At 32.5% G+C, this 72,089-nt stretch overlaps 4 protein-coding genes, 1 long non-coding RNA gene and 1 other non-coding gene across 9 annotated transcripts; 3 read left to right on the top strand and 3 right to left on the bottom strand.

The window, feature by feature from the left end:
* The first annotated feature begins 15,255 nt into the window (after positions 1–15,255).
* Positions 15,256–24,826, top strand: LOC112719983 (6-phosphofructo-2-kinase/fructose-2,6-bisphosphatase). 2 transcript variants are annotated; one of them, XM_025770759.3, is made up of 22 exons: positions 15,256–15,832; positions 16,363–16,658; positions 17,319–17,501; positions 17,731–17,940; positions 18,031–18,126; positions 18,368–18,466; positions 18,573–18,602; positions 19,228–19,281; positions 20,288–20,341; positions 20,422–20,499; positions 20,577–20,668; positions 20,759–20,816; positions 20,900–20,974; positions 21,559–21,606; positions 22,002–22,099; positions 22,333–22,408; positions 23,036–23,098; positions 23,207–23,298; positions 23,451–23,519; positions 23,637–23,700; positions 23,831–23,896; positions 24,501–24,826. In XM_025770759.3, exons 1-22 carry the CDS (start codon positions 15,547–15,549, stop codon positions 24,576–24,578), a joined length of 2,265 nt encoding a protein of 754 aa, XP_025626544.1. In that variant the 5' UTR covers positions 15,256–15,546; the 3' UTR covers positions 24,579–24,826. The 2 variants fall into 2 exon arrangements, with proteins under 2 accessions (XP_025626544.1, XP_025626543.1); XM_025770758.3 differs by having other exon boundaries at positions 23,448–23,519.
* A 7,083-nt stretch (positions 24,827–31,909) lies between these two features.
* LOC112719982 (uncharacterized) lies at positions 31,910–33,248 on the top strand. Its single transcript, XM_025770757.3, has one exon. It carries the CDS (start codon positions 32,277–32,279, stop codon positions 33,180–33,182), a length of 906 nt encoding a protein of 301 aa, XP_025626542.1. The 5' UTR covers positions 31,910–32,276; the 3' UTR covers positions 33,183–33,248.
* Positions 33,249–37,425: 4,177 nt separating this feature from the next.
* On the bottom strand, positions 37,426–39,082 carry LOC140176304 (uncharacterized). Its single transcript, XM_072206350.1, has 2 exons — positions 38,394–39,082; positions 37,426–38,257 (listed from the first exon to the last, which is right to left on the bottom strand). The coding sequence occupies exon 2, from the start codon at positions 37,979–37,981 to the stop codon at positions 37,562–37,564; it is 420 nt and encodes a 139-aa protein (XP_072062451.1). The 5' UTR covers positions 37,982–38,257; positions 38,394–39,082; the 3' UTR covers positions 37,426–37,561.
* An 11,744-nt stretch (positions 39,083–50,826) lies between these two features.
* On the bottom strand, positions 50,827–50,900 carry TRNAI-UAU (transfer RNA isoleucine (anticodon UAU)). Its single transcript has one exon. It is a non-coding gene; the product is annotated as a tRNA-Ile (tRNA).
* Positions 50,901–56,207: 5,307 nt separating this feature from the next.
* On the bottom strand, positions 56,208–58,998 carry LOC112719981 (zinc transporter 6, chloroplastic). Its single transcript, XM_025770755.3, has 2 exons — positions 58,187–58,998; positions 56,208–56,618 (listed from the first exon to the last, which is right to left on the bottom strand). The coding sequence occupies exons 1-2, from the start codon at positions 58,868–58,870 to the stop codon at positions 56,304–56,306; spliced, it is 999 nt and encodes a 332-aa protein (XP_025626540.1). The 5' UTR covers positions 58,871–58,998; the 3' UTR covers positions 56,208–56,303.
* A 1,381-nt stretch (positions 58,999–60,379) lies between these two features.
* LOC112719980 (uncharacterized) lies at positions 60,380–66,398 on the top strand. Of its 3 annotated transcripts, none has more exons than XR_003161970.3 (5): positions 60,380–61,361; positions 61,769–62,863; positions 64,005–65,396; positions 65,480–65,584; positions 66,121–66,398. It is a non-coding gene; the product is annotated as an uncharacterized lncRNA (long non-coding RNA). The 3 variants fall into 3 exon arrangements; XR_003161969.3 differs by having other exon boundaries at positions 60,387–61,361; positions 64,005–64,398; XR_003161968.3 differs by lacking the exon at positions 64,005–65,396 and having other exon boundaries at positions 60,391–61,361.
* The last annotated feature ends 5,691 nt before the right edge of the window (positions 66,399–72,089 follow it).

Genomic DNA, 72,089 nt, shown 5'->3' with positions numbered 1-72,089 from the left:
CAGCATAAAGAGTCAGGCATTCAAGCCCAAAAGAGTTCAAACGTATGTCGTGTATGGACAATGGAGAATCAATGAGTAAATTCTCATAATGGTCCTGAGATTGGCGGCGTGCACTAAAATCGTCTCTGAGATTCCAATTGCACCAATTACGTCCCTGAGATTGGAAAATTTATACCATAGTAGTCCCTGACCCATTTTTCGTTAACGACGTGCTGACGTGGCTTGATGACGTGGGCCTTTGGTGACACGTGTCACCTCATGGTTTGGCCACGTGTAACAGTATGATGATGTGTCGGTCAACGATATGTGGCATGTTGACGTGGATGGGTATGTCATGTGTCACAATACTATTTTGCCACGTGTCAGATTATGCCACGTGTCGCGATGCTATTTGTCCACGTGTCATCCACTATGTCATCGTTACATGTGCACCAAATTAGTCCCTTACTTTGCATCAAATGACTCATTTTAGTCCCTGAAATTGAATGTCGTGCACCAAATTAGTCCCTTCATCAGTTTTTTCTCATTTTTTTTATAAATTTAAAATTCTCAATATTTTTTTATACACTAATTTTAATTATATTTTTTATTATACATATTTTATAATAAATTTTTTAATTAATAATGTTAACTTGTATCATTAGAGTATATGTTAACTAAAACCAAAACTTTATTATTGTCTCTTGTATTTATTTGTATCTGTTTTAATACTGTTCAAGTCATGGTTACAATAAGTACTTGTATTGATTAATAGTGTAATATATGAAAAAGCCGCCTAACTAAGTTATAGATAAAATGAATTATTATAATCGATAGTATAAATCTATCTTATTAATTTAGTGAGAATTTAATTATATGGAAAATCAGACATTCTTAAAATGGATGATAATAATGAATTTATATTAGTTAATAAGTGTCTTATCAAGTATTTCTAAAATATTTATTAAAGTGTTAAATATTAAAAAAATTGTATTAAGGAATATTATTATACTCTTAAGTTACACTTTTTATTAAATCAATATCTTACATAATTCTTTTAATAAAATATTGAAGAAAAAAATTGTATAATTAAAACTAATATTTGAAAAATATTTTATAAAAACACTTGTATTTAAATAATTTGTGAAAAGATAAAACTAAAATTAGTATATTCAAATATATGATGAGAATTTTAAAGTTATAAAAAAATGAGAAAAAACTGATGAAGGGACTAATTTGGTGCACGACATTCAATTTCAGGGACTAAAATGAGTCATTTGATGCAAAGTAAGGGACTAATTTGGTGCACATGTAACGATGACATAGTGGATGACACGTGGACAAATAGCATCGCGACACGTGGCATAATCTGACACGTGGTACAATAGTATTGTGACACGTGGCATACCCATCCACGTCAGCATGCCACGTGTCATTGACCGACACATCATCATACTGTTACACGTGACCAAACCATAAGGTGACACGTGTCACCAAAGGTCCACGTCATCAAGCCACGTCAGCGCGTCGTTAACGGAAAATGGGTCAGGGACTACTATGGTGCAATTTTTCCAATCTCAAAGACGTAATTAGTACAATTGGAATCTCAGAGACGATTTTGGTGCACGGCGTCAATCTCAGGGACCATTATAGGGATTTAGTCGAGAATCAATTCATGTTGATGATTTATGACCAAAAAAAAAAAAAAAGAACTCATGATGATTATGCGAGGACAGAGGACTGAGTGAGGATAGATGAAAGCACAACAATATATATAAAGTTTAGGGGGTAGATAAAATTATTCAACTAAAATTAGAGAAGACATCCTAACCTTTCTAAATATCTGGGAAGATTTTCATGGCGCCCTATCAACAAAATTCTTACATCTATAAGCATAATTCACATCTTTAAGTGTGTCATTAACCAACAATATTACTCTTTGTTAATGACTTTTTATAATTTAAAACACTTCATATTATTATCAATCAATTTTATGTCCTACTAAAAAGAAAAAAAAAATTGAAAAATTGGGCCAAATTCAAGTATAAATCTGTTTTCAACTTCTTATATAAGACTTTACTTAGCATTTATTGATATTGATAATGTAAGTATGTAACATTATCTATTTATCAAATATTCAAATTCAAGCCGTGCATAAGAGAGAATTGACTATAATAAATTAAAAACTGATGCGTTAATAGAAACAGATTGGTGCGTATTCTGTTGTAAAATAAATAAATAAAGAAGAAAAAATAGATATAAAATAAAAAAAATATAAATAAAAAATTTTAGTATTAATATTTATCAATACTATTATCTCATTATAATATTATAATAAAAGTGATATATATATATATATATATATATATAACTCAAATTTATGGAGAGATAGCGAGGTAGAGAAAAGAGAAGAGTTTATGTAGTGTATAAATTATAAAGAAAGAGAGAAATATTTTTATTATTGTTGTCTATTGTCTCGTATCATATTCCTATTTATATATGTATAGGTCCTTATTTTCAACCTTTATTAAATGTAAATTCTCTTCGTAATATGAGTATTCTACCAAGGAAAAATTGAGCCACCCATGTTATTAATGGGCATCCACCTCATTCATTCTTATCAAAACACTCCCTTTAGATGACCATTTAGAATTATGTCTCGTTAAAACCTTATTAAAGAAAAACTCAATGAAAAAAACTTAGTGAAGGAAAAAGATTACAATATCCTTGGAGACTGCCTCATTAAAAATCTTGTCAAGAAAAACCTCGTGAAAAAAAACCTGACTAAGGAAAAAAGAATACAGTCTCCCCCTCTTGTCGACATTATTTAATATCTTGAAATCGGCGCATCTCAATCTGATGTACCAATCTTTTAAATGAGGATTTTTGGAGTAACTTTGTAAATAAATCTGTTAGATTATCACTTGAGCGGATCTGTTGGACATCAATTGTCCCTTGATTTTGAAGATCATGAATGAAGAAGAATTTGGGAGAAATATGTTTTGTTCTATCACCTTTGATGTATCCACCTTTAAGTTGAGTAATGCATGCTCTATTATCTTCAAACAGAACAGTTAGAGCTATCCTATGATCAATCAGTCCACATGATGACAGAATATATTGGATCAAACTCCCAAGCCAAACACACTCGCGACTAGCTTCATGTATTGCTAGTATTTCAACATGATTAGAGGATGTTGCTGCAATCATCTGTTTCGTGGACCTCCATGATATAGTTGTACCACCATATGTGAACAGGTATCCTGTTTGAGATCTCCTTTTGTGTGGATCAGACAAGTATCCAGTATCTGCATAGCCAACTAATTGTGACTTGGATTCATATGGATAAAACAAACCCATATCTACTGTTCCGTGAAGATATCGAAAAATTTGTTTGATTTCATTTTAATGTCTTCTGGTTGGAGAGAAACTATACCTTGTTAGTAAATTCACAGCAAATGATATATCGGGTCGTGTATTATTAGCAAGATACATTAGTGCCTCAATGGCACTGAGATATGGTACTTCAGGACCAAGAATATCTTCATTTTCTTCTTTAGGATAGAATTGTCATTTTTCACATCCAAAGACCTTACGATCATTGGGATACTTAATGGATGTGACTTATCCATATAAAATATTTTCAAGATCTTTTCTATGTATGTTGTTTGATGAATAAAGATTCCATTTTTTGTATGCTCGATCTGCAGGCCAAGACAAAATTTAGTCTTTTCAATATCTTTCATCTTAAACTCTTCTTTTAGAGCTTTTATAATCGTTGGAATCTTTTCAAGGGTTCCAATGATATTTAAATAATCAACGTACACAACAATTATAATGAATTCAGATGCAGATTTCTTTATGAAAATACATAGGCAGATATCATCATTCTTGAATCCATTTTTGGCCAGATACTCAGTAAGACGATTATACTACATTCGTCCAAATTGCTGAAGATCATATAAAGATCTTTGCAATTTGACTGAGTATAACCCCTGTGAATATTCATTGGATGATTTAGATATCTTTAATCATTCAGGAACTTTCATATAGATATTACTATCTAATGATCCGTATAAATAGGTTCTTACCACATCCATTAAATGCATATGTAGTTTATAGTATGCGGACAAACTGACCAAATAATGCAATGTTATTGCATTCACTACAGGAAAATATGTTTTTTTATAAATCTATACCGAACCTTTGTGAAAAACCTTTTGCCACAAGTCGAGCTTTGTAGCGTACAACTTCATTTTTCTCATTTCGTTTTCTCACAAATACTCATATGTAATCCAACAAGTTTTATATCTTTTGGTGTATGGACTACATGTCCAAAGACTTCACGTTTTGCAAGTGAGTCTAACTCATCCTTCAAAGCTTCTTCCCATTTTGGCCAATCATTTCTTTGTCGACATTCTTCGACTGTTCTTGGCTCAAGATCCTTACTTTCATGCATGATATTTAATGCCACATTATATGCAAATATTTCATTGACAATTGTCTTATTTCGGTCCCATTTTTCTCCTGTAAAGACATAATTTATCGCGATCTCATCATTTTCACAATTTTCAGTATTTTCAAGTACCTGAACATCTTCTGGGGTCAAAACTATATTAGAGTTTTGGACAACTGCATGTGTCTTTACTATGTCTTTATCATTTTCAACAGGAATAGTATTTACCTCTTTTCTTTTTCGAGGATTTTTGTCTTTGGAATCGATAGGTTTACCACACTTTTGACGTGAATTTGTTTCGTTAGTCATTTTTCTAACTGGGACATCAATTCGAATTGGAGCATTTTTAGCTGGTATATAGGATTTAGTTATCCCTTTCATATTAGAAAATGTATCAAACAATTCATTTGCTATTCTTTGCAACTGTATAATCTTTTGAACTTCTAATTCACATTGCCCTGATCGAGGATCTAAATGCATCAAGGATGATACATTCTAATTAAGTTCCTTTTCAAGAAGCTTATTCTCTCTCCTAGTGTTGAAAATTTTGATTCATCAAAATGACAATCTGCAAATCAGGCTTTAAATACATCTCCAGTTTGTATCTCAAAATACCTCACTATAGAGGGAGAATCATATCCAACATATATCCCCAATTTTCTTTGGAGTTCCATTTTGATACGAGAAGGTGGTGCAATGGGAACATATATCGCACACCTGAATATTTTTAAATGGAAAATATTTGGCTGTTGGCCAAAAGCTAATTACATAGGAGAGAACTGATGGTAACTTGTTGGTCTCAAACGAATAAGTGCTACGACATGTAAAATAGCATGCCCCAAGCCGAGTTGGGAAATTTGTTCTCATAAGTAAGGGTCTAGCAATTAATTGGAAGCGTTTAATAAATGATTCTGCTAACCCATTTTGTATGTGAACATGAGCTACGTACTTGATGTTCAACGCTTATTTTGTTAGCCATATAATAAGCATCAAAGGCTTGGGAAGTAAATTCACCAGCATTATTAAGACGAATTGCTTTGATTGGATATATGAAAACTGTGCTTTTAATCGAATAATTTGAGCAAGTATTTTCGCAAACGCCAAGTTGCGAGATGACAATAAACACACATGTGATCATCTCGAAGATGCATATATTAGGATCATAAAATATCTAAAAGATCCACGTGATGGATGAATAGGTCCACATATATCGTCTTGAATTCTTTCTAGGAATTCAGGAGACTCAAATCCAATCTTTACTGGTGATGGCCTTAAATTAGCTTTCCTTGAGAATATGCAGCACAACAAAATTCACTAGATTTAAGAATTTTCTGGTTCTTTAGTGAATGTCCAAGGAAATTTTCAATAATTCTCTGCATCATGGTTGTTTCCAGATGACCCAATTAATCATGCCAAATTATAAATTCATTTGAACTAGTAAACTTTGGATTTACAATGACATGTGATTCAATTACACTAATTTTAGTATAATATAACCCAGATGAAAATGAAGGTAACTTTTCTAATATAACATTTTTATTTGAATCATGAGTTGTGATATATAAGTATTAATGATTTTCCTCATTCAATTCATTGTTTTAATATAATATCCATTTTGGCGAATATCTTTGAAACTCAATAAGTTTCTTAGAGACTTAGTAGACAATAGTGCATTATTTATTATGAATTTTATTTCTCCGAAAAACAAAATTATAGCTCTTCCGGAGCCTTTTATCATATCGTCTGAGCCAATAATATTATTAACATATTCTTCTTTTGGTATAAGATATGTAAAATATATATTGATTTTGAGAATGGTATGCAAACTTGTACTATCTGCAAGGCAAACATCTTCACTATATGTCCTTGTCATTTTCTTCAAAGACACATAATAATAATAATAATAATAAGTAAAAGTATATGCACAGTAAAATTATTTTTTTGATTGAAATTATTTTTCTAAAAATACTGTACATAGTATCATATACTAAAAATTTTATTATTATTATTATTATTATTATTTTAGAACTTGACACATTTAGTAATTTTGAAATTTATAAACATGAATATTTTATTAAACATTATATATATACATCATACTTAAAATTTAAATACATTAGAAATAAAACTTAACAAGAAATTTTTTACATTATTTATTTATATGAGTACTTTAACAAATCCACATAATAAACTTTTCCATCATTGATCAAATGACCAATATTTCCTTCAAGATCTTCAAAGAAATCAGATATTTCATAATGAGTGGTGTAATTTTCAACATCTTTTAAAACAAAATTTGTCCCCTTTCCTTTGTCATCCTTTTTCAAAGATGTTTGATAAAAATCAACTAACTGCTTTGGGGTACGACAGGTACGTGACCAATGGTCCTTTCCACCAAAACGAAAATATTTATCCTTTATTGGTTTATTTTGCCTATTATTTCTTTTTTTATCCCACTTTCGGGTGAGATCCTTTCTTGTAAACAAATTTTTTCTTCCTTTCATAATTTTTCTTGTTACCAAAACCTTGCCATTTACATCTTCTGGAGTTATGATTTGCCGCATTTGCTTCAGAAAATGGGGCAGCGCCAGCTGGGTGCGCTTCATAATTTTTTAAAAGCAATTCATTGTTACGCTCAATAACGAGAAGGCAAGAAATTAGTTCAGAATATTTTTTAAATTCTTTTTCTCGATGTTGCTGCTGTAAGAGCACATTCGAAGCATGGAAGGTCGAGAAAGTTTTCTCTAACATGTCATTAGGGGTGGAAAAAAGTCAAGCGACCTACCAGGGACCTGCAACCTGGCCTGTGTTTGGCCTGACCTGTTATAAAATAGGTACAGTCTTAGGCTCTTTTAAAAGCCTTAATATGTTAATAGGTCAGCTACAGGCTCACTAATTAGCCTTATTGGCCTATCAGGCCTGTCTGAGCTTGTTAAAACATAATTAAATATATAAATAATTTTTTATTATTAACAAAATTATGAGATATTTTAAATTTATTATATTTTATTATAAATATTTTTGTATATTTTAAATACTTTAAAAGATTAAATATTCTTATAAATATTTTTATTAAAAAATTATTTTTTTAAATAATATTTTTATTTTTGTAAAAGAAAAATTATGAAGCCTTTAATAGGCTTCAAGCCAAGTCAGGCCGAATAATAGGTCAGGCCTAATACTTTATAAAGAGCCTATCGCAAGCTACAGGTCACGCTCAGGCCAATTAATTACATGACAGGCCAAGCCTGCTAAGAGCAAAGTCTGGCTTGACCTGGCCTGTTTCCACCACTACATGTCATTATCAGTTATTTTTCTCCCACATAATTTCATTCGTGAGGTAATTCGAAATATTGCTGAATTATATTTATTTTTGGATTTAAAATCCTGTAGACGTAAGTGTGTCCACTCATATCGGGCTTGAAGAAGTATCGCTGTCTTTTGATTATTATACCTTTCTTCAAGGTTTTTCCACAGATCTACATGATCTTTTAGTGTGAGATATTTATTTTTCAATCTTTCGTCAAAATAACGACGAAGGAAGATCATGGGTTTGGTTTTACCCTTCTAGGATGCATTATTTTCAGCCTTAATGATATCTCCAAGATCCATTAAATCAAGATGGATTTCAACATCTAGTATCAATGATAAGTAGTTGTTTCCACATATATTAAGAGCATTAAATTCAAGATTAGAGAGTTTTGACATAATAAAAATTTATTACCTGAGCCTTCCTAAATTTTGATCAGAGTCTCGTGTTGATAATGTGTTGTAAAATAAATAAATAAGGAAGAGAAAATAGATATAAAATAAAGAAGTGTAGATAGAAAACTCTAGTATTAATATTCACCTATACTATTATCTCACTATAATACTATAATAGAAGTGATTCATATATTTATTAATAGGGATAAGTACTTTTTTCGTCCCCAAGGTCTGGGGTCGAAATCAAAATCGTCCCCAACTTTTTTTTCTTATTAAAATCATCCTTAACGTTACAAAACGTTATAAAATCGTCTTTTTCTATTTTTTGGACCAAATTACCCTTAACTATTAATAAAAATAATATTAAAAAAATAAAACCCCACCCCACCCACACCCAGCATCTCTTCATCTCCCCTCACCCCCTCACCCCCTCACCCCCTCACCGTAACCCTCCACCCCTCACCCCCTCACCGTAACTCCCACCCCCTCATTGTAACCAGAATTCAAATTTTCAGGCAAACTCATGCTAAATTATCAGAATACTAAGATGCCAATTCACCAGGAACGAAAATTATTGAAAAAATCAAAAGCTGCAAGACACAAAATTGTCATGGAAAAATGTTGCCGCTAACCATGATCAACCGAAATCAAAGAACCCTCTTTGGCAAAAAAAAATCACAAAAAAAAGTAATCACTTGCAACAGATCCTCATGGAAATTCAAAACCCAAGCAGAAGTTCTTTTCCTCAATTGAATTCAAACCAACAATCAAAACCGACTTAAAGCCATAGAAAAATTATTGATCCCACCCTAAAAACAAAAAAAAAAAACTATTCATGGTCATCATCATCATCAACAGAAAATTCAAGCAACATGCACTTTGAATAATAATCAACAAATTCAGCAATAACAATATTTTAAATCCAAATTTCAGCAACAACAATATTCCACAACAAATTTCATCAAAAATTCAGAAATTTCACAAAAAATCCAATTCACAAAAGAAAAAAAAGAAAAAGAAGAAGAAGAAGCGGTGGTGCGGTGCGGCAGGACGGCAATGGAGAAGAAGTCGTGCAGTGGTGCGGTGCGGTGCGGCAGAACGGCAGGGCGACGGTCCCCCTTCTCTCCTCCCTCCTCCCCCCATTTTCTCGCGGCCTCCCCATCTTTCTTTCTCTCCCCAGTCCCACCCCCTTTTCTTCTTTTTTTTTTCTATTTATTTTCTATTTATTTTATTTTATAATTTTTTAATAATGAAGGGTAATTTAATAAAAAAAATAAAATTTAAGTAGAAAAGGACGATTTTATAACGTTTTGTAACATTGAGGATGATTTTAATAAAAAAAAATGTCGGAGACGATTTTGATTTTGACCCTAGACCTTGGGGACAAAAAAAAGTACTTATCCCAAATAAAATATTTTATATATATATATATATTGTAACTCAAACTCACGAAGAGATATAGGAAAGAGAAAGAGTTTATGTAGTGTATAAAGAGGGAGAGAAATGCTTGTTATTGTTGTTGTTTATTACCTCATATCATACCCATATTTATACATGTATAGGTCCTCATTTTCAACCTTTATTAAATGTGGACATCTACCTCATTCATTCTTATCACAACATATTCAAATTAAATCTTTTATATAAAAATCCCATCTTATTAGTTTTAAGTTTAAATTTGATACATTTATATTATAAAATATTTTGAATTCTTCTACACATACAAGATTTTTTGACAAATAAATCCAAACAAATTAGTCTTAATCTAACAAAACCCACTTATATAACATGTGCATGAAATCACGTCGTTCTTTTTCGTATTTTTTTTTCTTCTTCTTCTTCTTTTTTTTTTTTTTGAAAGAAAGAGCTCAACACAAAGTGGAGCAAAAACATAACTAAAATAAAATAAAATGCAGAAAAACAACTAAACCTACTGATTTACCCCTCTGTCATCTCCGACATTGCCATCAACAACTAAAGGGGTCAGCACCTAACCACTCAGTGTAACTCTGAACAGACAAGTTGATAATCTCCTCAACACCTTTTTCTTTATTCTGAAAAATTCTCCGGTTTCGTTCCAACCAAATGTTCCACATAATGGCACAGAAGCACACCATCAAACTCTTGCGCTCCTCCTTATTAATTGATGCCTCGGTCCAACTCTGGAAGTGTTCCTTGACTGTACCCGGGTATATCCATTGCAAACCAACATGAGATATCCAAGCACACCAAACCTGCCAAGAGAAATTACAGCCAAGAAACAGGTGGTAATCATTTTCATTGCATATTTTACATAAGACACATAAAGAATCTTCTTGGCTAATAACCCCGAACCGACGCAATCTCTCCTTTGTATTGACCCTGCCAATCAAGCCAAACCAAACAAATAACTCCACCCTAGGAGGGACAAGGCCTTTCCAAATTGACCTAGTAAAGTTGTAGCTTGAGATATCCTCCGGAGCCATTTCTACCTGCAACATCTGCACAAATGAGTTAGTAGAAAAAATTCCCTTCTTATCATATTTCCACACAACTCTATCCTCTCTCCCAAGTGCAAGTTTGACTATTCTCAAGGTGTTGTGAAGCTGGTTCACTAGTTCCAACTCCCATTGGAATAGCTCACGCCTCCATTGAAAGTTCCATATCCAAGTTAACCCATCCCAAAACCCACAATCCCCAATCACTGATCCTCTTTGGTTTGAAACAGAGAAAAGCCTTGGATATCGATCCTTTAAAGACCCTCCCATAATCCAGACATCCTCCCAGAACCGAGTACGTCTTCCATCACCCACTTCCATAGCCAATCCAGTAATCATCTTCTGCCTAACTTCTTGATCTTTGAACTGTAGATGACAAATGTCCTTCCACGGACCCCCCTATTAGGTAATCTCTGAGAGGATAGAAGCACAGTTGGGTTCAAGTTATTACAAGAGCAAACCACCCTCTTCCACAACGGGCACTCTTCCTCAGAAAACCGCCACCACCACTTAAACAGAAGGGCTGTATTGCGTAACAAAGCATCACCAACTCCCAAACCTCCTAGCCTCTTAGGAGCCTGAACCACTTCCCACTTCACCATGGCCATACCCGAACTCCCATCCTCCCTACTCCAAAAGAATCTTCTTTGTAAAGAAATTAGTTTCTCAGCAACAGCCTTTGGCATCTTATACAGGCTCAAGTAATAAACTGGCAGGCTATTCAACACAGATTTAATAAGCACCAACTTACCAGCTTTGTTGAGCACCTTGGCTTTCCAAAGGCTAAGCTTCTCCTCCACTTTGTCTATTATTGGCTTCCATGTCTTAACCAGTCTTGGGTTCGCACCTAATGAGATACCCAGGTATTTAACTGGAAGGGATTCTTGTTTGCAACCTAACACATGACACATACGGCGTACCCACTGCTCATCACAGTTAATAGGGATTAAACTTGACTTCTCAAAATTGATGCTTAAGCCTGACATCAACTCAAAGCACCGAAGTAACCTCTTATAGTTCTTGATAGTCTCATCTTCAGGAGGGCAGAACAAGATAGTGTCGTCAGCGAACTGTAGGTGCGACAGCTGAACATGATCCCTTCCAACCAATAGTGGTGATAAGCGGCCATTCCTCACTGCCTCTTCTAACATTCTATGTACTTCTTCTTCTTCTTTTTCGCGTTTCTTTTCCAACGTTTGTATCCCGCGTTTCTTTCCTCCCCATTCTCCTCCCTCTTCTTCTCCTTTTTCTTTGCGTTCCTCCTCCTTTTTCTTCACTTGTTTCATCCTTTTTGTCGTTCTTTTTATTGTTGTTGTTGTTACTGCTGCATTTTTTTCCTCTTCTTTCTATTGATTTTGCAATATTATGTATTTTTTGTTTTTTGTTTAATTTTTCCCCCCAAAAAGAATTATAAGAAAATGAAATAAGAAGATAAAGAAGAAAAAGCCGTAAAAGATAAGGAGGAAGAATAATAATTTTGAATTATGCAAAACTTATCAGAATAAAAATATACCAAAATTTCTTAGTTTTTACACCGAAATTTTGCTACAAATACACAAAAATATTTTTTTAATGTATTTTTTTTCTTTATTTCTTCTTTCTTTTGGTTAAATGAATGTATGTTAATCTTTTTTCAAATAATTTTGTAGTATTATGTGTTTCTTCTTTTTTTTTTTTTGTTTGTTTTTTATTCTTATTAAGAGAGTAAAACAATGTGAGCTAAAAAAGACATGCATAAATGATACCAAAAAATACTAGAACAAAATTCAATGGTTTGTTACAAGAAACCGATGAACAAAATTTCTGATAAATAGACAAAAACAGTTGCAAATCACTCAAATACGTACAAAATAACACCAGAAGCACAATAACAATATTTTATTATCTAGTTACAGCATGAAGAGGACAACAGCAATAAGTACACCTCAATTCACATGAAATACACCGAAAGACAAACAAAATATACCAAAACACAAACCAAAATATAACACTATTATTTTTTTATTACATCATACAATATGAGTTCAAAAAGGCATGCAACTTAATGAAACATGTATAAAATGATACCAGAAGCACTAGAATAAAATTTTATAGTTTGTTACAATAAATCAATGAATAAAATTCCTGATAAATTGACAAACACAGTTGTAAATCACTCAAATATGTACAAAATAACATCAGAAACACAATAACAATATTCTATTGTCTAGTTACAGCATAATGAAGACAACAGCAATAAGTACACCATAATTCACACAAAATATATCGAAAGACAAACAACATATACTGAAACACAAACCAAAATACATTGCAATTATTATTTTATTGCATCATATAATGTGAGTTTAAAAAGACATGCAACTCAATGAAACATAAATAAAATGATACTAGACGTACTAGAACAAAATTTTATAGTTTGTTACAATAAATCGATGAACAAAATTTTTGAAAAATGAACATAACAGTTACAAATTACTCAAATATATACAAAATAACATCAGAAGCACAATAATAATATTCTATTGTCTAGTTACAGCATAAAGAGGATAACAGCAATAAGTACACCTCAATTCACACGAAATACACTGAAAGACATACAAAATATACCGAAATACAAATTAAAATACACTACTATTATTTTTTAATTACATCATACAATATGAGTTCAAAAAGACATGCAAATCAATGAAGCATGCATAAAATTTTGTCTTTTTTTTTCTTTCTTTTAGTTGAATGAATGTAGGTTCATCCTCTTCCAAGTAATTTTGCAGTATTATATGTTTCTTTTTTTTTGTTTGATTTTTTTTATTCTTGTTAAGAAAGTAAAACAAGAAGAAACTTGAGAAGGTAAAACAATAAAAAAAGATGAATAAGAAAACAAAGATAATGATGATGAAAAAAAAGAAGAAGAAGCAGCAAAAGATGAGGAGGATGAGGAGGAAAAATTTTGAATTATACAGAACTTATCAGAATACAAATACATTGAAATGTCTTAATAATAACACATAAATGTCTTAGTTTTTACATCGAAATTTTGCTACAAATACACAAATATATTTTCTTTAATGTTGCATTTTTTTCTTCTTCTTCTTTTCCTTATTTCTTTCTTTCTTTTAGTTGAATGAATGTAGATTCATCATTTTTCTAGTAATTTTGCAGCATTATGTGTTTCTTCTTTTTTTCTTTGTTTGATTTTTTTTTGTTTTTATTCTTGTTAAGAAAGTAAAACAAGAAGAAACTTGAAAAGGTAAAACAAGAAGGAAAAAATGAATAAGAAAAAAAATGATGATGATGATGAAAAAGAAAAAACAGCAAAAGATGAGAAGGAGGAAGACGTGTTTTGAATTATGCAGAATTTATCAGAATAAAAATATACTAAAATTTCTTAACAATAACATAAATTTCTTAATTTTTACACCAAAATTTTTCTACAAACCTCAATTAACTCAGAAATGTACCAAAATTACTTAATAATTGCGACACACAAAAATGATTGAATTATCAACAAAAACACATCAAAATCAATTTTGGATCAGGCAACTCATCAATATAGTAAAAATTCTACAATAACGATAACGACGATACGTATAAGAAGAAGACGACAATGACTTTAATAATGATGATCATGATGATGAAAATGATGGAGGAGAAGATGGAAAAGGAAAAAGGAAAAGAAATTCCAATGAAAAAGAAGGAGGAGGAGGAAAAATAATAAAAAAGAAGGAAAAGAAGAAAAAATATCAGGGGTGATGAAAAAGAAGAATAAGAAAAAGAGGAGTGTTAGGGGCAGCAACTTTTGGAATTTGTAGCCATCAAATAACCATCAATGATGATTTTAATGGTATGAGATTGGTGTGAGATTTCATCCAATGGCTCACTTTTTCTTACTGGTTACATGCTGGTCAGAATTTGAAAAAGTTGTTGGCCCCTAAACTTTTCTATAAGAAAAAAAAGAAGAACGTGCAGCAAACGTGCGAAGAACAATGTGTGTACGTGAGTGTAAATAATTTGGTTAAATTTGTTTGATCAAATGACTTGTATGTAAAAATTAATTGAAATCTTTTATACAGTAATTCAACCGTGTTCATTCTTTTGATTTATTATTCACGATGTTAATATAAAAAAAATTATTTTTATTGATACGGCGTATAAAATTAGTAAGAGAAAATAATAAATAGGTGTTTGACTTTTTATCTTGAAGACAAATAAGTTCTCGACTAATTAAAAATATAAAAATATTATTTATTTTCTAAATCGCAAAATAATTAAATCTATGTGAATGACCTACTTGTCCTTATATATATTTTAAAAAAAAGATTTAAATGAAAATAAATTCTCTCAATTTTTTTAATTGATTAAGTAAAATATAATGTCTAATTTTTTAATATTTTCTCTTTTATTTAATCTCACTAATAAAATATATAATAAAAGATTATATTTTACTCTTTAAATTAAAAAAAATGAAAAAATTGAATCTTAAATTTAAATATCTCGTATTCTAAAAAATTATTTTTTATTAATTAATCAAGAATTTATATGTGTTTGGAATTATAAAATTACAGATGTATTTCTCAATTAGTAATTACCAATTAGTAATAGTGTAATACTATAAATTTGAGTTGTTAAGCCATTGGTATCTTTGCCAAGTCAAGCAGTAACCACTAGTATGAAAGAAAGAAAGAAGAAAGTAGATAAACATAAGAGAGAAGACGGAGCAGTAACAGTAGTAACTAGTAAGAGTGAGTGAGTCACCCAGCGAGTCCCACCAACACCAACACCACTCCCTGACTTCCAAATTCTAAACCAAGTCATCAATCAATCATCATCTCTTCCTTATCCATCGATAACTCCAAAGCCACTCTCACCAGAAAACCAGGCCTCCATATCCACATCTGCATGCTCCCTCAATTGCCACAAACACCATAGCCAATGGGAAGCGGTGCCTCCAAGGAAGGGGAAGAAGGAGGAGCGACCAACCCAGACGGCCAAGATGATACACCCGATGGCCAAGGACACGCCTCCGCTCATCACGACGGAGGCCAGCTCTACGTCTCACTTAAGATGGACAAGAACCACACCCTTACCGCCGACCTGGTTCCTCACGTGTTCGGCTCGGTTCCTCTCATCGGCTCTTGGGACCCTTCCAAGGCACTTTCCATGGAACGAGAATCTGTTTCAATGTGGGAGCTCAGCTTTGTTGTTCCACCTAATCACGGTTACCTACCTTCCTGCTCTTAATTTATTATTATTATTTTTCTTTTTTGAAAATAAGTTTAGGTAGGTTAGTTAGTTGGTGGTTTCTTCTTTTCTAGGGAGAAATTATTCCTGTACTCTTTTTTCTCGTAAATCGAGCCCACCCTAGCTGGCTCACTCTTATCCAATTTTAGATGAACAGAACATGATTTGATTGTTTTCAATATTTTTTCTTTTTATTTTTTATAAAATTCCAGAAAATAAAATAAATCTTTATTTTCCACTATAGTAGGAGTAGTTCGATGTTGCATAATTATGTGAGGACTCATTCGTGGTAAAATGTTTGGAGGACTTATTATAAGAGGACCAAATTGGTAGTGTATTATAAGGTGAACTCTTGATCTGAGCAAAAGCATTATTGGTTTTACTACAGGCAGAGAATTCGATATGTGAATGTGTTGCAATTTTGGAAATTGTGTTGTTGGAAGAGGATGGTTGGTGTTAGTTTATGAACCTGATGTTTTGACTCTTGTTTTTGTTTGGGATTTCTAGAAACTTTGGACTTCAAGTTCCTGTTGAAGCCTAAGTACAGCAATGCGCCTTGTTTTGTTGAGGAGGGTCCAAGCCGCCAACTCATTGGGGGAGCGCTGAAAGAGGACGCCAAGCTTGCTTTGTTCAGGCTTGAAAATGATGAAGTTCTTGAGTATAAAGTATTTGTAAAAGCAGACAGGGTCTCTCCTTTTGACCTTGCAGCTAGCTGGAGGGCTTACCAGGAGAATTTTCGTCCGTCGTCTGTACGTTGGATGCCTGATGTCAGCATAAATTCGGCACCTCAGCCAGGTGGTGAGGTTAGACGTCAACTTCTGGTTTTGTTTATGTATTTTTAACCCTTGGAATACTTGGTCAGTGACATTAAAATAGAATCACCTTTATTTTTAATTTGTAGTTTCTATTGCTGTGTTATCTGAAGAACAGTGTTAATTTGCCCCCAAGCCTTAAGATATTGAATTAGGTGAACATGTTTTGCTTTGGACGTTGTACTAACTTACACTCTATCTATCATTGGATGGAGTCTAAAGTGAGGATGGAATCCTATCCAATGATGGATGCGATACAAGTCGCCATGGTTTCCAATGTAAAATATGTAACGCTGATGTTAAGTATTTAGATGTTGTCTTATATTTCTAAACACACCTTGGTCTAGTAAATAAATGTCAACTGTTGGTGCAAATACAATGGTCGTTTTGATAGTGCATTTAAATTTCCCTTTAGTTCTTCTGATAGGCGATCTTGAAATCCAAAGCACTATTGTTGCTTCATATACTTCAACAGTTGAAAAAACATATAAATATTTAGGATGCCATATTTAAATTGGTTGCTATCAAATGTGTCTCTCTTCTTTTCTTCTCTTATTTCACCCTGTGGCTTGGATCTCTATGAAGTAAAGGTTGCCTTGTTGTCTTATCATTACTAAAAATTTTAAGCTTGCTTTACTTACTACTCTCCAGAATTGCTCTTCGGCCGGTTTGGACCTTGATCTTGAGCATTATGTTGTTCCGGCACCCTCAACTTCGGCAAATTCAGCCTTTGTATATGCAGCTAACATGACAGAGACTCCAAGGTCACTAACTAGTGGTTCATATTCCTTCAAGGATGGTGGTGCTTCTGCTGATCGCCCTACAACCATAAAGGTTTATCGTTCAAACTCACATCTTTTAAGTGTTGTTTATACTTTCTAAATGGACTATTTATTATTTAATAGTAGTAGAAAACATTTCATAGGAGACTTACAAGACAAAATGCCACTTTCTGAGTCTAAGAGGGAAACATATAAGAAATTAAGCTAACATGCTATCTTGATTCTTGATACTCAACATATTAAATGTTAAATCTGATTGGTTGTGTTGATGTTCTAACCAGGAGATGGAGGTTATCGTGCCTGATTCTTCTAAGGCCTTTCCAACTTCTGGAATGGTTGAGTCCAAGTCAGTGGGATCGTATTCGCCTCTGCAAAGGCAAGAGAGTCAGAGGGGGCTTTTTGTTGATAGGGGTGTTGGATCCCCAAGACTCATAAAATCTTCTAGTTCTAATATCTTCACTCATGATCTTAATTTAGATAATGATACCAAGGTTTGTATAAATAACTTCCACTTATTATTCAAACTTGTTTGATGTGAACCAACTTATATTGCATGTTCACCCTTTCTTGTTCATTGATAGAATTCAATGCCAGCCGCTGCTGGAGCTGTTGCAGCTGCGGCTGTTGCTGACCAGATGCTGGGTCCCAAGGAGGATAGACATTTGGCGATTATCCTGGTATACTCTAATACTCTGTCATGATAAGTTATTACTCACTAATTTTTATATTCGTAGTTGTTCTTTGTCACTACTTTTCATTTTTATTTCATAGTTGTAAATTAATTGAGACTAAGTCAAGTATATACATTGAAAGTTGGAAGTTAGAAATACCTGGAAAAATGGTCATATTTCCCTTTAGTTAATCTAACTAGTAAATTAAAATTGTGACAATAATTTCTATCTTCTTTCTTTTGCATAGGTAGGCCTGCCAGCGCGAGGTAAAACATTCACTGCAGCTAAACTTACAAGATATCTTCGTTGGTTAGGTCATAATACCAAACACTTCAATGTTGGAAAGGTTGTTACATTCTTAAAATCACCTTTTAACATTGATATAACATTTACCATGTGGAAATTTGGAAACATGTGAAGATAGTTAACATACTTACTTTTGGATGTTGCAGTATCGTCGCCTTAAGCATGGAGCTAATCAGGTATACTTTATTTATTTGCATAGTTGCAACTATTAAATAGTCTATGCTTCTGATATAAAGATTATCTTCAGAACTTTATTATGCACCGCATGTTTTTCTACTGGTAGTTATATCCCTCATTGCATTGTAAACCAATTATCATGAGATCAATGTGGTTCATGCTAGAATGAAGAATTTGCAGTTGAAAATTATTCCAAAGCAGTATCCTAGAATTCAATATCTGATGCTTTTAATGATTTAATCACATATTTGTCTTTAAAAAATTCAATAAGTGAATTGAGCTCTTAGAGGATTATGGTGATGCAGTAGGCTTGGAGATTATTCCAACAAGTTTATAAATAAGATGAAATTGGAAAGCATTGAATGAACTGTATAGCAGTCAACTAAATTCTGAAGGTGGGCCAAAACCATAAGAATGAAGTTTTTTAACTATAAAGTCTGAACATTGATACTTTATTACATTCCCTTGTACTTTTGAGGGTCGTAAGATTCTCAGTATCACCACATCATGTGGTTATAATGGGACAGTGAAAACTTGATTTTCTTTCCCTCGAAATCATGATGTTGCACTAGCCCATCATATTTTATAGTTTAACCGTTTAGTTCACGTGATATTATTTTGCAGTCCGCAGATTTCTTTGCAGCTGATAATCCTGAAGGTGTGGAAGCACGTAATGAGGTACTGCGGATTTCTTTAATTATTATTATTATTATTATTGGACTATTGGAGTAGAGTTGTAAACTAACTGTGAGCCAGTAAAACCTATAGCTTATACATTGCATTATAACTTTTTAATTTTTAGTTGGAATTATGACATTATTGCTTCTATAATTTGTTGAATTTAGTTCCAATTAACTGTCTTATTTCTTAAAACTTTTAATTATGTATTATTTCAAGAAAACTTATTAAATGTTGTTGTTCTGAATCACACACAACATCATGTGTCGAATAAATTAATCAGAGTTTGTTGATCTAAGTGATTCCTAAGTACAGAATGGTTCAGGAACTCAGCCAGGATTGAGAAGTAAAGTGTGAGATAGGTTGAAATAGTGTGTTAGGACTTTGGAGTCTTAGGATACCCTTAGGTAGCTAGTTATAGTTAGTTAGTTACAATTGGTGAGTTAGTGCCTTAGTGATTAGTATAAATAGAAGGAACAGGGTTGAACAAAGGATGTCCAGTCATTTGGAATAGTTTGGGAGAGAAGGGGACTCTAAAGTATCCTTGGAGATAGTAAAATCACTTCTATATCATTCAATAAACATTTACTTTGCAATTCATCCTATTTCTGGTACGAGTTCCTAGTTCTAACATAGTGTAATCCTTGGGCCTCTCCACATGGATAATGTCACAATCTAATAGGGTAACATCATTTTGATTGATAAAAAGTTGAAACAAAATCATGCATTACAATGTTAAGATCTTGTTACTCTTATTTAAAGTGCTACTTCTGACATTTTGCTTATTGAGCTACTATATTAGAAGCAACACCACGGCACAAATGTAGAGTGAGATAAAAAAGGAAAGTTCATGGTGATAGATGTTAATCTGTTACAACTATCTTACCCTTTTAACATAATGCTAATGCTATTCTGATATTTCATTTATAATGGATGATACTGGCGATGTTGACACCATGTTGACCTTTCTCTGTGTAAATAGTTTTAATATATCACGTGCCACTAGGTAGCAGCGCTGGCATTTGAAGATATGGTATCTTGGATGCACGAAGGTGGTCAGGTAAGATCATTTTGCTGCATCTTTTGGTTACTAATTATGCTTTCTTTCATCTATTTGCATAAAGTTTAACTTCGGTTTAGGTGGGGATATTTGATGCCACAAATAGTAACAAGAGGCGAAGAAACATGCTAATGAAATTAGCTGAAGGAAGATGCAAGGTAGTCACAGACAGTGTTGTAATTATAATTATGCAGAGTTATATGCTTATCCTGATTCATTTATGTTTTCATTGCAGATTATCTTCCTGGAAACGATATGTAATGATGTAAGCATAATCGAAAGGAATATACGTCTTAAAATTCAGCAAAGTCCTGACTATGCAGAAGAGTAATGTTTCATTTATAATTTTGCATCTTAAAATGGAAGATTTACCTTAGTGTTGATGTGGATAAATATACAATTAACTTCATCTTGCAGGCCGGATTTTCAGGCTGGATTGCAAGACTTCAAAAACCGTCTGGCCAATTATGAGAAGGCAAGTGATTACAAAGTACTTTTAATGATTGTTTTGTGTGAGCTTTTTTTTCCCTTAAATAATGTTTATTTTCATATTATTAGGTTTATGAGCCAGTAGAAGAAGGATCTTACATAAAAATGATTGATATGGTCAGTGGACATGGTGGGCAAATACAAGTAAGTTCGGTTACTTCATTGTTTCTATTGATCCTATTATGCATAGAACATAACCTTTCGGTACAGTTGATCATCTTGATAGTTCGTGTCAGAATCCGCATATGAAATTTGGTAGCATGATTTAACATCAAACAAGAAATTCTTGATGTGATCAGTACGAAGTTGCAAAAATGTTAAAAAGTTTTCATCGTTGAGCATATTGAGCATGCTATTTTCCTCTTATTAATTTAGTTCTTCACATGGATGTAATTGGTTTAAGAACCAGTTCAGTAACTAAATGGCTTAGGTTAGGCTATTAAAATTATAATCATATCCACATGGAAACTAGATTTAGTTGTTGTTGCAGCAATATTGGTATGCCTACTATCTCACCGATATCAAAACTATACGGCAAAGTAGGAGGCAGAAGAGATAGAGTCATTATTGCTCTAGATTGTTTGGACTCCTGATTATTGACTAGTTAAGCACTGACTTCACAATTTCTCACTTTTCTTAGAATTCATTGGCATTCCCTATTTCTTGGCCTATTTTGTTTAAGTGTTTTTGATTTGTTATTTGATCACATCTTCTATCTTTTGCCGTAGGTGAACAATATCAGTGGCTACCTTCCTGGCCGAATTGTCTTTTTCTTGGTAAGCATTTTTGAAAAATGTGGTTAAATACTTCAATTACAATCAGCGTTTGACACGAACACAGGCAAAAAAATGATAAAATTCAATAAGATACTACCAAAATTTGGTGGAAACAAAAAGGAAGCTAGTTATCACTCTGTGCCCCCCCCCCCCCCCCCCTTCTCTGTCTTCCAGTGAAAAGATAGTCCTACGTAAGTTCTTTCATCCATCTCAATATTGAACACCAAATTTGTTCAACCTTTTACATTTCATGAAATGTTACATTCATAAAACTATTACCTATGTCTATATGTACAGTCATATTGCTGGTAAGTGTCTGATAATATGAGTAAACCCGCCATTTTCTTTTTCGTCATATTTGTACATTGCTGTGAACCTCAATATATCTACTGTAGGTAAATACACACCTTACACCTCGCCCAATATTACTTACTCGGCATGGAGAAAGTCAGGATAATGTAAGAGGCAGAATTGGAGGAGATGCCGCATTAAGGTAAATACGATGTAGAAAAGGAAAATGAAGAGATATGAATGTAAAAGAAAGTCTGGTTGCTTTCTAATTAATCAACAGATAGTTAAAATTAAATGGCTCCTCTATCTTAGTTATGTTGCTTCCTCTATTTTTTAATGTGATGTCTATCATTTTTAGAACCATTATCCTTTTCTGTTTTTCCTTTTCTTTTCTTGGGGTGACTAACTAGAGCACAATGCAATTTGTTATGACAGTGAGGCTGGAGAACTTTATAAAAAGAAGCTTGCCAACTTTGTTGGAAAGCGTCTCAAATCAGAGCGGGCTGCTTCTGTAAGATTTTTCATTTATATAGATTCAATGTCTTCCTTTTGTCCTTTGAACCTTTTATGGGTTTTTGGTAGAGAAGAAAAAAGAAAACACAAGACTAAGAACAAAAAGGTAATATTGATATATAGTGTGATCTGATATCATATCATATAGAAAAACGAATCCCTATAATAATAATTTTAAGACTAGTAGTCCTAAAAGAACTAGGAAACAATTCATGAAATAAAAGTTAATATGAAAATCATTTTAAGGGATCATCTTAAGATACTGATATTGTAAGTTTGTAACATATGTCATATGGTGTAAAATTACTCTGATACTGAGATAAGATAGAGACATTGGTATATGTTATCTGTTCTTTTAACAGAAATCCATGATTTTGTTCGCTTGACAACTGTGTTTAACTGCAGCCTATTGTCAATAATAATGTTTGTATCACTTAATCATGTCATGAATTTCCATTTCTGTCGCCAGTCCACTATAAAAGAGTTGTCTCTCGCTATGTAGGCTATTGTGGAAATTGAAACAATTTAATGCTGAATCAGAGCTCATATGAGCTTGCTGCATGAACTAATATAAGCAAATATTGAAATGATGAATGATTTGTGATGTTTGTAACCACTGGTTCAGATATGGACCAGTACTCTACAGAGAACAATCCTGACAGCAAGTCCAATTGTTGGATTCCCCAAGGTTAGTGTTATCATCCGTAAAGCTTACGGATGCATGAAGTCATGTTAATGTCGAGAGATATGGATGACAAACTTGAACATTATGGTATTCCTGCACTTATTATCTTAGATACAATGGCGAGCACTTGATGAGATAAATGCCGGGGTGTGTGATGGTATGACATATGAAGAGATAAAGAAAAACATGCCAGAGGAGTATGAGTATGTCGCAGACTCGTAACCTCTACGACTCTTTTCCTTTCAAGTTGAATGCAAGTAGTGTATTACATAAAACTAAAAAAATAAAATGGTTAGGCTTGTGGAGAAAATGCTATCTGAACAGACATGATTTTTTTTTTTTTCACTTATAGCAGATCTCGCAAGAAGGACAAGCTTAGGTATCGTTATCCTCGCGGAGAGTCTTATTTGGATGTCATTCAAAGGTTGAAACATACATTTTTTTATCTGTTAAGCATTATTTCATTCCTTCTTTCAGCTTGTTTGATATCTAACTTCAGGTTTTGGTTTTGGTTTTGGTTTTTCTTCCCTAAACAATGCAGGTTAGAACCTGTAATTATTGAGCTTGAGCGACAACGAGCACCAGTGGTTGTGATATCTCACCAGGTTTTGCTTTTTGGCAATTAGACTAACATAGTCCTTACAAATGTTGTATTTTTTTTTTTGTTTTATTTTCTTGTTTGATTGGTTTAATCTCTGAATGTGGACATGTGGTTCCTTGTTTTTCTCATTGCAGGCAGTTTTGAGGGCATTATATGCTTATTTTGCTGACAGGCCTTTGCAAGAAATTCCACATATAGAGGTAATCAGTGGATTCATAGTAGTTGAGCTCTGTTGTCCCTTTTTTCTTTTACTAGATTGAGTCCATTTGAAACTTGATTTGATGGTTAAAACTTCAAGTTTTTTCTAGTCAAATTTTGTTGGTGATATGGCTTTCTGAGAAGATCTCTAGAGACTACAAAATCAACTATATGATAAAGTTGCTTTTAAAATTTCTATAATGGATAAAATATAAATACTAGATTTTTTTTATAAAAAAAAGAAAACTTAGTAGTTTAGTAACCCTTAAATGGAAGGATAAAATCAAATTCTTATTGAAGCTTAAGGTTATATGAAGTCTTCTAAGTTTTAGAGGACACAAATTAGGAGTGCAGATTAGACAAATTAATCTCTATAAAATAAAAAAGACAAATCAGTTCCAAATATTTTTAAAATGTTTTTTAAAAGTGCCAAATTAGTCTTTAATTTTTTATATAAAAAATATAGTATAGGTAAGGGATTAGATTGTCTAAAATTTTCAAAAATAAAAGAGAAATTTGTTATGTTATTTTATTGGGGACTAATTTATCTAATATTATAAAATATGCACAAGATATCTAAGATGGAATTTGTCAATTGCATTGCAGGTGCCTCTTCATACAATAATAGAGATACAAATGGGAGTTACTGGTGTCCAAGAGAAAAGATACAAACTAATGGACTGAAAAATGAACTGATGAGAAGCTCTCTTGCTTATGTTGTGTCTTGTATAGACAAATTATGCATTCTCCTTCTTCTTTCAATTTGTTAAAAATGTATTATTCCCACAAGTGGATTACATTATTATCATAAAGAAGGGAAGTCATGCTCTTCAAACTCAACATTTGTTTCATTTCAAGTGTAAATGATGTTCTCTTTGTAAGACATTACATTATACTTCATGGCTAATACAAATTCCACCAAGTTTCTTTCATCTGGATTTTAGAAACAGACTTTTTTATGAGCTAAGTTCCAAATGGTTTCTGAGGTATTAAAATAGTTCCCAAAATTCTAATTTCAACAATTACATCTTTAGAAAATTGGAAAAAGTGTACCATGTTTGGTTTTATTATATTATAGAATTTATTATGATATAGTTCTTTGTTTTAAGAGTTATACAAAATTACAAATTATTTTATAACAAATTATAAAACCAAAAACAACTTTATTATTTTTAGTTATCTAAAAATATGTACAGAAAAGTTTATACTTTTAGGTTTTTTGCATATTGTGCGGGACCAAGTCTAATTTAAGTAAAGGTGTGAGGTTTAATGTAGTTTTTTTAATAGACTAAAAGAGAGATCAAAATTGAGTCACACTTCAACCGTTAAATTAGTTGTTAAACTATCAAAATGAGAGTTAGTTACATATATAAACATTTTGTTAACTAAATTTGTGTTACAAGGATTAATTTGATTCACGGTTATAAAATTCAATAACCAAAGTGAGTACAATTAAACTTCAAAATGAAACTGATTATCAAATAAAATGTTAATTATCAAATGTAGTTTCATCTCTAGCAAAACTAAATAGTTGGGGAAGGAGTAGTTGCGTCAGAGTTCACGAGGCTATAACACCAAACAGCATGCGATGATGTATGAATATGAAATTTATATGTCTCCTCTTAAAAAGGAATAAATTCCATGGCCGGAAGCATGCATTGCATAATTTCATTGCAAATTGCATCAAATCAAAGTGTGTTGGAATCGAATCTATTCACAACAATTACAAATATCTACTGTTCCTATTTGTATTGAAACAGAACTTGCATTGCATTGTAGAGTGACAAGAAATAGTAGAGGAAATGTTTTATCAACTTTCTTTAAAAAAGAAAAGAAAACAAAAAAAAATAAAGACTGATAAAGTCACATGGGGTCCTCTGAACATATCCTTTGATCTTTTTATAACTGTAGTAATGAGGTCCCCCACTTCTGTCTAGTCCAACCAAATTGTTACCATCCCTCTAATATTGACAAAGTAAACAAATGTATAAAAAATAACTCATAGTAATATTTTACAGCTGTATAATAATTTTCAATATTTCTCCATTTACAAAAAATCATCACAAGTTTATCTTACAATAATCCCTCTTGGTGTCTCTCTATGCGGTCCGGACACTTTTTTTTTTTTTTTTAATACTCAAATTAGTCTCTAAAAGATAAGATATTTTTTAAATTTGTCTTTAAAAGATTTTTTCAATCAAATTGGTTATTCAAAAATTACGAATTAATTACATCTGTCCTTCAATTACTCCACTCACAATTTTTGTCAACGATTGATGATGTGAAATGTTAACTGATAGCATATATGACACATAACATGTTCAATTAGACGTTGACTAAATATATTTACGAAAATCTATCAATTTAGTCACTAGGTCATATTAGGAATATGATTTTTGTAATTGGAAAAAATGACTAAATTAATAAATTTTCATAAACATATTTAGTCAATACCCAATTAGACATATCAGGTATTATATATGTTATCAATTAACGTTTTACAACATCAATCCTTGAAGAAAATTGTAAATGGAGTTATTGGAGGACAAATATGATTAATTCGTAATTTTTTAAGGACCAATTTGATTAAAAAAATTATTTTAGGATAAATTTAAAAAATGTCTTATCTTTAAGGGACTAATTTGACTATTAACCCCTTTTTTTTATTGGTCGTATCTGCATTTCGGATACATTGATGACATTCATTGATACTTACCCGATACATGTATTTTGTGTTTAATTGTGTCTTAATAAAAAAATAAAAAAAAAATCTTCAGATATACTAAAACACACTTAAATACATAACGTGTCAGCATGTTCAACTTTATTTTCAACATATATTCTTGAAATGAGTTTAGAAATAGTATATATTATTAATTATTAAAATAAAAATATTTTAAATAGTTTATATAATTAAAAAAAATATTAAAAATAATTAAAAAAATAATTTATATTTTAATATCAATAAAATATTAAAATATTATTATAATTTATCTAAAAAATATTATATATATATATATATATATATATATATATATATATATATATATCGTATTTCTATATCTTATAAAAATTTTAAATTTATGTGTTTGCATGTTTCCTATCCATGATAATACCCTATATTATAGGTGTCTATATATATTAATCACTGAAGTTACATTGCTAATAGAAGTGAATTTTTCCATGACAACTTTAAAAACTATATATAAAAAGAGATGGCTAATTAATATAACATATATATTTTATGAGTTTGTCAAAATTGATTTCCGTATATGATTAATAATGCATAATGAATAGCTTGAAAAAAAAAATGTGATTCAGCATCACTTGTGAAATAATGCCTTTTTCATCTCCAAGGCATGTCTCGTTGTATCTGAATAAATTATATCATGCATGTTAAAATTTTATATAATACTATTACTATACACTCACTTTGATTCATCAATTATGAAAGTAAAGACAAATGTGGAATTTTAGGAGAAATATCAATCATAAATATAAACTTATATAGTTATACTTATATAGGATAAGCCGATAAGAGAATATAAATTTTTTACAAGAGAAGGTACATAAATTGAGAAGTGTTGCATGTTTTCCATTTTAAAATTATGTAGATGGTGAACTTTTTATACATCAATTGTCTAAGTAAAGTGTTAGATTTTGCTAACAAGTGTAACTTAAAACACTTGTTTTCGTAAATAAAACAAAAAATAAAAAACACAAGATTTGAAGTTTTCATCCGTGATAATAAATACATAAAAAAATTTGTAATTCTACAAAAATTTTAATTTTTAAGTGATAAAATTAAAATATTGTGAGAGATTTGGTTCTTTTCACCTAATTAGGTTTTACTGTTGTACAATCTGATAAAACTGTATGTGAGGAAAAAAAAATTATTGCTAACATGCAAAATTTCATCACTTGTTTATCATTCTTTTGACAAAATACTTTATACTAAATATTTCACACGGTATCTACTAATGAAATGCACCGATATGTAATTTTTTAAACGTATTTAATTTCAAACATTTTATGTTGACTAAAATTAAATTTTTAAATTCTGTCAACGAATATAACTATCAAGTATGCATAACATCAGAATTACTATATTTAAAATGTACACTATCATCTTTATGTGATATTATTGTATTAAGATAAACAATAATAACTATATACTCACTAGCTATTTGGTGAATTTGTCTTTGTGAGAAAAAAATAATAATAAATAAAAAATAAAAATTATTGGGAAGATCTGAGATATATGTAGCCATCTTTTATGATAATTTCACATATAATTTTACATGCAGCATATGTGCTATAGTTTTGTCTCACGATTTCGCTGCCATAAGCTGCATAATAGCATTGTTAGTTTATTTCGCAATCTTTACCTGCACTATAAACTGTTGCAAAATAGTTAGAGAATGTTTAAAACAGTAAAAAATTTTAAAAAACGTTAAATACTTAAATGAGGAAATGAATTTTTTTAAAGTAAATTATTAAACCGTTTCTAAAAATTCTAATGCCAATGAAAACAACCTAAATAACGTAAAAGACAAAAATAACCTCTAAAAAAATTTTAATATTTGACAAAAATGTAGTTGATAACGTATGTGTTGCCGGAAAACTCTTCCATGGTGGCTATCCGAAATGATTTCCTGGATAATAGCACAATTAAATGGCATTTTGAATTATTTTTAATGAGTTCCAACATGAAAATTCATATAATTTTTAAGAAAAATGTTACCTATACAACAAAATTCAGCCTTTAAATTTAATATTTTATTATTTTAATTTTTTAATTAATCATATTTTCTATTTTTAAAGAACCACTTTTATTGGTGAAATCTCAGGTGTAGTCGACTTCACGTGAAGTTGATAGTTGAGAGCCGTTAGATGAAAATTTAGTCAAATCAGTCAAATCATCTAACAACTGTCAGTTATTAACTTCACGTGAAGTCGACATACTTATCACTGTAAAATTTGTAACCACTTGTAATACATTAATTTTTTACAAACTAAACCATAAAACTTATAACAACTTTTCTTGTACTAATTTTTAAAAAATCAATGAAATTTTTAAAATCAATTAAACTCATTCAATTAATTTTTTTTATTTGAATTGTTGGAGAAATTCTCTACCAGAACAGAAGAGGTAACCATAATGATCAAAAGAAAATTCTCCAAATCGTAGAGGAAACTAACAATCTTAGCAAGCTTAGCCATGAAAGCAGGATCAACATCGTTCTTGTCAAGTGCTTCAACACCAAACACCATCACCTTAAACCGAGTTTGCCATTCAGAAAATTTATTTTGAATTAGGAATTTTAATTTTAAATAAGTTGGATTTAGGAATTATACGAATTTCTAGCTTGGAACTGATTAAAAATAATTCAAAATGCCACCTAACTGCACTGTATGTGTTAGCCAGGTAATCATCGATTTACGTTGGATATTTTTATCAAAATTTAAAATCTTGCAAAAGCCATTTTATTTTGATTGAATACCCTATTCGGTCCTGACAATTATCTCGAAAGGACAGGACAATGAGGCCTCCAAGAAAAAAAATATTTAATCCGGTCTCTGATATTTTTTTTTGAATTGATTAACCTCTGTGCCAAAAAAATAACATTGATTTTTTTTGGCACACGAACTTCGTTGTGTTTTCGAAGTAATTGTTAGGAGCCGAATTGAAATTTTTTTTTCAAAAGCCTCGTTATCTTTCGAGATAATTATCGGGATTATTTTAAATTTTCTTCTTTTATTTTTTGCATTTTTTAGGATTATTTTTTTCAGTGTCACGAATTTTTCGAATACCAATTTTATAGTTTTTTTTAATTTATTCATTCAAGTGCAAAAAATGATGAGGTGACGGGTGTTTTCCATTATTCTCACTTTTCATTTATTTGCTTTGGGTTTGGTGCAATCCTTTACCCAAAAGAAAAAGAATACTCCTATATCGAGTCATGGCTGTTGAGTGTTGACTCAGAATGATAGAACCCTTTGCCTAGGGATCCTCTCTACCCAGTTTCTCAGTTTTGCAGAATTAATAAATAATTAAAATGGAACATTTCTTTTTTTTTTTTTTTTATCCTTTTGAAAGAGTGTTTTAAAAGTAAAGGTATTTCTAACAAAGCAATTATTTAGTTAGAATAGATATTCTTAAATTTTTCATTCAGTAAATACATTATAAAAGTATTGCAAACTTTAAATTTTTAGATTTTTAATAATTTTTATATTAAACAGTTTTTTTGGTGACTTTTATATTAAACAGTTAAATACATTTGACCTTTCTCTAATTTTATTTTTTATTTATTTATATTTTTTATGTTGATCTCCTAAGTAAGTAAATATACTTAGAATATTTATCGGCAAAATTCTAATTGATAAAATCTTTAAAACTCTCTCAATCATCTTTTTGAATTGATAAATAAAAAATGGATTCTGTTAGGGAGATAATGGAACTCTTGACCTTTCGGATCTAAAGTTCTAATATCATGTCATGATACCACTCATCCCAAAAATTTCAGCTGATGAGAAAAGGTAATACTAATAATTATATCTCTAATACTCCCTAAACCTCCATTATACGCATTATACAAATATTCTATTGGTTCCTCATACTTTCCCATAAAAAATATTTCAAAGTTATAAAGTAATCAATTTTTTAAATAATTAAGAGAATACATAATTTTTTTTATTATGTGTTATGAGATTGAAATTTTATATCTATTAAAATTAAAATATTAAGAATTGAGTTAAACCACTCCTTATCAACAACAACAACAACAATGTATAAACAAAGGTGTGAAAGACTAAAAAGAGGTTCACATGAATCCAATCAAAGTCTTTAACAACTCTCATGCTGCCGTCGCCTTCACGAGTCCTTCATTTCTGCCACCCTTTTTTCCCCACTACTCTTCACCCTTCTATGCATTTTTTACCTCTTTGGACATAGGGATCTCAATTATAATGGATTCCCCCTTTGACTTTAAGTCCATCACCTCACACTACTAATTTAAGTATTTCATTATTATTATTCTTATTATTTTACTTACATTCCCAAAACTAAGTATATCTAATTTCAGTAAATGCAAAACATGTTACTAATTAAGCATCACTATCGGAATTTTAGTATAACAGTATATGCGCACACTTCATATTAGAGTTCTTGCTTCAATAAAAGGGAAATAGCATTGTTAAAATGGAAGAGACAAAATCTACATTCTAATTTCTGAAATATTTATATATTTCGAGATCATATGTAATAAGAATTTAATTTTGATATCTGGAATACTATGATTTGGTTTATTAAAATTTTTACTTTTCAAAAATAATTTATAAAAGTTAGTTTTTAAAAGACAATTTCTAAAAAATTGTAGTATTTATATTTGGTAAATTAAATTAAAAATTATTTTTAATAAACATAAATACTAATAATTGTGTTTGATAAAATAATTTTTTAAAATTTGAAAATATTATAATAAATATAAATATAAGAGTTAAATTTAAAAATTAATTAATATATAAAGTTATATTAGAACTTTTAATTTTGATAAGTATACATATTCTTGAAAAACTCCACCTTAGGTATTTTTAAAAATACTCCTATATTTAAAAACTGTAAGGACAAATACATAATCTTTTTAATTTATCAAACACAAAATAAAAATTTTGTGCTTTTGAAAAGCACCAACATCTCTTTAAAAAAGTTTACCAAATCAAATCTATGTCAACAAAAACAATTATCTTTAACATTGATTGCGTGAATATTCATCTGAAAAAACAGATATCATTAAATGTCTGTATAAAATATTTTATACTGGCGTGCATCAAAATTAAACTCATATAATAAAATTGATTATATGGTAAAAGGAAATTACTCTCTTTTAATTTTATAATAAAAAAGAAAGGGGATATATAATTATACGTAGAATAGAATAGAATTTGGTCACTGACTCCCCTTAAGCAAATACAATAATACAAGTGCATGAGAGAAACCAAAACTTGTTGCTAACCATTACACGCAAATGTACCAAATGCAAGAGGCAACAATCCCTTCTAATTTATTCACACTAACTTCACTTTCACGTAACCCACTTTCACATAACACAATAAGACCAAAATAAAATCACACCAATGATTCTTAGATCCACAAAAAAAAGAACTTCTTTTAGGGACTTGGGGTTATGCATGTATGTATGTACCTAAAATCACATCATATATCAAAGTCCTAAAAAACCCTTCCAAGTCCAAATCTTTCATAAAAAAAATTATACCCTTTTGGCCATTCATTCCAAAACCACACAAAAGACCACAAATTTTTCACATTAGAATGCTAAGTTGCTAACACAATCTGATTCAAACAAGAACAAGAACAAGAACATGAACACTTTGAGTCAAATATTCCAAAACATGTTCTCAGACAACAGCAACATAATGCTTGCAGCCATAATATCTTTGCTCCTTGTAATCCTCTTTGTCCTTCTCCTCCATCTCTATGCTAAATGGTTCCTAGCTCAGGCTCAGGCTCAGGCAAATGCTCGCCGCCGTCGTCGCCGCCGCCGCAGAGCAGCCACAGTAACTGTTTCTGATGTTCTTGGCCCTGCAAGGTTCCACCACTTCCACAGCTTCAACATAGAAGATTCACCAATATTCCCATCATCATCAAGTTCTCATCACAATACATCAAAAGGGTTAGATTCTTCTATCATTGCAAGAATTCCTCTTTTCATTTATACTACTACTAATTCAGAAGTATTGAAAGGTAGTGAAGAAGTTGAGAATAGTGATGAGCTTGAGTGTGTGATTTGTTTGAGTTCTTTTGAAGATGGAGAGATGGGAAGGTGTTTACCAAAATGTGGACATGGTTTTCATGTTGAATGCATTGATATGTGGCTGAATTCTCATTCAAATTGTCCAATTTGCAGGGCTCCAATAATTATTAGTAGTGGGATTGTTGTTGAGAATGACAATTCCCAATTAGGTTCTGTTATTGATGATGGGGGTGATCATAATGATCATGATCATGATCATGTTCATGTTCATAATGTTGATGATGGTAGTGGTGCCTCTGCTTTAGTTGAGATTGTGGTTGATGATTTTGGTCAAAGTTCTGAAATTAGAGAGAATAATGAAAATGGAGAAAGAGTGAGTAGTAGCAGTGATTCTTCTGTCTCAGAAACAGAAACCTCAACATCTTTGGTAATTGTTGGTTGTTCTTTGAAGAGAATGTTGAGCAAAGTTTTTCCATCTTCTAATAATGCAAATGTAAATGAATTACAAACTTAGATATTTATATATGATGTCATGAAAATGAGCAAAATCAACCACTTCTTCTGTATAGATTACTATTAATTTCTTGGCTTGGTTTATGCATCTTTCATGTGAAAATTGTTTATGGTCTCTAATGTTGTCAAATTTCTTTCTTTCTTTCTTTCTTTCTTTTCTCTGTTTTTATATTAGGTTCCTTAATTACAAAATAAATAAGAAAATCATTTTTGGACATAGATATGATTTATACTCCATTTTGGATACTAGTTGGGGATTTCAGGTAGGAATAATAAAAATGATAAAATTCACTTTTATTGTGTTAATATAAGGTGTTAGATTTGCATTCATACAAGAACTTCTCTTATATCATATATGAAATTATTAGGGGAAAAAAAATAAAAAATAAAAATTCTTGATTTCTTATATTCTTCCACAATAAATTTTCTAAGAGTGCAATTGAGAATCCCAATTTATTACATGGTGTTGGGTTAATTCAGTGTTTTGTGCCACTCTGCTCACATCACAATTCACAATGCTAGAGAATCATCATCTTCTGTTGCATAATCCAAATTTATGAGAATCACTCTCAAGTGAATTTCTTTGAATGATGTTAAAACTTAAAAGCAAGGAAGCGAGAATGAGGAAAGTAAGAACTATTCTATTGCTTGATTTGAACATTGGCTAGTAGTGTACTATATAAACATGTACACTAGTACTATATAGGTGTATGTATAGGTGTATGTCATGACAAAGAAAAAGACAAAAGATAGTATGTTTGTACTTAAGATACCAGTGCTGTAATTGGTGATCCATCTGTCATGAATCATGATGCAACTTTAACGGCAATCATTGTTTTCAGCTCTGGATTCTACACTATATGGTCATTCTTACAAAACAAATATATTTTTTGGTTATTTAATTTTTATCATGCTTTTAAAATCTTTTAAGTGTTTATTTCGGCTCATTTTTTTTTGTTATGGAACAAAGTTTGGTGTTGTTCAATGTAATGGACGCATGGATAAATTTTTTTCTGCAATGGTGTCACGTGTAAAACATAAGATACGTTTTATTTTTGGCCTGTTTTTGTTTTTTTTTTTTTTCAAGAAAGGGAACAAATGTGGGCTGCATTTTGCTTTCTGCAGGCTTTTCAAAATTTTTTTTATTTGTTTTAATCCAAACGCAGCCTGTGTTTTGTGATGGGTTAAAAAAATTTTTTTTTCGTAATAACAAAACGCAGCTTGCGTTTTGTGCTAAATGTCAGCTTTTTTTTTTGGGAAAGGCAAAACGCAGGCTGCGTTTTTTGCGTTGTCAGATTATTTTTTTGGAAAATGAAAAACGCAGGTTGCGTTTTGTGAAAAAAATATTTTAATGAAGAGGCCTGCCTATAAATACGAAGCACTCCTCGCCCAAACGGCCTCACTCCCATTCTACTAATCATACTCTTCTTTCGTATACATATGTTGTAGTTCTTAGTTTTCTTGACAGTTAGGTGTGTCAAAAAAATCGGAGTAGGTGAGGTTGAAGTTATGAAAAATATTGCAAATTTGCGAGTATATTATAACAGTGAAGTTTTACCAAACACACATGAAGGAGTGACTTTTGTTTGTGAATGTCCGTTGTCATTTGCTATTCCATGTACCATGAGCTTCGTCGAGTTGCAAAATGGGCTTTATAATAACATTCAAAGCCACATTTTGAAAAGGGTGAGCAACCTTTTATATAGAAGTCCTGTGCAAGTATTTGGTGGGCTAATACAGTTTCAATTAATACCCATCACTGACGATGCCAGTATGCAGCAGATGTTCTATATTTATCAACAAACCCGATTTCACGTGCCGATGATAGAGCTGTACGTTGAGTTTGAATAGCAGTCAGGGTCGGGCGCGGTTGGCGAGGAAGTCAATGTTGATGAGCTCGGGGATATAGATTGGGAAGAAGATAATAATGACAGTGAAGAGGAGTTCGAAGCTAACTATGAAGTCGATGACGAAAACGATGACGGAGACTTGGAAGGCAATCCGGAGGTGCAAAATGAAGCGAATGCGATTGTAAGGCAGCACCCGTTTGGTGTTCCGTCTTTTATGCGGACTCTAGATCTCAAAGCCATGCATGACCCGAAATTTCCTGAGTATGCGAATACGGGTATGTTATGATTATTAACTCAAGCTTCTTATAGTGTTTATTTTATTTGCCTTGTCTGGCTGATGGTGGTGCGCATGTTGTAGGTGAAGGCAACGCTGCGGCGGAAGATGGCGAGTTTAGTGTTGGAATAGAATTTATTGGTTCGAAAGAGTCGGTGATATCTGCAATCAAAAGCTACACTATCTCTAAAGGAGTTGATTACACTGTGTATGAGTCTGAGCCGCAGACATTCTATGCGAAATGCAAGGGGTATGGTTCAGGGTGCGATTGGCTTATCCGAGCTAGCTTGATTCGAAAGAAAACTTGTTGGGAGATCAGGAGATACAATGGCAAGCACACGTGCACCGTGGGAACGATATCACAAGATCATGCCAAGTAGGACTCGGACACAATTGCAGATGCCATTAGGCCGTTGGTCGAATCAGACCCCTCGATAAAGGTGAAGTCTGTTATTGCAGAAGTTCAATCCAGGTTCAACTACACTGTGAGTTACCGCAAGGCTTGGTTGGCAAAGAAGAAAACGATTGCCAAGGTTTTCGGTGATTGGGAAGTTTCTTACCAGACTCTGCCAGTATGGTTGAAAGCAATGACGGTAAAGATGCCAAGATCTCGTGTTCAAATCAAAACGCTCCTCGTTTACCGTGAGAGTGAGGAGGTTCAAGGTGTAAGAATTCTGCACCGCGTTTTTTGGAGCTTCTATCCGTGTATTGTAGCATTTAGACACTGCAAGCCACTTGTGCAAGTTGATGGCACGCACTTGTACAGAAAATATAAAGGTGCACTCTGGGTAGCGGTTGCATAAGATGGGAATCAAAATATTGTGCCTATTGCATTTGCGATAGTCGAGGGCGAGACGGCAGACGCATGGGAGTTTTTCCTAACGAATTTGCGGAGATATATTGTTACCATTGATGGTGTGGGTATTATTTCTGACGGCCATACCTCCATCGACGCTGCAATAGCTCGCAGTAACGGTGCATGGTCACCACCAAAGGCGTGGCACATGTACTGCATCAGGCACATCGGATCCAACTTCTTAAGGAGGTTCAAGTTTCCATATTTGCATAAACTCGTGGTGAACACAGGTATTTTCAACTCGCTGTTATGGTTCTATTCATAGTAAATTTGTGGCATCTGCTAATGACTAAATGATTTATTCAACAGGCTATTCTAGGACGGAGCAGGAGTATAACAAAAACTGCCAAAAGCTTAAAGAGCGGGGTGAAGCATATACTCAATGATGCAATGAGATCGGTGTTGAGAGATGGGTGTTGGCATTCGATGGTGGTCATCATTGGGGACATATGACGACAAACTTAGTAGAGTGCATAAATTCTGTCCTGAAGGGTGCACGCAACCTTCCTGTGACTGCCCTGGTCCGGTCAACTTTCTATCGGCTAAATGAGTTGTTCACTCGGAAGAGTACCGAGGCTCATGAGCGTCTCTGCAACGGATTCATGTATTCAGAATTTGCAACGAAGAGAGTTGAAGAAAGCTTCCAACGTGCAGGAAACGTTGTGGTCAACCGGTTTGACAGGCGCAATGAGATGTTTGAGGTTCGCGAAATGCAAGATGGTACCATTTACACTGTCAACCTTGCGCAACGACACTGCGACTGTGGCCATTTCCAGGTCAAGCGACTTCCATGTCGCCACGTGCTTGCATGTTGCGCCAACCAGCGTCTCGATTGGTAAGTGTACGTGCACGATGTGCACAAGATGTCTGAAATTTGAAAGGTGTACAGAGGCGAGTTTGTTCCGATGGGTGACCCCTCTACGTGGGATAGATACGAAGGAGCGAAGGTGATCGTCAATTGGACTTTGAGGCGCGCGACGAAAGGAAGACCGAAGTCCACCCGCTACTTGAATGAGATACATTCGCGTGAGATGCGTGGTCCTCGCCGGTGCACTATATGTGGACGCGAGGGACATAGCCGCAACCGATGTCCTCAGCGCGCAGGTCCAAGCTCTGCTGGAGGTCATTAGTGGTTAAGCTTTTCAATGTAATTTTGTTATGACCTACTTCACAATTATATGTTACTTTTTTTTGTAACATCGTCATTTACTTTAACCTAGTTAACAATTTATGATAAATAAAGTTTTTAACCTCGTTATTCAATTTTTTAGAGAATAAACATTTTTGATCCAAACAGAGTTACACGGGAACAAAGTTAAATATGTCATAATAATAATAATACTGAACAGAATCATCTAAATACAAGATACAACACTGAATCCAACATCAACTGCAATAGACTACTTCCTCGACGCCTTCTTCGAATACAAGGATGGGGTGTATTTGTCCGAAGGCGCAGTCTGTGTCTGTAAGTTATACGGATGACCCTGAGACACACCAGCGTCCAGCCCACTGCCGACATCAGTACCACCGAAATCTGTCATGCTCGAACCACCAGTATCATACAAACCGCTGTCACTCATCTCCGGAGCACTCGCTCCACCAATATCATACCAGTGCTGCAAGTCGTATCCCAAGTCTCCCTCTTCCTGCTGCGGGTACTCATTCAAATCAAACAACTGGCCGCGTGGTGGTGCGGATGGACCGGGCGGATCTACATGACCCGTTGACTGATCAAAGTCAAAGTCACTAGCATGACCTGAAGTGGCGCGACAACCACCAGAATACTGAGATGTAGCAGGCCCTTCCTGCGGTGACATCGGGGATAGAAAATCTGTATCTCTCAGGACCTGAGAGAAGCTGATGGTGTCAGATCCATCCAACGGACTAAAGTGACCCTCGGCTGGAATTACGAGATGTGGTATGTAGGGCTCAGGTGCCTGAGGCGGCTGTGGTTCCGGTATATATGCTGCCTGCTACTGATATGCCGGCCACTGCTGGGCATATGCCGGGTCCTGAAACTAATAGGCATATGCCGGCATCTGAACCTGGTGCTCATACGCCGGGACCTGATAGTAGTGCTCATATGCTGGCACCTAATTAACAATTAAATACAATTAATAAGAAGAACAAAATAATAATAATAATAATAATAATAATAATAATAATAATAATAATAATAATAATAATAATAATAATAATAACAATAACAATAACGATAAAAGCCAATACCATCGCGCTAGTGGAATACCAATATCGCCGAGTTGATCGCGGGGTATAGGTGCCAGGAATGGCATACACTCCCACGCCCAAACAAAAAGCAGTATCAGTGGGCCATCCATTTTCTTGCAGTTGTATCGTGAGACACGACACAACGATCTGTATAGGTGTGTCAGACTGCCCGAAGTAGCGGTAGAAACTTCGAGTTCAGTGAAACGGTCGATTTATCCGGAAACACAATTGTTCCGAGCACGCAGAAAATGTGCGCCCGGACGTACCGCTCAAGAGATTCCCGAGTATCACACGGCTCGGTGTCTCTGCACCGCCGGACCAAGCAATATTAACCTTCCCGAACACGTGATCGTCCGGACCGGGCTCCCGACCAAAACACGTAATGCAGTTCTCCACCAAAAACTGGTGACTGCTATCTGATCTACCCGTACTTCCCATTAATCGGGAGACCAAGAATATAGCTCACATCTTCCAGCGTCACCGTCACTTCACCGACCAGAAGATGAAATGTGTGAGTCTCCGGCCTCCAGCATTCCACCAAAGCACTCAGTAGTGCAGAATGACTTCTCATTTCGCTTACTCGCGAAACGTGTTGAAACCCAGTCAATGTAGTATCACTGCAGACCTGCAGCTACCTCGTTAAAGATATCTGGCGGATCCAGTTTTCTGGACAACAAATTTCTGATAGCCTGCAAAAAGAAAAATGATAAATATTAAATTCTAAATAATATCGGTTAATAATTCTAAAAATCACAAATATTTATCTATTATTTATTAAATAGTATTATTAATTATTAAAAATTAATAATAATTTATTCTCTCTATCATAACCAATATTATAAAATAATCATAATAACACTCTAATTATAATAATAATAATTACTCAAATATAACAATAATAACAATAATAATAACCATTTATTATATTACCTATATCCTAAACGGTATGTTATTAACATACAGTATTACTTATTATTACAAAATATTACTAAAGTATTAAACATAATCATTTTTTTAATTAAACATTGTTAAAAAAATCGTTTACTGTTAACATTATTATTATTATTATTATTATTATTATTATTATTATTATTATTAATAAATCACTAAAAAATAATAATAAATTATCACACATTATTGTTATTAAAAATTATTAATAAATTTTTCTCATTAACATACCCACTATAATAATAATAATAATAATAATAATAATAATAATAATAATAATAATAATAACAACGTCACTAACAATACAGAAATTAATTTGCCTAATAATAACAATAATAATATAATAACAGTATTAAAAAAATTAAACCGTAATGAGAAATAAATAACAACATAATATTAGTTATAATAATATTAATAATCACAATACTACTAATTACAAGACAAATAAATAAAATTCGAATTAATCTATATATTTATTGTTAAATATTAAAAAAAATTATTTACAAATTGAGGATGATCAATACTCAATAATATGTTCTTCCAGTTTGGTATAATCACGCACCAATTTTTTTTTTCTGTACCGTGCAGTTCTTCTTCAGCAACACTTAGCTCCTTCACGGTTAACTCTTGCTTCCTCACTCTCCTTCAACTTTTTCTCATTTTGCTTCAGTAACTAGTTTTTTACTTTTCTCCCGTTCCAATCTGCATTTTTCGCTTATAAGGACCAAGCTGAACACCCTTGGAGAACACGTGGCGCGCATGCAGCTAGAAGCTTGCAAAACGCAACCTGCGTTTGACTCTGCTACGCTGACAAACGCATCCTGCGTTTTGCGCAGTCCCAAGTTGTTCAACGCCTACCCCTGTCGGCATGCAGAGCACGTTTCGCTTGCTGCAAGTTTTAAATCTTAATGCAGGCATATCTCCGTTGAATCAGTCTGATTCGCCACATCGCGTATAACGGGAGTCGAACCCAATTCACGCTAGGAGCTCATCGAACTTAACTTGTAGAGTGAGACCAGTGCTCGATATGGTTCATTTCAGTCCTTACTTAAGAAACAAGTATGGAAGGTTCGGAAGAGAGAACTTACAATAATACAACGCCGCATTCTCCGAAGATTGAGGAACAAGAAGAGATCTATTAAGAGAAATTATTCCATATTATCTGTTGGAAAGTTTTCAACGTCCACCTTACCTTATTCAACTACGACGACGATAGAAAAAATGAAAGTCGTTGGCGTTCAAGTCCTGCTATACCCAAACCTACCTTACATTATACCTATTAATTAATAAGGATGCGTAGCAGGCCGGCGGCCGCTCAACTGTTCGAGCGCAATACAGCGCATGGCTCCATGTCGGCCTTAATTTGGCGGACGATCTTGAAGACGATTAATTTGATCAACAGCGGATAAATTATCCGCAGCAACCTATCTGCTGATCTATCCGCAGCTTCGATTCCAGCCGATAGAAAACAGTAAGGATAACGAGCGCTCCGCCCGCTTGGCGGGCGGTAGGAGCAGCGGCACTAAGGAGGCGTCCCTCTTGCCCAATAGTTCCCTTTCCAGCCCAATCGCAGCCTGCGTTTTGCAGGGCCTACATATTTTTTATTCCAACGCCTGCAAAACGTTACCTGTGTTTTGCAAGCCTCTGATCAACACAGATCTACAATTGTGGACAACACACCATACATCCATATACAAGTTTAGCACCAATCTTTTATCCATAACCAAATTAATTTCTGGTTTATATTTTTTAAATTTATTTTTGTTAGTGATATGATTTTTTTTATAACATTTTGATATTTTATCCTATTTATTATAATCAAATCTCTATTATATCAAATAATACAAAAATAAATACATACAACATAAATGTATCTACTTAGGTTGCATTTATTTTCTGAGATTGAAGAATTGGGACTAAGATTCAGTTTGGAAAAACAGCTTAATTAAGCTTCTTTTGAAAAAATAGTTTAAGCAATAAATACTTATATTAAACGTAGCTTATAATTAAGTTATTTTGTATTTGGTATTTTAGTTTAAAAAGTGCTTATTTTAAAGAAATGTGATAAAAAGTTTTTTATTATGAGAAAAGTCATTTTTTTTAACTTAACCATAAGTACTTAAATAGCTTCTTAGATAGCTACAATTTGGTTTTGAAAATTGCACCAGACATTAATACTATTACTTTTCATAAATCAAAAGTTCAAAAAAGTAAATTTTGAATCATCCCAAAAGGACCCCTAAGTATTGTGTTTAGTGATCAGAGACTAAAACTAAAATTTTAGTCTCCAAACACAAAATCACTTCTAAAAATAAGAACCCAAGGATTGAAAATTTTCAAAGATAGAGACAAATTTTTTTATAATATTTCTTTTAAAAAATACTCTCATTTAACTTTTCAAATTTTAAATCTACTGTTCAATCTTTATATTTATCTTAAACTAAGACATAACTCAGTTTAGTATATTTTACACCAAATATAATATAGAGACTTAATTTAATTTTTGTCTCTCCGTCTTTATTCCTCTGTCTGTTTTTTAATTTCAGTCTCTCTTTTAAACACAATCTTAAAATATACGGTTGAAAAACCGATTCTAAAGGCCGGGTTGAAAAATCTCTAGTTAAGAAATTAAATTACCATTGACTAATATATTATTGGTCTTAATATACAGTTTGAAATGATAACATAAAATAGTAAAAAAAAATGTCACAATGTTGCAAGTAATGAATGAGGCAAGAGGCAAGAGGCAAGGACAAAATCTTCCATGATTTCTGGTCAACTGAATTTGAATTCATGTACCTGAGTCTATATAGGTCCTGAAAAAAATGTATTAAACGAACAAAGTACTGCAAATGAGGCCATTCTAAAACGATGTTTGCTACAATATTTAATGCACAACTTGGCCTCATCCGTAGACACTTGCATGGTTTGGTCAATGCCTCATGCAAAAGTAAAAAAAGGTCATTATTGATGATTAATTAGTTAGCAGTATATAAATTTCTTTTTTTTTTTGGTTTCCCACGGTATCCCCCAACCCGACAGGCCAAGGACTAATCCGTCGCGGTACTGAGCTCCATTTAAGGGTTTGCCGCTGGCCAATGAGTTGCTGCATGCACAAGGCGGGATTCGAACCCCCGACACTTGCTTAAGCGGACTAGTGAGCTAACCACTAGACCAACCCAACTTGGTTAGTATATAAATTTCTTAATTGTATTGTTTTGCCCATTCTACTTTCTTTATACATTCCTTAAACTTGAAAAAAAAAAAAAATTATATATAAATAGAAGCATTTGATTGGATTTGAAATTTGATTAATAATAATAATAATAATAATAATAATAATAATAATAATAATAATAATAATAATAATACCTTGGAATTTGGATTGAAAGGGGCTAAATAAAAAACAAATATATTGGGCCTGTTCTAATGGAGGGCCGAAGATTAACTTAGTATGATGTCCAGAAATCTTACAAAATTAGGTTTGTGTAAAAGGAAAAAAAAAAAAATGACCCGTTGCATTGAAGTCAGAAAAGAAAAAAAATGTGAGACTAAAATTAATTTTACATCATAATTGGGTCATTATGTTATAAAGGAAATAAGTAAAATATATTGAGAAGATTATTAGATTATAAAAAATAAATGCTACTAACTAAGAAACATTATATCTATATTCCCTTGATCCAACCGTTAACCTGTTCATGTACCAATATTAGTGCAAAATTTTGAGATACCAACATATCATTCACAAAAAAGCTCAACATTCAATATATAATATACTGTAAGGAAAAGTTTAGAGCCAGCAACTTTGTTAAATTTTGGTCAGTATGTAACTAGCAAAAAAAAAATGAGCTATTGGATGAAATCTCACACCAATCTCACACCATTAAAACTATCATTAATGACTATTTGATGGCTACAAATCACAAAAGTTGCTGCCCCTAGGATTCCTCTATATTGTAATTCGTATTATTACTTAGTAACCTATTAACTCTAATTTTGGTGTAATTTCTTTTCTAAATACAAACTTTTCTTATTCAATATATATCTACTTTTGCATGATTCTAGGGATGGCAAAATTCCCCAAGACGCGGGGATCCTTGCGGGGACTGCTCCGAATGGAGATCTGATTGTGGAGAATTTTTCTCGTGGGGATGGGAATGGGGACAAAATTCTCCCGAAGCAGGCGCGGAGATCCCCATCCCATCCCCACTATTCCCCGAAATTTATGAATTCCTTGAATTATCCTTAATAGTTTATTTCTCATATATGTTTTTTAGTCATTTCTCACACACACATATATATACAGAAACTCAAAACTCATAATCTTTATTTGCATAACCCTTTTTCAATTCAGATATCCATAAGGCTGTCCATACTCCATCCAACCTCTCTGCAGCCACCCTCTCGTCACCCTTCTCATCGCATCGTCACACCTCACCATGCCATCACCCTTACCGCATCGTAATTTCTATTTGCGGCGTTCCTTTTCGTAACTCTGCCGTCATGTCCATTCTCCTCTCTATTGCCGCATCTCCCACCTCGTCCACTGCTTTTTCCTTTGGCTCGTCGTTGCGTTATCTCGAAAGAAGTCACCATCGTGTCATTTAGACTTTTTGTATAAAATCTTGCACTTTTTGTATAAGATAGATACTTGCAATTCTATTCATATGGAAATTAATAATTAGTTAGAACTATTATGTAGATGGAGAATGGGTCCCTGTGAAAAATGGGGATGGGGAGCAATATTCCTCCACGGTGGAGAATAGAGACGGGGATGGAAAGCAAATCTAAGGGTGGAGATGGGAAGTAGGGAGACATCCCCCACCCCCACCCTACCCCATTGACATCCCTACATGATCCACTATGAACGACTCCAAGGATGGCTGGCACATGAAATAAATTTTAGATTTAAAATAAAAGAGAGTCAAAACTCACAATAAGTAAATATCGTTAACAACTCTATTTACATTGCCACTTTTAGTTGTTTATCTACTGTTTCTCTAATCACCCTGTCGGTTTTAGTCTCATTTTCATTTAATTTCTTTTATGTATAAAAAATATGTAGCCAGGTATTAATAATATAGTTTGTTACACTTTATCTGTATCATACGTCTATTGCCAAATATTTCCTTGCCGTTTAAGATATTAACACTTGCTCCTTACTTCACTCACTCAATAATTCTTAAGAAAAGAAAATATAATGGATGCTTTATTAGAAAAGGAGAAACAAAATATAATGTGTCTATATATATATGAAATCAACTTTTATAATGGATAATTTGCAAATATTACAAAAAAAAATTAAGGTTATGTAAGATTGTGTTTGATTTTAAGAATAAAATAAGACAAGATATTAAAAATAAGATATAAATGATAGAGATATAAAAATTAGTATTTTTGTATTTTGTTTAGTGATAAATTGAATATAAGATAGAACAAATAATAAAAAATCTAATTTATCTTTATTTTTTTCGCAAAAAATTAGAATAAAAAATAGATAAAAAATATAAATATATATAAAAATTTAATTGTGATAATAAATAAAAAATAAGTTATTTTTTTGTATTGTGTCTTTGTATTTTTTTTAATAAACAAACACGGCCTAAGTGACATTATATATTAGTTAGTGCACCAGATGATGCTGCAACAATAATCCTTTCATTTCGTATAATGTTCAATTGAGAAGTCACAAGAAATAAATTAATGCAATTGATGATATAGTACCAAAGAAATAGCCATATGTTTATTATGTATTTCGTGCACATTGGCCTCGACGTGATTCCTTTATTTTTTTGTTTCATTTATTACAAAATAAATGGTTCAACTAACTATGGCCCTAGTTATAAACTTATAGTTATCTGTACTTTCATTATTTATTCTTACAAGGAAAAAACATTTAATAATGGATGTGATAGAATATGTATGTGTATCAATAATGTATGAGTTAAGATTTTGAGGGAAATTTAAAGAAAGAATAGTTGAAAGAATAATTGAATTTATTTTCCTTTTTAAACTCTCTATATTCCCACCATCAACTATATAGTACATATATGATATACCTTAAAAGGGAATACCTTCCTTATAGAAGTAGATTTAAGAATTTCTTCAGAAACCCCTTTCACTTTTTATTTGATTAATAAGTGATCTTTTATTATTTTAGAAAATGATATAGAGATGATAGAAAAACAGTTTATGAGTACCATTTTCTATCTTATATACTATGTTAAATTTTATTTAATTAGTTTCACTCATTTTATTTTTTTTAATTATATATATATCTAACAAATATTTTATGTATACTAAAAATCAACCATCAAATTAATATATACTCTATTTATATATTAATTTATAAAATTTTTAATTAAATAATCAACCACTTGTAGAATAATCTATGATAATAGAATAATCTATAATAAGAATAATTGAACTTATTTATAATAATATAATAATTTTTCTTATAAAATATCAAATATAGTTAATTTTTTTACACCTAATATAATTGAGTATCTAATCATATATTACTGTGCACTATTCTACCTACTTTAAAAATTACTTAGAAAAGGGTAATTAGTTTAAAATATTATACAAACAATAAAGCACTCTAAGAGATACTTTTCTCCAAGCTCTTCCCAAATTCTGGGAAAAGTTAGAAGAATAATATACCATAAAAAAAAGGTGAATTCTATGGTGCCTTTTATTGTGGTGCTTAAATTGTCTAACTTGTTTTTATAAGTAAAAAAATAAAATATATAAAATAAATGTAAAATATTTAAAATTTATTAAATATTATTTCTTTATCTTTTTTAGTAAGTTAGACACCATATCTTAGGCACCATAGCATTCACCTAAAAAAAATGATATAACAATTCAAAAAATTAAAGATGAAATTTAAAATGGCTATATATATGATATGCTTAGCATTAACATGTGCACACATATACACAAAGGAATTAGAAGAAATTAATTAATTTAAATTAATTAAATTGTACATTTCTTCATGGCAAGAGAATTACTAAAATGGAGGGATGCTCTGCAAAGAGGGCAACTAGGATGTGCCCTAAGCCACAAATCCAAACACTCAGAATGATAAACATGTTCACATTCACTTAAAATTTTTACCTTCTCATTCTCTTGGAAACTACTCAAACATATGCAACATTCTTTGTTCTCATAATCACCAACAAAGCTAAGACTCTTGGTAATAATTGAAGATGAATGATAATCATCATGGGTAGGGTTGATTATCACCACAACCGGGTTCGCCGGTTGTTGTTGCTGCGAAAAGAGGAGGAAGACGCGATGGAGGCGGCAACAGAAGTGGATACATAGGAAGAATGTAGGTAGAAGGATGAGAATGGAAATGGAACATATCAAAAGGATTAGCCCTTGTTGATTAAATGATTGGTAGTTTGAGGCATCATTATTATTTCTTAGCTTATGGAAGTGTAACTGAATGAAATTGATTTGGTAGTGATGATTTTGAGTAGTGGCCATTTTTGGTGTATAGCTAGAGTGATAGCTAAGTTTTTAATTGAATTGAAGGTGACAATGAAACATAGATAGACATATGTAATGTAATGTGAAGAGGTTGTTAAGTTTGTTAGATTGGAAAACTTTATAGGTAGAAGATATAAATAAGAACACACCCAGAGTGGATAAGATAGTTGTTATTATCAGAGATTGTAGGTATCATGGTTCATTAATCTTGTGCATGGTGGTTGTGAGCATTTGTTACCAATTCCTATTTCTTACCCTACTAATTAGTTCGACATATAGTATTATGGTAATTTTTTTTGGGTGGTCCATAAAGAGGTTTAAAACGTCTTTTTGTAAAGACATTTATATTTTGTATTATTATTAGACTTATTAATAAATTGGTTATTTTAAATTTCTTAATAAATTAGAATAAAACCGATTTTTATAACCATAACAATAAATTTTTTTTTTAGAGATTTAATTGTATTTTTAAATTTTTATGGATTTAAATGTCTATAAAATAAAAAATCAGGGATATATTTATCTTTTTATAAAAAAATTTAAAGATATTCAGTTTAAATTGTATAATTTGATCGGATCAAACCGGATCTAATAATTATAATACAAATAATTGGATTTATTATTATTGCTATAATAAATCGATTTTATTTTAATTTATTAAAAAATAAATTATTAACCAGTTTAATAAAAAATATCCAATAATAACATGACACATGTAAACGTCTTTAAAAAAAAGATATTTTTAATGTCTTTATTAAAATGGCCTCCCTTTTCTTTTTATCCTTCTCTGTCATGATTGGTTTAAATATAAACATTTTAAAATTAAATCATGCATGTTATGTCTGTATACCAAAATTAATTATTAAATTTATTATTTATTATATAAAATACATATTAAAATATAAAATATATACTAACTACCCAAAGCACTAGGGTACTACCACCAAACCATGTCTTTTATTTATTTATTTATTTATTTGTTTATCTGGTACTACAAACAAGGTAAATAATTAGGGAAACATTTTAAGTTAATTATAGATTTAGATGTTTTAATAATTTTAATTATAAAATTGATTTTAATTATTAATTTTAATCAAATATATATTTTAAAATTAAAATTAGTGGTTAATTAAAATATTTAATTTCGTGATACACTTAAAATGTATCTAATAATTAGTATTCTTTTGTAATTAATTTAGATTAATTTAATAGTTAATTATTTATTAATCTATTTAATTAAGGGTTAGAATATTAAATTCTACTTTTTGTATATAATAATTTATTATCTAATAAAAAAAATTTTAAATAAAATTTCAATCAAACAACAAAACAAATTAATCATTGACAGTAAAAAATCTAAGGGTTAAGTACTGAAATCGTCCCTAAGGTAAGTGGCGAAAATCAAATTCGTCCCCGACGTTTTTTTGCTATTAAAATCATCCCGAACGTTCAGAAACACTTTAAAATCATCCTTTCCCAAATTTTTGAACCAAAATACCCTCATCATCATCATTCTCCTCTTCACCTTCATTACCCCACCATCATCACCACCACTACCACTACCACCACCACCACAGACACAAACACAAACACCAACACCAACACCTTAACCCCACTCCGGTAACCCCCCACCCCTCACCGCTCCTCCCCCCCCTCACCCACTCCCTCATCGTAAACCCCCACCCCTCACCCACTCCCTCACCCCCTCACCCCCTACCTCTCACCGCCTCCCCCTCACCCACTCTCTCACCCCCTCACTGTAATCCTCCACCCTCTCACCCCTACCCCTCACCCACTCCCTCACCCTCTCACTGTAACCCTCCACCCCCTCACCCCCTACCTCTCACCGCCTCCCCTTCACCCACTCCTTCACCCCCTCACTGTAATCCTCCACCCCCTCACCCCCTACCTCTCACCGCCTCCCCTTCATCCACTCCCTCACCCCCTCACTGTAATCCTCCACCCCCTCACCCACTCCCTCACCCCTTCACTGTAACCCCCCATCCCTCACCCCCTACCCCTCACCACCTCCCCTCACCCACTCCCTCACCCCCTCACTGTAATACCTCCCCCCACCCCCTTTCTCATGCCCCTCTCTTTATGTTCATCATCATCATCATCATCAACAGAAAATTCAAACATGCACAACAAATTTTACAAAAAATCCAGTCCACAGATTCAACAAATTCAGTTCACAGAAGAAAAAGAAAAAGAAGAAGAAGAAGCGGTGGTGCGGTGCGGTGCGGGGGGTTGGACCCACGGTGCGGCAGGAGGGTTGGACGCGGAGCGGCGGCGGGTTGGACGCAGGGGCGGCGGCGGTGAGGGGGTGAGACGGCGGCGGTGATGGGGTGAGGGAGTGGGAACTGATGATGATGATGATGATGATGATGATGATGATGATGATGATGATGGGATGGGATGGGATGGGATGGGATTTGGGGGTGGGGTTTGGGGGTGGGTGTAGGAGGAAGGAAAATTGGGGGGTTGGGGGGGAGAGAGAAGCGAAGAGATGCTGATGGGTGAGGGTGGGGATAGGGTTTTTTTTTTTTTATTATTAATAGTCAAAGGTATTTTTGTCCAAAAATTCGGGAAATGATGATTTTAAAGTGTTTGTGAACGTTCGGGATGATTTTAATAGCAAAAAAACGTCGGGGACGAATTTGATTTTCGCCACTTACATTAGGGACGATTTCAGTACTTAACCCAAAATCTAAATAATTAAGTAGTGCCTTTTGTATAAAGTGATCTGGGCTTATGATTTGTTTTGTAGACTGAAAAGCCTAATGCATTTGAAAAGAAGAAATTAAAGAGGCAAATAGGTCTGACGTCTTCCGTGCTCATGGTAGTGAGAAAGCAAATGGCCTCAACTCCTAAAGAAAGTCAGACATATATCACGTTCTTCTGCGATTGCAAGATTTTTAGTAGTGTTGAGATTGCTGCATTCTTCATCATAAATAAAAAATAATAAATTATTATTTATTAAATTATTTCAATAATTTTTTAAAATTTAATTTTAATGAATATAAAATTAATTTATATATTTTATTAATTAAAATATCAATTCTTAAATTTTTTATATTAAAATTTATAGTGATTAATCAAATTATTTAAGTTTAATTATTTTTCATGATAAAAAAAATGAAACAAAGACTCATATTATATTTGTATAAATAACAAGCTAAAAAATTTATACAAGATCAACTGTCAAGTATTAATTTCTCATAGAATCACATTTTTTGGTGTCATATTTAAAGTGTAAACGAAATGTGTATTAAATTTTTTTTTGTTAATTTTATTTAAAATATAAATAAAATACATATATATCTATTTAGCTCTCAATTTTATTAGATAACTAAAAAGATGGTATTTACAATTCATTTTAGATCAATTTAAAATATAAAATTTATATAATTTATCTAAATTTTATGTTTTAATAATTTTATAATAAAAATATTAAATGTTTATTTTTTAATTAATCTTATATTTATTACTATTATTTCAGACATTAATAGACTTTTTTTTTTAAAAATTCGTTTATATTATTTTGTTTATCTTATTTATAATGTAAACAATAAATATATATAGTATATACATATTGTTTTTACTATAAATAGAATAAGTAATATTATATAAATTAATAAATATTTTAAAAATAATATATTTTGGTGAATAAAATATTTAATTTATTTATTTAAATTTTTTTTCAGAATTTTATTATTATGATAAACTATTATTGTTTAACTAAAAATTTAAAATGCATTAAAAATTAGATTAATATGATGAATTTATTAAAATGACTTATTTGTCTCCCCATCTTTTAGGATTTGAGGTTATTTGCTTTAATTTAATTTTTGTTTTTTCTTTTTCATTTTAAAATAAATATGCGTTCAATTTTCATTAAAAATTAATAACATTTTGCAGTCATACCTGAGATGTTGTTGTAAAACCAGGATACTATATTCAGGTAATTATACATATTTAAAATTGGTCCCGGCGAGGCTCGAACTCACGACCTTCGGCTCATAAGACCAACGCTCTAACCAACTGAGCTACGGGACCAAGTTAATTTGAGTGATAAATTTTTAATTATTTAGTCAATTCTCAAATACAATATGACCTTATCAAAGCTGTTCAATAAACAATATGAATTTATCAAATATTCATTATTGTTTTTAACTTTTAATGCTTTGCCTAGTATTTTTATTGCCTTTTCTTTTTAAGCTACTGATTATGGTATTAAAATTGTGAACTGATATATGCAATCGTAATTAATTCGTAAGATAATTATTATTATCACAGTATCTATTTCATTAACATAGCAAGAAGTTAACAAAAAATGTCATTGTCGGTATATATATACGCTGTATCACATTAGCTTTATCATAATTTTGTGGATTGTCTAACATAAACTTTCTTAAAATCACGTCAATTAAAAAGGTGGGTTCAACTAAGAAAGATAATTCTTTTTTCTTTCTTTCTTTCATTTTCTCGATTATGTTCATTCAATTGCTCCCGCGCACTATTGAATCAAAATCTGAATTTTCTTTTTTGGTAAAGACTTAAAGCAAATCTTTTTGAAAAAAAAAAAAGACTTAAAGCAAATAAAGTAGCAAGTAGCAGCCTAGTAGGACTCAACCTATTGAGTATTTAGATTTATCTATATCTTGCTGTTAGATATATTTCGAATAAGATATTTGTTTGATATTCAAACAAGTGCCTTTCGTATTTAATAATATTTTAATAAAAAATAAAAAATATTTTTTTAAATATATTTAATTTCATCTAACAAATATCATCACGTATCAGTATATTTAACTTTGTTCTTTATTTATATTATTAAAATAAATTTTAAAATAATATATATTATTATTTATTAAAACATAAAATAATTAAAATATTTTATACAATTAAAAAAAGATAATAAAATGTTTAACAGTGTTAGTTTGTATTTTAATTCAATAAAATATTAAAAAATTATTATAATTTTTAAAAAAAATATTTTATATTATGATAAATTTTATAGTACTTGTAATTTAATGTCTAATTTATTTTTGTGATAAATTTTAAATATTTAATAATTATTTATTTTTATATTTTTAAAATTAAATATTAATTTTTAATTTTTTTAATAAATTAGACAAATACTTTAAATACTATAGCAATTACTTTATATTATATATATGTTGTGCCGCCATATTTTATAAAATATTAAAATTAGTATGTCTGTATGTCATGTGTCGGTATCATGGTCCATGTTTGTGCTTCATAAGATTCAACATTTTCCCATGTTAGGAAGGAAATAGATATATTATATTAATAAAGAGTAAATTATCAAAAACTGCATTAAATTATTATTGTAATACTAATAACAATATTTTTAAATTTTATTATCGACAAAAATATTTTTAAATTATTTAAAAATATGACAAAAATAATTCTATTTTTTTTGTTAACGTAGAACATCTTAGTTCACAGAAATATACTTTTGCCACATTTTTAAATTATATAAAATATTTTTATCGATAATAAAATTCAAAATATTTTTATCAATAATAAAATAATTCAAGTATATTTTTAGTGATTTACCATTTATTCTATATTATAAAAAAATCACACTTTATTACTTTTATATAAGAACAAAAGGCCATCACTCATTACCTCTCCAAATTATATATAATTTTTCCACACTAAATCAAAAGGATCTAGTGATCTACATAGTGGAATCAGGAATCTTCTTATTTTCTTTCAACAAATTAAAGTTCAAAAGAAGGAAAGTTTGAGACGAATTGGTTAATTAGATACACTGATACAGTAGAGTAAAACAGCCCTTCACATATTGCATTTGCTAGTTTACAAGGGATCTTAGGTTCAAACTTCACTGTGGTTACGCAAAATAATAATAATAATAATAATAATAATAATAATAATAAAATTCACAAATAATATTGTCATTTAGGTTAGTAAAATTTGACTGAATTTGTTTAAGAACACTCAATTTCGTCCATTCTAAATAAGGATAAGACGATTTTTGTCAAAAAAAAAAAAAAAAAAAACATTTATATTGGTTTCTGTCCAACTCCGCCTATGTTACACTTGTGGTACATAGCCGGTCCCAAGCCCGGATAAAGGAGAAGGGTTGTGTTAGGTCTTCGGCAACCAACATAAAAATATAGCCGAACCCCCATGACATGAATCAAAGACATTATTGCGCTAAAGTTAGGTCGTTGCCCGGAAGCAACGCGCCGTATGGCTCGAGTACGGTGTCAAAGCAAGAGCCGCTGCATCGGTGCCCGGATGTAGTGTTAAATGAGCAAGGGTTCTCGCGTTTTCGTGAACGGACGAGGGTAAATAAGCTAGTTCACAAGGTAAAAGGTAAAGGTCGAAGCGATAGAAGGTTGAGATTTGGGACATGCAACATAGGCACTATAACAGGAAAGTCCATGGAGGTGGTGGACACCATGACAAGGAGGAAGATTAAGATTATGTGTCTACAAGAAACGAAATGGGTTGGTGCAAAGGCTAGGGAGTTGGACACTTCTGGTTTCAAACTCTGGTATACAGGAAAGGTGAAGAATAGGAATGGGGTTGGAATAATTGTGGATAAGCAGTGGAAGAAGGACGTAGTGGATGTCAAGAGGGTGGGAGATCGAATCATCTCTATCAAACTTGTGGTGGAGGGAGGTGCTTTCCATGTGATTAGCGCCTATGCACCGCAAGTGGGTTCAGACGAACAACACAAGATAAGGTTTTGGGAGGATCTAGAGAGTTTGGTTCAAGGCATACCTTTGGGAGATAAGATTTTCTTAGGAGGAGATTTAAATGGCCATGTTGGGAGAGAAGTGACTGGATATGGGAGTATTCATGGAGGCCATGGTTTCGGGGTGATCAATGCCGAGGGTAAAACTATTTTGGACTTTTCCTCAACCTTTGATCTTCTCATCGCAAATACATGTTTTAAAAAGAGAGACGAACATCTTATAACCTATAAGAGTGGCATGACAAGCTCTCAAATCGACTTCTTCTTGTTGAGGAGAGTCGACCGAAAATTTTGCATTAACTGTAAAATTATCCCGGGAGAGAGTTTGACAACACAACATAGGGTGCTCGTCATGGATTTTCGCGTTAAGCAAAAGTTGAGGAAAAGACATCATACGAAGAACCCAAGGACAAGGTGGTGGCGGATGAAAGGTGAGGAACAAAGAAGCTTCCTAAGACGGGTAGGAGAAGAGGCAAAGTGGGATGGGAATGGAAGCGCGGAAGAGATGTGGAGGGAGATGACAGAAGTTATTAGAAAAACCGCAAAAGAAAGTTTTGGTGAATCTAAAGGAATAGGACCAAGAGACAAGGAGTCCTGGTGGTGGAATGCGAGTATACAAGAAAAGATAAAGATAAAAAGAGAATGCTTTAAAAAGTGGTCTTTATGCCGCAATGCAGATAATTGGGAAAAATATAAGGCGGCTAAGAAAGAGACAAAAGTGGCTGTAAGTGAAGCAAGAATAAGAGCATATGAGGGTCTCTACCAGTTTTTGGGCACGAAAGAAGGAGAAAAAGGTATATATAGAATCGCAAAGAGCCGGGAAAGAAGAACGAGAGATTTGGATCAGGTTAAGTGCATAAAGGATAAGAATGGAGAGGTATTGGTTCTAGAGGAGAAGATTAATGAAAGGTGGAAGAGCTACTTCTACGAGTTATTTAATGAGGGACAGAAGACTCTTCCAAGCCTTGGTCAATTATGCACAAGGGAAGAAGATCAAAACTTTGACTACTATCGAAGGATTCGAGACTTCGAGGTCAAAGAGGCTCTAAAGCAGATGAAAAATGGCAGGGCAGTAGGACCTGATAATATTCCGATTGAGGTTTGGAAGAGTCTTGGAGAAAAAGGCATCAACTGGTTAACCATGCTTTTTAATGAGATTTTAAGGTCAAAGAAGATGCCTGATGAGTGGAGAAAGAGCACCTTGGTACCTATCTACAAGAATAAGGGGGATATACAAAGTTGCGGAAACTATAGAGGGATTAAGCTTATGAGTCATACTATGAAGTTATGGGAAAGGGTGATAGAACGGAGGTTGAGAAAAGAGACACAAGTAACAGAGAACCAATTTGGATTTATGCCAGACAGATCTACTACTGAAGCGATATACCTATTAAGAAGGATGATGGAGAGGTATCGTAGTAATAAAATGGATCTACATATGGTGTTTATTGATTTGGAAAAAGCGTATGATAGGGTATCAAGGGAGGTCTTATGGAAGGTTTTAGAAAAGAGGAGAGTAAGGATCGCATATATTCGGGTAATTAAAGACATGTATGATGGGGCCACAACTAGTGTGAAGACTCAAGGTGGTGTGACAGAGGAATTCCCTATTGGTATAGGATTACACCAGGGATCATTCCTAAGTCCATACCTCTTCACATTAGTTTTGAAAGTACTCACAGAGCATATCCAAGAGCCTGTGCCATGGTGCATGCTTTTTGCCGATGATATCGTCCTTATGAGAGAGTCAAGGGAAGACCTAAATAAGAAGTTGGAGTTATGGAGAGAAGCTCTAGAAGTGTATGGTCTGCGCATAAGCCGTAGCAAGACGGAATATATGGAATGTAAGTTCAGTCTGAGAAGGGAAAACCCCAATATAGAGGTGAAGATTGGAGAAAACATCTTACGAAAAGTTAAAAGTTTTAAGTATCTTGGGTGCATCATACAGGATAATGGAGAGATTGAACATGATGTAAATCATAGGATCCAAGCAGGTTGGTCAAAATGGCGGAGTGCATCTGGTTTTATATGCGACAAAAAAGTGCCTTTAAAACTTAAAGGTAAATTCTATCGCACCGCTATAAGACCGGCTATGCTGTATGGTACGGAGTGTTGGGCGGCTAAAGGGGAGCACGAACATAAGCTGAGTGTGGCAGAGATGAAGATGTTGAGATGGATGAGTGGTCATACGCGATTGGATAAAATAAGGAATGAAGATATAAGGGAGAGAGTTGGAGTAGCACCCATTGTGGAAAAGATGGTTGAATCGCGTCTCAGGTGGTTTGGACATGTGAGAAGAAGACCGATAGAACATCCAGTCAGGAGGGTGGATGAGATGGAAGATGGACAAAGGGCGAAAGGCAGAGGAAGACCTAAGAAGACCATCCATGAGGTGGTCAAACGAGATCTACATGTAAACGGTCTCTCTGTAGACATGATACATGACAGAGCATAATGTCGTCGTTTGATTCATGTAGCCGACCCCATTTAGTAGGACAAGGCTTTGTTGTTGTTGTTGTTGTATATTGGTTTCTGTCCATGTTAAAAAATATTCAAAGAAAGAACGGCATTAATTAAACTAAAGAGTAGAAACATTAATAAGAACAAAATTATTAAGAAAACAATTAGCCTACATATATATTAACCTTATAGCATAGCTTGTATTTACAATTAGACATTACATTATTTGAACACATGCAAAATGCTTAAGCCCAAAGAGCAAGAAGAGACATTGAAGCAGAGCCAAGAGTTAATGCAAGAAAAGACAGTTTTTTCAACCTCCTATTTGAGTTCATAAGCTTGTTGTGAAAGAAATCAACTGCAATGAGATCAACAAGAGCCATGTAAATTAGAATCCCAGAAGAAACTGAACCAAGTAACCCTTCCATGATCAATGCATTAGGGTTATTATCATCATAGCCAGTCACTGAGAACAAAATCATCCCTAAGATTATTCCCATTGGTGTTGTCACTGAGAACATGAGGCACATGTATGCCATTGTTCCAAAGCTGAACCCTGCCTGCAATATAAATTAAACAGGGTTATCATACTTGTTGTACTCTTGAAATTATAAAAAAATACTTCCAACTTTTGTAACAAGTTTTAATTTTATTCCCAAAGTTTAGACCACTTCAATATTGATTAAAACTGTTTAAATTTCAAGATAAAGAGCAGTGAACTAAAGAGCAGGGACGGATCCAGAAATGATATTATGGGGGGGCCAATAACACATATAATATTAAAAATTATGTAAAAAAATTATATAATATAAGATGTATTATAAAAATATACGAATAGAAAATATATTTTAAAGTAAAAAAATATGTGTATACTTTTTACTAACGAAGTGGTCGATTCTTCGTATCATAAAATTCACCGATAATAGAATTTGTGTCAAAATTTTCAACAATTTTCTTTTCAATATAATTAAAAGACAATTAGTAAGAAATTCATCTTTTATTTTGTTTCTAAGTTATTTTTCACAATATTCATAGTTGAAAAATATCTCTTAATTGTAGCAGTTGAAACAGAGAGAATTAATACCAAACGAATAAAAAAAAGGCCACAAGAAGAAAAAGAATTCACTTTATGAGATTTAAAAAATTTTATTTAATTAAAAAATATTAGTAATAATATATTTTTCAGATTTTTTGAATATTGTTACTTATTTTTTAGATATTAAAAATTATTAATATTTAAATTAGACTGAACTTTTATTTATATTAGACAAAATGCTAAATATTTTTTTTTAAATTTAAATTATACATAATAACTTATTACTATTAAAAAAAGTTGGGGGGCCGAGGCCGCCACTCGCCCCCTTATGTCCGTCCCTGCTAAAGAGTCAATTTTTTAAAATTATTTTTTTTACTATCAATTATAAATATCAATTCTAAATGTTAAATAATTTAAAAAAATAATTTTATAATAAAAAAAATTAACTAATATTAACTAATTAAAAATTAATTCTCTATACTTATTCTAATCTGAAATCAACTATTAAACATTCTAAATCAATCACATTTTGTAAAACTTCTTAAATTTTTATGATTTTTAAAAATAAATCTCATAAATTATCAATATAAAACAGTTTTACACGTACATCTAATTATATAACAATATATTAATAAAAATAATTAACTTTTACACTAATCATATAAATGATAATATAAAAAAATAGATGTAATTAAATAATTATATAAAATATTTTACATTATGAATATATTAAAATTAAACTCTTTAAAAATTTACAATTGCGTGCCTTTCTTTTTTACAAAAGCTATATTATCATCACCAAAATCATTTGATGCCCAAACCAGTAGTTTATTGTAAAGGGGAGTGCTAGGTAAACAATAACCATCTTGAACAACATGAACAACCACCAATCAAATAAAAATACACAACATCCTAATTTAATGCTATTAATTAAATTTAAGATTAATTTACTCTTTTAACTCTATTAATTCATATTGTTTACATATTATTCAAAAATGTTGTTAGTTACCTATACTTTTTGTATTGGAAAGGGAAATTATTCAAATATGATTGATGTGAAAAAACTTCTAACAATAAGAGCACAACACTAACCTGAGCAACACAGCCACCAAGACCCATTCCTTCAAAGATCTGATGAAAAGCCAAAGCAGCAACGAGTGGCCTTATTGTGCAAACATTCTGAGACATTCCCATTGTCACTCCAATTATCACCGAATGAAATATTATCCCAATTTCCAACACTTGAGACACCAACCTCTGTTTCAATCTCGCCACTTCCTCTTCCACCCCAACCCTCTCCACGTCATCATAACCGTCGTAACTGTCTCCAACTAACTCCTTCCCCTCTTCTCCCTCCAAAGCCTTATAGCTCACGTGATGCTCCATGTGCGAGCTGGCTGCCACGTCAACCAAGAGTGCCAGGATGGCGCCAACTAACGTCACAAAGCCCGCGAAAGGAAAATCCTTCCACGGATGCTTGGATGCTACGTGGCAGTCAGCTAGCGCGTCGAATGCATCAGGCATAACGTGGACTAATGAAGTGGCAAGGATGACCCCGGCCGCGAAGCACTTGATAATAACAAGAGCTTTGTCATAGAGTGATCGATTAGCTTTAAAGAAACGTGTCATCAGCACCGGGGATGACATCCCTACCATGCTGGTGACGAAGATGGTGAATATGGAAATGAATTTTAGGTGTGCTGCGGCTGTGCTGTCACGACACGTAGCGGCTCGAGCCGCATCTGCAGCAGTTGCACACGCCGCCGCTGCCGACATGGGATCGGAGGATGATAGAGAGAGGAAAGTAGTTTGTGTGTTTGTGTTCTGTTCTAAGTTTAGTTTGAGAGTTTCAAGTGTTTGGGACACTTAAAAAGCGTGGGTTAGTTAGTGATGACTGATTAGGCGCTAGAGTCTAGTTTTAAGGTTAGTTATTAGCTATCTAACTTAATTTCTTTAGTTTAATATTTTTAGTTTAGTAATTTAATAATATATTTTATCTCATATTTTTAAATATTAATAATTAAATAATAACAAAAAAATAAATTCTAATAATATTTTAACATTTCTCTTAAAATTTCACTTTTTTCTTTTTAATATTTCATTCTAAGAATATTACTTGTATTATTTCATTTTCTTCTAACGATGTTAAGTATATATTAAAATATATATACATTAAAATTAAGGTAATTATTTATGTGTATAAATATATGATGGTTAATTTTTATAATTAATTTTAATAAAAATTTTTTTCTCTATATTAAGTGTTAACATCTTTGTATTTTATAATGTAGTTAATACTCTAATAAAAATTTTATAATTATTTTGATATAAAAATATTATCTTTATTTAAAAATATTATTATTCTCTTTAAATTATTATATTTTTTATAAATCACACTTATAAAATATAACCAAACAAATATATTCATGAAAAGATATTTTTAACGTCTTTTTAAAATGCGTACGTTATAACATTTATTTGTTCGTTTGTTAGATGTTAATTGTATACCTTTTTATTTTACACACCGAGTTACATTTTATTTTCACAAAAAATTTGCTAGAAACAATTAGTAATAGAGAAATATTAGAGCTTCAGCATAATTTATTATTTTTTGTCATTATTTTTAATTATTAACTCAATTTTTTTAATTTAATAATTTAATAATATATTTTATTCTCATTTTTAAATATTGATAACTAACTATCGACAATAAACAATAAATTTGGCTAATTTTTTAATATTTCTCTTAGTAATAACTCGTACGGATCTTTAGTAGTTTAAACAAAATCATGTCTAATTAATTTTTCAATTTCGTGTCTATCTTTATAAGTTACATCATTTTGATTCTCCTCAAATCTCTCTTCAAAAATTGGAAGTTTTCTAATAATATTTTACATTTTTACTACCTAACCTTAACAAATTTTCTGACTGTCAATTTTTTTTTAAAAGTATAGAATGTGCATTGTTTTTCCAATATATATCATTACTATTTGATGAGAGGTGAATTATGTAATAATAAGTGAAGGTAAAAATTAACATATTATTTTACACTTAATTTACCGTTAAATTTTGAATTTTTTCTCTCTCTTTCAAATGTATTATTTTTCATCATGTAATATCTTCTGTGTAGACACAAATCACATAACTTTACGTGGCCATGCACAAAGCATATTTTCTATTGGTGTATGGTTAAGGTGTGCTGCGTCTGAAACCCATAAATATTAAGATTGTACTGTTCTTTCATCTTTTTTAGATCTCTTAGTGCTGTTCTATGCTTATATCCACCATCTCATTTCCATAAAGTTGAGTTTGTTAGACCTCACTGAAAGTTCTATGAAAAAAAAAATGAAAGAACGGTTTTATTAAATTTTTAATTGAGTTTCAATACTTTTTTTTTTAAGTTAAGTCTCTATATTATTTTTTTTAATTAAATTTTTACCATAAAACAAAAGCCTGAGATAACAGAATATTCTGTTTAAAAAACGAATATTCTAAAGTTAAAGATAAAAAATTTAATCTAGAACACTTCAATATTTTCTAAATTTCAAAAACATCATTCTCTCCAGACTCAGAAACTCCAGATCTTTCTGCATTTTTGTTGAGCTCTGCTGCTGGGTGTGAAAACCCTTACCTTTCTTCAAACCTTCACTCTTTCTAGCTTCTAACCTGTTTTTTCCTCTCACAAGTAACAAATCTGTCGCCTCACTGTGTTTTGCCCTTCCTCTCTCATCCCGCTCTCACTTCCGCTCTTTCCAATAGTCCACTTTACCCGTTTTACAGAGTCTGAAGAAGTCGACGATAAACACACACTGACAAAAAATTTTGCAGATCTGAGCAGAACCAACAGAGATAAGAAGATTTATGGAAAGCAGACGCAAGCGGTGGACCAGCGGTGACAAGTATAAAGCTGGTAGTGGTTCAGTGACAAAGATGCAGAAACAATTGTCGTGAGGGCCGCTGGGTGCTCTCTCTCTCTCTCTCTCTCTCTCTCTCTCTCTCTCTCTCTCTCTCTCTCTCTCTCTCTCTCTCTCTCTCTCTCTCTCTCTCTCTCTCTCTCTCCACCGCTTGCTATCGCCACACATACTAGCTATCTTGCGCACCTTCGTCTCCACCTTTCCCTTCATGACGGCGCCATTTATGGCTATGTATTGTGCGCCATTATCGCGTTGGGTGGTTCTGCCATTGTGGACATCGTCGTCTTCTTCAGCCGGTTTTGTTCCCCATCACGTAAGATTGCCAGCGTTCAGAGTTCGTGTTCCGCATTCAGGTAGGTCGGTTCCTAAATCAGAAGCTCCAATTGCAGATCTGGAATTGTTGTTGTGATTTAAATTTGTCATGGTTTTGTTGCTGAATCTAGAATTTGGAATTTGTATAATTGAATTGTTAATTTTGGATCAGAAATTATTAATTGTAATTTTGTTGATGATTTTTTTTTTATATGAATCAGTTGTTGCCGAAGAGGAATTCGTATAACTATTTATTCATTTATTCTACTTTTGCTTCATTCTGCTACTTCTGCTTCATTCTGTTTCTATTTTTTCTTAATTTGATTGTACTGATTATAAGTTCTGATTATGTATTTTGTTTGTAATTATTTTGCTTATAATTAACTGATTATGTTATGGTAAAAATTCTATTTTTGATTATGCTATTTTGAATTTGTGTTGATTACAGAATAACAATAGGGACTTAACTGATTAGGGAAACATGTTGATATTTGAAGGGTGGTGACGAAGGAGCAAGGAGGGTGAGGAGATGGTAAATGAAGTGGAGGGAGTGGTGAAAGGTGGTGAGGGTGCACTACAAGAAAAATGGCCTGTCGGCATAGTTTTTTCTTGCCACGCTTTTAAAGCGTGCCCAAAAGTGGTCTATGGCCACGGTTTTGTGAGGGTGGCCACTTATTTGTGATTTGGCCACGCTTTTTTTTGCCACGCTTGAAAAGCGTACCCATAGAGAGAAATCGGCACGCTTTTACGAGGGTGCCACTGATTTGATATTTGGCCACGCTTAAAAAGCGTGGCCATAGAGGAAAACCAGCACGCTTGAAAAGCGTGGCTATCCTGTGTTTAATCTGGCACTGTACAAAAACGTACCGATAGAGTTCCCTCCCCTAAAATTTAGTTTTCCACCTATTTTTTTCCACACTTTACTTTTTTTTTTTTCCTAAGATTTCAAGTTTAACCCTAAAAGTGATAAACTAGTTTTACATTGTTACCAAATTCACTTTTAACCCTAAAATTCACTTTTAAACCCTAAACCACGTCGTCATCTTCCTCTTCTCTTTCGCCCCCCGCCTTCGTACATCGTTCATCTTCATTGCACCCAGCCTTCATTGCCTTTGTCGTCATCTTCATCACTGCCCTTCATCACACCCAGCTTTTATCGCCTTCATCGTCATCTTCATCGTTCATTACGGTGGTCTTCCTCGAGCTTGCCGTCACCGTCAGTAGTCATTGTCTTCCTCGACGCTGCTTTGAAAGGGTTTTGAATGGCTTTTCCTTGAAAGGTTCAGAAAATCCTAACCTCCATCATGCTGCCATCTATCTCACCGTCGCCACCCTTCGCGCTCAAGATCGCAACCAGGTTCGTCATTGTGTTAGCTAACTCGCCATTCCTCTTGCTATTTTGCTTGTCATCCTTCTTGCTGTTCTGCTCGCCTCTCTTTCGCGGTTTTGCTCACCTGTCAAGGCCTTTGCCGTCGCTTCTCTCTTCGTCGGTAGCACCGCCTCTGCCTCCGTCCTCATCCTCCGATCTAACGGCATTCACAAGGTACTGCTGTCAAGAATTCAATATTCCTATTTCTGTAGTAATATGGTGTGGTGGGTAATTACATATAAATTATGTTAAGGTTTGAAGAGGCCAGGGTTCCGTTGCTTCATGTTGGTTTTGGTTTTTATTTTGTTTATTTATTTATATGCTTTTTGTTCTTGTAAATGTGGTATGCGTGATCATGTAATTTTGCAGAGTGAATTGTGATGGTTTGTAGTTTAGGAGTTTCTTGTGATTGCAGAAATATCTTGTGGATAGAAGTAGGGTTTTTGTGTAACTGAATCTGGTTTCAATTGGGTTTTGTTGCTTCAAGACCCGAATAAGTGTGGATGGAAATGTAGTTTTATTAAATAAAACTTGATATGTCTATGTGATGAGGTAATTTGGTCGAGAGTGCAGTGTTTGGCAACTTTGAGAACTAATTAGGTGCGGATGGAATTGGTTACGTTAGGCAGGTTAAAATTGAACCGGTTTCTTTGTTATATGGTGTTTGATTCCAAAACTTCAAACTCATTCAAAATTATTATGATCAATGGTTACCGACAATGAACAGTGTTGGTTATTTGGTGGTGTGGAGTCAATGGTTGATGGAGGTAGCATAAAGAGGTAAAATATATTAGAGAGAAATTGGTTTGTTGTAAGAACTAGTTGTAGGCTTAAATTGTTTCAAATGAAAACTAGCTCCATTCATTTGTAACGTTACTAAACAATAATTTAGAAAGAGCAAAGCCACAATGTACCTAGCTAGCTGGGTTCTGGTTGCTAGGGGTGGCAACATGTACCCTACTCGCGGGTACCCAATCCGACCCCACCCGGTCGGGTAGGGTTGCCAACCCGATCCGCAGCGAGTAGGGTAGGGTGCGGGTAGGGTTCTCGTGTGTGTCGGGTAGGGTGCGGGTTGAGCCTTAACCCTACCCGACCAACCCGCACTCTATATATGCATATGTTATATACTTATATAAAAATATGTTTTAAGTGGATGTTGAACCAAAGACCTCTTATTAAATGCAAAAAATCCTTAGTCATTAAAAGAAGATCATTAATTGATAATTTAATAAAGTTTTTTTACATAAAAGTCAGTTCTATTTTAAATTATCATCAAGTTATATAATAATGTTGTTTCTTTTTTTGTAACCTGCAGGTAGGGTCGGGTACCCGCGGGTTAAGAGCGGGTAGGGTTAGGGTTGAGATATTATCAACCCGCGGGTAGGGTAGGGTTGAGTTTATATAAAAATCTCAACCTGCGGGTAGGATTAGGGTTGGCTCCAAACCCTACCCTACCCTACCCATTGCCACCCCTACTGGTTGCCAAACACCCCCTTATGAAATGGGTATGGGTTGTGTTTGAAGAAGATTGATCAACAAAGAGAATATTGATATGGCTTAATTTGCAATGAAAATGGATGGTATTGCTTGTAAGGTGTATGTGACCAAGATGCACGTGGTTTTGTATAGTGGAAGGAATGGTTATATGATTCAGTAACTACGAAGAATGAATTGTTAGGGTGGTTTATTGTTACATGTTTATGGTGATGGTGAGATGCTCTAATTCAAATTACAAAGAATGACTTTTATTAACTTATATATTATCAACTAGGAGATAAAATACATATTCTGTATTAAGTTGTCAGAAAAGGGTTTTGTTGATTGTAGGTTGAGTTGTGCATTGAGTCAAATGTGTTATCAGGTAATCCTGCTGAGTGAAATACAAAACGGGCCTTAGTTTTTGTATATGGCTTATTGGGTTCTAGACTTCTAGTGATGAAAGAAGCTGTGTTACTCAGGAATTCGAGTTAGCAAATATGATTTTTACAGTTAAAGTGGGAGAAACTACGGTGTCAGAGTGTGTGTGCATCTGTGTGTTCTTTTTTTCCCTTTATTATTATTATTTATTTTTTCTGAGTATGAGCTTGAATAATTACTGTTACAAGTATTGAATTTTAAAACAATCCCTGACAACAGAGAAAAATTGTTGTGACTTTAGAAAATCTACTTATATGATTTAGCTATTATACATTTTTGGTCCACTTTTGGCTTTATTAATAATCTACCATGGCATTCTTAGTTATGATATGCATTCTAGCAGTACCAGCAGCTCTTCAGAAAAAACTACTTTATTTTTTGGGTTACATTCACTATCTAACCATAAAGTCAAAATTAGTGTTTAGAAAATAATAGAATACACCCGTTTAATCTGATTTCAGTCTTGTTATCACAGATCACAGTCTTTTGTAGCTCAGATGTGTGCAGATTTCAGAACTTTTTTGTGTTTAATCTGATTATGATGATCATGATCATCAACACTGCTCCACGCTAATGCTACCTCTTCATTTCTAACTTTTTTTAACCCCTTTAATTTGTCTGTTTCTATTTTTTTTTTATTCTTTCTCTTTGCCTAACTAGTGTAATCAACGAGTCAAATTAGGTTTGATTTTGGTTAATAACTACTAATTAAGGTTACTACTGCTTCTGCATGTACCACCGAGAAGGATCATGTCTTTCTAATATTTCATTTCATTCCTTTTCAAAAAAGGTTTACCCGTATTAGATTTAATTTTTAATATCATGTCAATTATGTTTGTTCTAGTATTCTTACAGTGTGCAGATTTTTTTCAGGCATATTTAAGTTACAACCTCGATCTAAAAGAAGGGTAGAGTTCGATGAATGAGGATCCAACCTCATGTTATCTGCTCTAAGCTTCTCATTTTCTGCTCTAAGCTGTGAGTTCTCACTTCTTTTAGTTTGAGACTGCAACAAAATTTAAGTTATTCAAAGACATACACTTTGCTTTTAGTTTGCTTTATCAACACCACGTCCAATTGTATTAAAATTTACCTTCACTTGAGTGCATTTGCCTCTTTGAATATTGAAGACTCTGTATACTAGTATTACAGTTTGCTGATTTGCAAATTGCAAAGAATACCTTATCCTTATTTGTATTTTACTTTGTAGAGTAAGTACTATGTAGGGTCTGAAATCTGTGTTAGCCATAGCAACTCAGTTAAATGCAATTACTACTACATCTGTTTGTATGTAATTCACTGATGCAGTCATATTGAAATTGAGTGAGTCACAAATTTGTTTTTTGATTTGTTTTTTTGTTCTAATGGTTGAATAGGCATTATTGCGAGACCTAATTAAAGTTGCCTTACCATTTTCATTTTTAATCAATTTGGATTTGGAATTGGATTTGTTGGATTTAATTAAAGTAGCCATTATAATATGCATTAACACAAGATTATTTAAAATTCTGCAGAGCAGTGGTAAAAACAATGGAGCTCATAATGGATGATCACACTACTCATGAAATTTGATATTTTGTAACCAAGTTATAAAAGAAGTAGATATATGACACTTGTTGGAATTGCAATTTTTATTTACTTGTTATGACTTTACTTTTTGGTACTTTATCTTCAAAGTCTACTTTTGTGGTGACAAGTTTTATATATATGTCTTTTTTTTTATGGGGAAGTTTATGTATATGTTGGATTAGTTTAATATACATAATTATTTTGGTCTATGATTTTAAAATTATATATGGATTTTGTACGAAATATTAGGAAGATTAATTAAAAAAGGAATTTCTGACCAAACTTATGGCCATGCTTAAAAAAGGTGGCTATATCTTAATGTTGGGTTCAACAGGCACGCTTAATAAACGTGGCTATAGCTAGGCAACCGGCACGTTTTAAAAATGTATCCATATCTTCATCTATTGGCACGTTTTTAAAGAGTACCTAAAACAAACATTCTGGAACGCTTTAAAAACGTGGCGATATGTACACTTTTTGGTACGCTTCTCAAGCGTAGCTATAGGTTAAGATCTATGGCCACGCTTTTTAAGCGTGTCAAGAGATGAAAGCGTGCCAACAAAAAAGCGTGCCGATAGATCCACAAAAGCGTGGCGATAGAGCAACCGGCACGCTGGCGGATGTGACCCTTTCAAAAGCATGCCGATATCTCAAAAAGCGTAGCGAAAAGCTATTGGTACGCTTTTTTGCACTTTTCGAAACACTTTAAAAGCGTGACAAAAAGCTTATTTTCTTGTAGTGGTGGAAATTATAAGTGTAGGGTATGGGTAAATAAGTAAATTCACACTTCACTAAGGTTTTTTAAAAGCTTAACATCAATAGGAATGTAATTGAAAAAAAATAATAGTATAGAGATTCAATTAAAAAAATATATAAAAATCTAATTACAGATTCGGTAAAATTATAACAACAGGCAGAATAATTAACTTTTTTTTAATTCTAAAAATTAAAATTCCAAACTATTGATTAAATCAAAGTAAACCTTGACAATTTCACCTTGGTAACGCGTGAAACGTTTTTTGTTCTCATAACAGGATTGGAACCTGGTCCAGTTAATCGAAAACTGTTCACTAAATCGGTTTGATTCAAAATAAAGATTTGTTTTTGGTGACTCATTCAAAATAAAGATTGATTAGCAATGAATCAGTTAAAAATAGGAAAGTCAATCAAATAATGTTAATCGATCAAATCCGTTTGATTTTTTAGCAGTTAATCAATTTAAAATAATAAAATATAAAAAAAATAACTTTTTTTGAAAAAATTATATTTTTATACATAAATATTATTCTTTTTAATTTGATGGCATTCTATATTTTTTTTTTGTTTAGTTAGTTTGGTTTCTTATGCTTAGCCCATTCCAAATACACTCAAATATATGCCTAATTTACTTTGGTTCAATAGTCTTAGAGTTTGTAACACAAGTGTACTGGACTGGTAGGCTAGCCCATTCACTATTAAAGAAACAAAGGAGTAATTCCCACAACCCCCAAGCCAATTTTTTTAAGAGCACTTGTTGATATTATTAGAGAAAAGGACAAATAGGTTATTGACATTTTGGCCTGTAGACATTTATATCCTTGAGAATTTGAAAATATATTTAAGTCCCTGACTTTCTCAAAATCTGGACATATCGATCCCTGAATCTAATTTGTCCCATTTTAAAAATTCTCCACGTGTGCATCCGTATATCGGCCAGGCCAGTACAACGGAAGTCATGTTTGATTTTTTCGTTGAGTCTGCTAAACCCAGGTGAACAGAAGGATCCATGTGTCCAGGTTTTGAAAAGGTCAGAGACTTAAATATATTTTCAAATCGTTGGGGATTTAAATGTTCGCGGACCAAAAGGTTAAGGACCTATTTGTCATTTTCTCATATTATTAAAATAAAATGTTCATATAAAAAAATGCTATAATTTTTAATGCATTAGGTATTAAGACATTGATTTTTGTTACTAATATAAAGACTTTGTGAACGGTGTCTTATCTTTTCTAGTGGGCTAATCAACGTATACCTAATCGATCTAGTCTTGTTCTTTTTTTTTTTTTTTTTTTTAATGTAAGCTATCTCTTTTCTTCAAATGAGGCAATTTTATTTGAGCCGGTCCAATCTTTGTTTTGTTTTGTTTTGTGTTTTTTTGGACAAGAAAGGAAATTTTATCTCTAAATTTTGATAATTTAAACAAGTACTCTAATTAATAATTATGATCACATGACATTCTTCTTATTATTATTATTATTATTATTATTCAAATTAGGAAAAAGAAGAGAGTAGACAGTATGTGATCCATGAATGATGATGAGGCACCACAATCTGTGTCAGATTGAAGCATAAGTGAGATCGGTTAGGCTATTATTACATTTGATTGGCAACTAATTGTCTTGTGTTATTGTCCATTCTAAATGTGATTTTGGGACCCCCAAACTCATCATTATACTCAAATGTCATCTATTTCCAACATGATTTTAGTTACTAGCCATTGAGTAGAAGAAATTTTTTGTTTGTTTTCCCTTTAATATAAATTTTCACTATAACATCTTTTCTTGTACTTCTATTTATATTTTGATACTACAAATTTCCAAACTTTTAATCTTTTTCAAACTTATTATTTTCATATATTTTATAAATTATTTTAAGATTTTTTTTTGTTTTTCGCATCTTTTACTTTGTGTTTGATTTATGTATGGTTTAAAATATACACAGAAATATAGACATTCAAAATATAAACATAATAAGACACATTTTTTTCAACTAGTATAATATTTAAACACAAAATAGAAACACATATCACTATCTTATAAAAAAAATCAATATTGTCCTTACTACAAACGGTTCTACTAAATAGATAACGAAAAATATAAACAACGTAAATAATGAGCTACACCACAATTATCCATCCTTACTCCCAATTACACCTTTCTCCTTTTCTATTACCCTATTTTCACCGCAGCCACTCCACTCTCCCCTCTCCTATTACGCCCAACGTCGCCGGCCACCGAACCTTAGTGCCACAATAAAAAAATCCATGTACAATAAAAAGTAACATCTATCGAACTTAAAAGAAACATCTATGTACAATAAAAACAAAACATCCATGTACAATAAAACGAAACATCAACAATGTACAATAAAAAGTAACATCCATCGAACTTAAAAGAAACATCCATGTACAATAAAAAGAAAAAATTCGTGAGGCTGTGCAACGTGATTGATGGAAGGTGGAGAGCGCTTGCGTCGCGGAAGGAGAAAAAGAAGAAGACCGATGGCAGCGAGGGACACGATGGAGGACAACAATGCGAGGGATGGCACGATCGTGTCATAGGCGCGACTTATCCCTGCAGCAGCGACGTGAAGCCCGATGATACAACAGCAGCAATAGAGGGCAGAGACAGTCCCCACGACGTGATGGAGGACGAAGCTGGGCTGTCCGCAGTGGCACGATGGAGGCACGACGAAACACAAATGCGTGCGGCAGCTACTGACGCATGAGGGAGCCAGAATGCATGCGATGTTTCACGAGTGTCCGGCCGGGAGGGGGTTGTGGGGCGCGGTGTGGGTGTAGGGGAAAGGGTTTGTGGTTGTTGACGGAGAAGGGAGAAAACCTGATTATGGGATGGGTGTTTTGCTAATCCTTATTTTCAAAATGTATTTAATGTTAATTATTCAAATTTTAATTTAAAAAAATTAAAATTACTAATTATTAGTTGGTGTTATTTTTGCTGTTTAGTGGGAATGTTGTTCCTTTAGACTTTTCCTATTACAAATCACCCCACTACCAGCACTACTCTACAACCAATCAAACAACCAACACTACCACTTTTGTACCACTATTAACAACTCTTAAACTGATAAAAAAAATTCGTTCAAACAAAAATAGAAGATCAAACAAATATCAATCAAAATTTACAAAAATAAAAATTAAATATATCATTTCGTTTTCACTTTTTCTTTAAAAGAAAGCAAAGAACCAGAGGAAAAAGATGCGATGATAAATAGAGGCATTAGAGATAGACGAAAGACAACAACGTGTAAGAGAGGTGGATGAGGAGGCAAATTGAGAGAGAAAGATAGGGAAATAGATAGAGATAGGGAGAAAGACAGAATATGAAACTAGCTACCTAAGAAATGAAGACATACTTGATATGAAGTAGAAGCTATGGTAGATATGAGGCAATGCATTGATCAAGGAAAATACGACCCGACGCAACACGAAGTAGAAAGAACCATGGTAGGGGCAAAGGTCAAAAGGCAGAGAAAGGAGACATAACACACAAAAAGAAGAGATAAAAAAAGGAAGAAGAGACCACATTGGAGAAAGAAAGCGGAAGAGGGAAAAAAGGGCAATGGTGGAGGGAAGAAGAAGGAGAGGGGAGGGTAAAGTTGAGCATCTGAAAGAGGAAAAGCGAAAGGGAGAAAGATAAGCGAGAAGGAAGATGGAGTTAAGGACAAGATTATGATTAAGAATAAAAGTGTAAAAAATTCTGTCTTAGATACATTAAATACATGTATTTTGTCTTTACTTAGGTAGCATTTAGTTAGTAAGACACATACACGGAAACATAGACACAATAGTACATGTTCATTGTTTGTTTGTTGAAACATAAATTTTGTATGGACACGGGTAGACACGGAAGCACACAAATACATAAAATTTGTATACTGTAGTAGGAGGTGGAACACAAACTTTAGACATAGACACAATCTTTTTTAAATTTATTTTTCAATTATACCCTTTCAGATCTTCTTCTTTCTTCTGCCATCAGAAAGACCTTCTTCCTCTTTTTTTCTATTTCTCACCTCTCTTCCTACCACCATTCCAAACCACCTCCGTCAGATCTTCTCTTCTTTTCCTCCCTCCCACCCAAACCACCACTATATGTCACTTCTTTTCCTCCATTTCTGCCACCTAAACAACCGCCGCCTCTCTTTCTCCACTCTTTTCTCTTTCTCTTTTTCTTTGTTCTATGGCTATTTTATCATTGTCGTCGTCGCCTCTACCGTTGTTGCCTCCAGATCTGTCTTTTTTTCTCTCCCTCTTCGAGTCTACCACTGCTGCCTCTCTCCCTTCATTCGTCTTCGAGTCCGCCACTGTCGCTTCTATCTCTTTTTCTCTTCGAGTTCGTCATTGCTACCTCTCTTCTGCCATATTTATTTCAGTTTTTTCTCTTTTTTTAATTAAGAGTTGTTGAATTAATTATTAAATAGAGTTTCTACTGTTATTAATGGATGAATTTGTTGTTGAAATTATTAAAATTTTTTATTATTTGAATTATTTATTTTTGGTCATGAAAAAAATAGGTGATGATAGATGAAAAATTTAGGTGGTGGTAATGAAGATAAACGATGAGGGTATTATAGATTTTTTAGTGTTTTCTGTATCTTGTATATTTACTTTGCCAAACATAAAACATGTACATATATATTTTGTGTCTATGTCTTTTAAATTTATGTCTCATTATCTTTGTCTCTTGGTATACACTAATCAAACGTAACTTTACGTGTCATTCTATTCTTAAAAAATTTGTATCTCAACAACCAAACAATAAATACATGCTATCGTGTTCATGTCTTTTGATAGACTTGAATATAAAACAAACGTGGTCTCAAAGTTATTTTTATTAATGGTAAAATTTTTTAAATATCATTTTAGTAGTTTATTTTTGTTACTATTCAAGAAGAATAAAATTTAAAAATAATTATCTTTAAAAATTAAAATATTATAACCTAAAAATAATGTCTTAATTTTTAGAAGACTACAAAATTCGTTCCTAACGAAGAGATGACCTAATAGTTTTTTTGAGATGACAACATATGAAGATTATTATATAATTAAAAATACAACAATAACAAAATTAAGAATAAATATTAAAATTGTTTCTCAAAAAATTTTAGATGAGATATTTTGGTTTCTAATAAA

Source organism: Arachis hypogaea, chromosome 11, assembly GCF_003086295.3.
Source record: "Arachis hypogaea cultivar Tifrunner chromosome 11, arahy.Tifrunner.gnm2.J5K5, whole genome shotgun sequence".
In the NCBI taxonomy this organism is placed as follows: domain Eukaryota; kingdom Viridiplantae; phylum Streptophyta; class Magnoliopsida; order Fabales; family Fabaceae; genus Arachis; species Arachis hypogaea.
This window is presented reverse-complemented; position numbering and strand designations above follow the sequence as displayed.

Excerpts from the sequence above, each read along its gene's own strand:
- LOC112719983 (XM_025770758.3), top strand. The coding sequence starts at position 15,547 with ATGGGAAGCGGTGCCTCCAAGGAAGGGGAAGAAGGAGGAGCGACCAAC. Across the intron at positions 18,603-19,227 it reads TTAAGCATGGAGCTAATCAG|TCCGCAGATTTCTTTGCAGC; the intron begins GTATACTTTATT and ends ATTATTTTGCAG. Across the intron at positions 23,897-24,500 it reads AAGAAATTCCACATATAGAG|GTGCCTCTTCATACAATAAT; the intron begins GTAATCAGTGGA and ends ATTGCATTGCAG.
- LOC112719982 (XM_025770757.3), top strand. The coding sequence starts at position 32,277 with ATGAACACTTTGAGTCAAATATTCCAAAACATGTTCTCAGACAACAGC.
- LOC140176304 (XM_072206350.1), bottom strand. The coding sequence starts at position 37,981 with ATGTCACCGCAGGAAGGGCCTGCTACATCTCAGTATTCTGGTGGTTGT.
- LOC112719981 (XM_025770755.3), bottom strand. The coding sequence starts at position 58,870 with ATGTCGGCAGCGGCGGCGTGTGCAACTGCTGCAGATGCGGCTCGAGCC. Across the intron at positions 56,619-58,186 it reads TTGGTGGCTGTGTTGCTCAG|GCAGGGTTCAGCTTTGGAAC; the intron begins GTTAGTGTTGTG and ends TTTATATTGCAG.